Source organism: Trichosurus vulpecula, chromosome 5, assembly GCF_011100635.1.
Source record: "Trichosurus vulpecula isolate mTriVul1 chromosome 5, mTriVul1.pri, whole genome shotgun sequence".
In the NCBI taxonomy this organism is placed as follows: domain Eukaryota; kingdom Metazoa; phylum Chordata; class Mammalia; order Diprotodontia; family Phalangeridae; genus Trichosurus; species Trichosurus vulpecula.
The window spans coordinates 103,650,917-103,723,005 of record NC_050577.1 but is presented as its reverse complement, the minus strand read 5'-3'; the positions used below and the strand labels follow the sequence as shown (position 1 = coordinate 103,723,005).

The window sequence follows — 72,089 nt, the reverse complement described above, 5'->3', positions numbered from 1 at the left end:
CTAGATCTTGTGTTATTCTGATTGTGCTTCCACAGAACTCAAATTGTTTCTTTCTGGCTGCTTGCAGTATTTTCTCCTTGATCTGGGAGCTCTGGAATTTGGTGACAATATTCCCAGGAGATTTCTTTTTGGGATCTATTTGAGGAGATGATCGGCGGATTCTTTCAATTTCTATTTTACCCGCTGGCTCTAGAATATCAGGGCAGTTCTCCTTGATAATTTCTTGAAAGATGATATCTAGGCTATTTTTTTTCTGATCATGGCTTTCAGGTAGTCCGATAATTTTTAAATTATCTCTCCTGCATCTATTTTCCAGGTCAGTGGTTTTTCCAATGAGATATTTCACATTGTCTTCCACTTTTTCATTCCTTTGGTTCTGTTTTATAATATCATGATTTCTCATAAAGTCACTAGCTTCCACTTGCTCCAATCTAATTTTTAAGGTAGTACTTTCTTCAGTGGTCTTTTGGACCTCCTTTTCCATTTGGCTAATTCTGCTTTTCAAGGCATTCTTCTCCTCATTGGCTTTTTGGAGCTCTTTTGCCATTTAAGTTAGTCTACTTTTTAAGGTGTTTTCTTCAGTATTTTTTTGGGTCTCCTTTAGCAAGTCATTGACTTGTTTTTCATGGTTTTCTCACATCCTTCTCATTTCTCTTCCCAATTTTTCCTCTACTTCTCTAACTTGCTTTTCCAAATCCTTTTTGAGGTCTTCCATGGCCTGAGAGCAGTTCATGTTTTTCTTGAAGGCTTTTGATGTAGGCTCTTTGACTTTGTTGACTTCTTCTGGCTGTATGTTTTGGTCTTCTTTTTCACCAAAGAAAGATTCCAAAGTCTGAGACTGAATCTGAGTGCATTTTCACTGCCTGGCCATGTTCCCAGCCAACTACTTGACCCTTGAGTTTTTTGTTGGGGTATGACTGCTTGTAGAGTAGCGAGTACTTTATTCCAAGCTTGAGGGGATGCACTGTTGTTTTCAGAGCTATTTCTATACAGCCAGCTCTGCCACACCAGCACTCCTCCTTCCCCAAGAACCTCCAACCTGGACCTGACTCAGATCTTCAGCAGGCTCTGCACTCCTGCTCTGATCTGCCACTTAATTCCTCCCACCAGGTGGGCCTGGAGCCAGAAGCAACTGCAACTGTAGTTCTGTAGCTGCACCACCTCTGCTGCCCCTGGGGTGGTGGCCAAACTGCGAACTCCTTTCACTCCCTGCAGCTTTTCCCACTAACCTTCTCTGTTGTCTTTGGTGTTTGTGGATTGAGAAGTCTGGTAACTGCCACAGCTCACTGATTCAGGGCGCTAGGGCCTGTTCCACTTGGCTCCTGGTCTGGTAGGTCCTGCTGCCACCCATGCTGGGCTCCGCTCCCCTCCACTCCCCTCCACTCCTAGCTCCCAGCTCCATGTGTGATAGACCTCACCCAGTGACCATTCAGGCTGTCCTGGGCTGGAGCCCTGTTTCCCTCTGCTATTTTGTGGGTTCTGCCATTCTAGAATTTGTTCAGAGCCATTTTTTATAGGTTTTTGGAGGGACTTGGTGGGGAGCTCAAGCAAGTCCTTGCTTTCCAGCTGCCATCTTGGCCCCACCCCCCCAGGGATAGATTTTTTTTTAAAGAGCATGAATAATTATGCCCAAAGGGCTATAAAACTATATATTCTCTGATCCAGCAATACCACTGCTAGGTCCACATCCCAAAGACATTAAAAAAAGAGAAAGAGAAAGAAAGGAAAGAGCCTATTTGTACAAAAAATATTTATAGCCCTCTTTTTGTGGTGGCTAAGAATTGGAAATCAAAGGGATGCCCATCAATTGGGAAATGGCTAAACAAGCTATGATATATGATTGTGAGGTAATATTATCATGCTGTAAGAAATGATGCAGGATGATTTCAGAAAAACCTGCAAAGACTTACATGAACTGATGCAAAGTGAAGTGAGTAGAACCAAAAGAATGTTGTACACAATAACAGCAATATTATACAATGAAGAACTGTGAATGACTTAGCTATTGTCAGGTAAGTCATTATTGGATCATTCAATGATCCAAGATGATCTCAAAGGACTAATAATGAAATATACTAGTTGTCTACAGAGAAAGAACTGATATTTCTGAATACAGACTGGAGCATGCTATTTTTCACTTTCTTTTTTTTTCTTTCTCTTTCTTTCCTTCTTTCTTTTCATTTGAGTCTTTTTGTAAATGACTAATATGGAAATGTTTTACATCACTGTATATGTATAACCTATATCTGTTTACTGTCTCAGGGAGGAGGAAAGAAGGGAGGGAAGAAGGGATAGAATTTGAAGCTTAAAACTTTAAAAAATATTTTAAATTGTTTTAACATGTAATTGGGGGCAATAAAATATTATATATTTTTAAAAAAGCATCAATAAAGCATTTTAAAACTGGGTCAGAGGGAAGGGAGGGAAGGTACAGAAGGAATTAAAAATTGAACATCATGTTATCAGCTGTTTAAATTTATGTGTGTTTGAAAAAAATGAAGTACAACTTTAGTTTCTTGTATGGTTGTCTTCACTGTTCCTTGTGTCTTGAGATATTTGAGATTGTTGATGGTTGTTTGTGCAATAAAAAAGGAGATTTTAAGAAGTACTGTCAAAAATACAGTTGTTTTGGCCTTATAACACAGCATTGCCACTGACCAAGAAAACTTTTGATTTATGCTGCATCTTAAGACCTCAAACAACCCTCTGCAGAAGACTTTCCCCAGAAACACACATAATTCAAGAGAACATAAACAAAAACACAAATTGGGAAATCCATCCACTAGAGCTGTAATCTATGAGGAGCTAGATGTCATAGTAGATAGAGGGCTGGGCTTTGGAGTTAGGAAGACCTGCATTCAAATCCTGCCTAAGATACTTTAGTTATGTGATCCCAGGTAAGTCATTCAACCTCCCTCAATCCCAGTTTCTTCTTCTGAAGAATGGGAATTATAATAACACCTATCTCACAGGTTTGTTGTGAGGATTAAATGCATTAACCTGTATGTGTAAAGCACTTTGTAAACGTTAAAGCACTATATAAATGCTAGTTGTTATTAGCACTACTACTATGACTACTACTACTCATCTTATGGAGGTCTCACCTGGCTCCCTGATTTTCTGGCTCTTTTACTCTCCCTCTTGACAGCCCAGTAAACTGGGCACTGTGTGGTCTATTTTAGGAACAATGCTCCAGACTATGGAGGAGTAACTGGCAAAATCTGAATGTCATTTCTCAGAAGGTAACTCTCCTGTGATCACCAATCACATTCCTTCTCCTGTCATGGCCCCAGTATCAATTCCTCCAAGGCCCAGCTTCCCCTACTACCTCGGTCATGGATTTATCCTGTCACGTGAGACACATGTTATGATTCTTATTTCTTGGGTGATTTTATTTCCAACACATTCTTCCTCTATTCCTCATAACACTCCTATCTGTTGATGTCTCAAGTTAATCCTCTTCCCTTGTGGTAGGTAATAAAAACCTACTGCTTTTATTACTTAATTGCTTTATTTCTTCTGTGAAAATTCCCAAGTCTCCAATAAACTATTTGCAATAAACTGGGATGGGTTGGAAAAGTATTTCACGTACATTATCTCATTTGATACTCAAAACAATCTCGTGTAAAGAAGGTGTTAAGTTTTCCTACAGCCCCACTACAGGGCTGGAAGAAGTGAAGTAAATGAGGTGTTAATGAGTTTTCCCCGCAATTGCTTTATTGACAGAGCAAACAAATGAGCGGTGCCTCTGGAGACTTTAAATAGCTAAAACCTGCAGAATTGGAGGGTGGCTACCAGCTTCTTTAAGTTTCTGCAAGAAGTCTTTCCCAGTCCTCCTTAATCAGAGCAACCTCCCTCTGAGACTCTCCCCAGTTTATCTCACATTCATCTTGGTTGTACACAACTGTTTGCATGTTGTCTCCCATTTACTTTCCACTCCTTGAGAACAGATTGTTTTATTTTATTTTTCTGCCTTTTGTATCCCTAGCACTTAGTAAGGTGCCTGAAACATAGCAGGTACTTAGTACATGCTAGTTGACTGACTTATAACCACCAGAAAGCAGTGGGGGTCCTGAAGTATAAGAGGTTTAGATTGTTTCTCCACATGTATGAAACAACCACATACATTCCCTATGTTTTCTACTCTGTGTGTGCGTACTCTATAGTATGTCCAGTTTTTGCATTGGTGGTCTGTGTAATCATGGAAAAGTGTGCCCCGGATTTGTGGAAGAAATGTCCTCTTACCCCTTTCACACAGATGTAGGCTACATGTGATACTTGGGGTGCTGCAGTAGTAGAGGGAGGCCATATCAGCCTTTGTGTTGCTTTACCTAAGCTTACAAAAACATGGTGTCATTTTATTAATTAACAATCAGTTAGGCGATATAATGTATAATTTCTCTCCAGCTGATGCTATACTCAAGCTAGCTACTGTCAACCTCCACAGGGTGTGTTCTAAGAAATGAGACAAACAAAATTAGGTTGTATCCACATTTAAATTTCTCTCAAGCTGGCAACATACATTCATTGCATGGAAGTTACAATCCAGAACTTTGATTCAGGGGTTGGGGTACCCAGTTTATATACTTTTTCAACAGGGGCTGCTATCACCACACCATCATTTTACCTCCAGACAGAGGAAATAACTGATACCAGATCACCCCACAACCATACCAGACCACTCCCAGCCCTTGGATCCTAGACAGAAGAACTGGTCTCCACCCAAGCCTGAGCTTCCATGCCTTGAATTAAATCAATTCAGGCTTGGATTGGAGTTTGACCGGGATCAGACTCAATGCAATCTCATTATCAGTAATGTCCTTCTGAAGAACTTTAGAGAAGTGGGATAGGGTGGGGGTGGAGGATAGCTCTGAGTCTCCAAGATACTGGTAACTAAGAAAAATCATTTTTCACACTGCCCAGTGGTCTTGTCAAGATCTCCCTGGTACATTCTTAAGAAATCCCTTCTCCCTCCACTCCCCCCAGCCCCACCCCACCAAACTGAGTCACACATTTGCTGTTATTGTTGTTCAGTTATTTCTTAGTCCTGTCCAACTCTTTCGGGAGTTTTCTCGGCAGTGATACTCAAGTGGTTTGCTGTTTCCTTCTCCAGCTCATTTTAAAGATGAGGAACTGAGGCAAACAGGGTTAAGTGACTTGCCCATGGTTATATGGCTAGTAAGTTTTTGAGGCCAGATTTGAAATCAGGAAGATGAGTTTTCCTGACTACAGGCCCAGCACTCTATCCACTATACCACCTAGCTGCCCCTAGTAATATTATTCTACATCCTTATACCACAATTTGTTCAGCTGTTCCCTGATCATTTGGGTTCCCATGGCTACCATAACACTGGTCTTTTCCTACATTTTTAAAATATCTGAGCATGCCCTTCTCTTACCATGTCTATTATTATACTACAGAATCTATGTAGGTTTGGGTATACTACATACCATTGCGGGGGCTATAAATTGGTCCATCCATTCTGTAATACAATTTGGAAAAACGTGAGAAAAGCCACTATTTGTACCACTTGACCTAGGGATGGCACAACTAGACTATTTAACAAAATATTCATAGTAGTACTATTTGGGGTAGCAAAAAACAAAGAAAACATGCCCAGATATTTTCTAAAATGTAGGAAAAGGCAGTGTTATGGTGGCCACAGACTATAACTGGCTAGAGATCAGAATCAGCAGAGGTTAGAATTAAGTAGATCTGGCCAGAAGCTGGGTCAGGTCCAAGAATGGGAAATAGGAAAATCATAAAATAATAGATTTAAAACAGCAAAGGATCTTAGAGGTCATCTAGTTTGCCTCCTACCCTATTTTACAGATGAAACCCAGAAGCTGAATGAGTTTACCAAAAGTATAACACTAGTAAGCAGGAGAGCTTAGATTTAACCCCAAGTCCTCTAACTGCAAACATGACATCCTCATCCTTTCAACTGCTCCACTAGTTTCAACTTTATCTTTAAGAAGGTACAGTATACCCTCTTCTCTTAAAAGCATTTTATCTCAAGGAAAACAATGAGATGCAAGACAAATGGAAGGAGATACTTCAAAGAGTCATATACCCTTTGGTGCCCCATTTCAGGCTGAGCCCCGACAGTTGGATAATTGATACACAAGAGTTCAAGATGTAAGGAAGCAGCAGGAGCTGAAAAGATAGATATTTGTGCCATCATTTTCTTAGCCTCCATACAGTTTCTCTGTTCTGTCTCCCAGGGGCCCAATTACTCTTTCACCTACTGAAGTTAAGAAACTAAAGAAATAAGTGGAAAGCAATTATATCCTCCTGAGATTTAATACAACTTCACTAAACCCTTCCTCCTAAAATAATCACTCTTCCTCCTAATCCCATTCAAACTTTTGCCCTCTCACTCCCTGACCTAGCCCTCTGGAGTACAGAGCTAGCATCCTTGACTCATAGATGGGTCATGGTTCAAGACTCAGACTTCAAATCAGGTTCCCCGCTCAACCCCTATGATACCTGCCAATTCAAAAGCCTGAGAATTATAGCATGTTGTCTCCCTCTAAATCCAAATTTCTTATGCTGACATTTAAGCCCTTACAGCAACTATCATTGTAAATCCCCTACCCCAACCCTCTTCACTCCATACTTAATCTTTTTTTCTGTTCTTCCAGACCCACAGGTCCTTGCTAATCTTACTACTACCATGACATGGTTTGTTCATTCTGCTTGTGTATCTTTGTTCATTCGTTCCTCCTACCCGGAACACACCTCCCCTTCCCTCATTCCTCCACTTCCAATCTTGTCACTTAACTTCAGAACATGGCTCAAAATTCTCCTAAATCTTCCTGGTTCTTATCTTCCTTTCATTATCCAGAGACTCAGTTTGTACTATATTAAAACGCTCCTTTATGCTTTTATAAATGCTAGGGAGAAATTCTGCAAAGAGCAAGAAAGCCCTGAGGAAAGTTAGTCAACTGATTGGTTCTACTTCCACAGAACCTCTTGTATCCATCATCTTTTCTCCATTCTCACAGCAGTCGCGACCCCAATCCAGAACCTCACCATCTCCATCTCTCACTTGCAGTAGCAGCAGTAGAGGAGACCACTCCTAACTGGTCTTCCACATTCCAGTCTCTCCCCCTTTCCAAGCCTCCAGACATTTGCCAGAGTGACATTCCTAAAACACTGCTCTGATCATTTCATTTCCCCTATTCAACAATCTCCAGTGCCTCGCCACTGGCTCTAAGATCAAATATAGTTATCCCTTCCACGTCATGAAGGTTAGGGATGCAATGCCCCCACGATCTGGTAAATCTGCGTAAAACTTTTTGGCCCTACCTTCATACCAGAGAAGAAGTCCGAATTTTTTCTTTTTCTTTTATGGCCCCCATATTTGAAATGCAGTCCCTCTTCCCCTCAAATGCACTTTCTCATCATCTCTGACTCTTGGAATTCCTGCCTTCCCAATCTGGAATTGTGCTCCTTAAAGTCAAGAATAATTTCATTTTGCCTTTGTATCTCAAAATCCTAACATATTCTTTTATGGGATATTTATAGTATCTTATTGTAAAATTTGGATTAAGTATTTGGTCATAGGCTCTGTGTTATCTGCTGGCCTTTGTGTGTCATCTACAGCTTCTGCAAAACTCCAAAAAAAATTGCTATTTAATTTCTTATGCCAACCCGTTAAGGTTTAGGGGTGCTGAGACCCCAAAATAGCAACATGCCAGGTTCTGCCTGAATGAATTTGACCCAAGCCTTCTTTCAGCCAAAGAAAAACAAAGTTTATTAAAGATCTGCCATATTGGGTAGTCTCTTAAGGAATCTAAGCATTGGCTACACTCTTAAGGAATCTGAGCATTTGTGACACTTGTACTAGCAAGAGAGCCCAAAGGAATCTGATCACTTTCATGGAGGCAAGATGGACCTTATATACAGAAAGATGGTAGAGGGCTCTAGAAGTGGCCAAGTAGTCTAGGGTGATGGGAGGAGGGGTCCAGGGAGGATCTTTAGGAGGAGTCTAGGGAGGATCTCAATGGGATTGGGTGACTAGAGGTCAAAGACAGGAACTAAGAGAATGGAATTTTGATAGATCAAGGGTGGGAAGTAGCCCAAGGCAATCTGGAGGTAACTGAGATTTGGGCATAACAATAAGAGAAGGCTTGTGGCCTTAGGTGAATGCCATATGTGGTGGGAAGATTCGAGGAGAGTTCAAGGGAGTTCCCAGAACCTGTACTCCATCAAACCTATGATATATCAAAACTGTGATGGGGTAAGTCACAACGTGGAAGGGATAACTGTATAAACTCTTTTGCTGGCCATTTAAAGCCCTTCATAAACTGGCTTTTCTAGGTTTCTTAGGCATTATTCCCCTTCATTTACAATTTGGGCTGGCTAGGTTGGTCTTCTTGCAGCTCCTCACATTTGGCATAATTTCATGTCTCCATGCCTTTCCATAGGCTGGCCCCCATGTTTGAAATGCAGTCTCTCCTCACCTCAAATGCACTTTCTCATCATCTCTAACTTGGAATCCCTGCCTTCCCAATTTGGAATTGTGCTCCTTAAAGTCAAGAACAATTTCATTTTGGTTTTGCATCTCCAATTCCTCTAATATAGTACATGCTTAATAAATGCTTATAGATTGATTTACCATGTTATTCCCCTCTCAGCTGTCTTCATTGGCTCCCTATGGTCTTTAGGATAAAATACAAATCTTTTTGCCTTTCAAAGTTCTGCACTATCGGACTCTAGTCTGATGGACTTATCTCACATCCTTGCTCTTCCTTTTCTGTAGATTTCAGCCAAAGTAGCTCCTTGCTTTTTATATATCTGTCTAGGTGTCATTCTCCATTAAATAAAGCTATTGGAGTTCTGTGCCATTTTTTATTTTTCTCTTTGTGTCTCCAGATGTAGCACAAAGTCTTAATTACACTATTAGGAGGCACTACAGAGTAGGTAGACAACTAGACTTGGAGTCAGGAGGACCTGAATTTAACTTAAGCCATTGGCACATCCCACCCTTGTAACCACCCTCCCAGTGTCCCCAGGCATTTCAGATTGGAAGTGATAGAACTACTTACAAATCTGCATTGTTGGAGGGGATTTCAACACTGGAGTTTCTCACACCAGTAGTATTTCAGGTCCTAACTCAAAAAAAGTCAGAATAAATAAATAAATAAGTTTAGAAGCCTAGCACTTAGCACAGTGCCTTGCATATAGTATGAACTTAATTAATACCTGTTAAGTATGTGTGTGTGCGTGTGTGTGTATATATATATATATATATACATATATATTTAATGACAACAATACTAAAACTATAATTATGAACTAATGTCATTAGTATAAATTTTCTTTATTTAAGGAAGCCAGGTGGTACACTGGATAGAGTGCTGGGCCTGGAATCAGGAAGATTCCTTTTCCTGAGTTCAAATCTGGCCTCAGACACTTAGCTGTGTGGCCCTAGGCAAGTCACTTAGCCCTATTTGCCTCAGTTTCCTCATTTGTAAAATGAGCTGGAGAAGGAAATGTCAAACTACTCTAGTATCTCTTCCAAGAAAACCCCAAATGGAGTCACAAAGAGTCACAACTGAAAACCAACTGAATAACAAATTCTCACAGCTCATTTCTCCTTATTAGCTTAGGTAACAGCTTAGTACTAATTTCTAAAAGTATTGAACATATATTATCATAATGTGTACAGGACTCGTCAGCAGGATTGTTGTAGGAGTTCTCCAAAGGTGCTATTCACTCAACAGAAACTTGAATGGTAACTTCTGTCTTTATATCTTGGTTCTACATTCTATCTTAACCTAATGACCCTGAGATATGTGTCTTAGCCACTAGGGCCTGGAGGGAAATTAATTTCCTTATGGACCCTACATAGTAGCTCCATTTGTATTCCAATTCTCTCAGGGCAGGTAGGTCAGACTAGTCAGCTCTACCGATACAAGGGCCAACCAGCACAAATATAAGGTGAAAATGTTTGACTTATAGTCCGGCATCTGAAATGTTAGCTATCCAGTTAGCTATTCCATTTAATGTAGAAGAACTAGGGAATGGGAGTACACATGAATTTATGACTTGTCATGCTGGGCTAGTTTCAAAGCCAACAACTTATAATTAGTTATAATTCTTCCTTTATCAAAAAAAATTATAAACTCCTTTAAGGTTTAAAAAGTACTATGCTCACCATGAAAGATGGAGTGACACCATGTTCAGAGAGCTAGATTGACATCCTATCTCTAATACCTACTAGTTTTATGACCTTGGTCAAGTCACTTAACATTGAGATGTTAAGCAATTCTTTAAGACTAAGAGAGGTGCTGGCCTACAGTGGCAGAGAGTTTCTTCTTCCAGGAGCTGGGGAGCCACCAATGAAATCCACTTCTTCCCTGTTTACATAATATCCATGTGAGGTTATTGTTGGTATTATTATCTAAAGTTTGGAGAATTCTCCATAGTCACACAGGTGTCAGGGTTAAAACTGGAATATGGGTCTTCTGACTTGGCTGCTTTCTACAATACCACAATACTTCCTTAAGAAAATATTTCTTAAAAATGAGTGGAAATGGGCAACTTGGTACATTAGCTACATTGCTAATTCAGACTACAGATTCTAATGAACAAACACATAGCAACTTAACCTCATTATGGTCCATCCTAAGGCATTTACTCAAAAGTATCTGTCTTGGTCACTAGGCTGTGGTACCGATTTCATCGTAGGCTGCCTATGCTTTTTAATCCCACTCTCAGGATTCCCCTCTAAACTAAATAACCCATCCATGTGGTATAAGCACATAAATGTAACCCTAATGGTAAGTCATTATATTATAGTAGAAATTACATACAACAAAAAGACGTGATTGGTAACCAAAGGGAGGAAGGCTATTTAGAAAAGATCCAGTGTACCCATCTATAGCCAGAAGCTGGCCTCATTCAGTTTGAGTGCCCAATAGAAAGAACTCCGGACCTATAGACCAAGGTTTGGATATGACCCTCAGCACTTATTAGCTACAGGACCTTGGGCAAGTCCCGTAGCCTATCTGTGCCTTAGTATTCACACCTGTAAAATGGAAGTGTTAATATTTTCACTACATACTTCAGAGTTGTTAGAAAAGTATGTTTAATTCAAATTCTGTGCCATTGTCAGAAAACAGTAAAGATGATCCTCTGATCTGGGCTGATACTGCCACCTTGTGGTCATCCTGAGGAATTATCTAATCCTACACCTCTTCATCACTTCATTTCTTCTCCTTCGAGGGTGACGCCCAGTCTAGGCCCTCTATTTTTTCCCTAACTTTCGCCACTCAGTTAATGTCACTCTAACATTTTCTCACATCTACAAACACATTAGCCCAGCTTCCTTCTCTTTCCTCTCTCTTCCACGTTTTGTCCAGGTATCTTAGGAAAATGGTTAAATTCCAATCTCTTTGTGAACCAAACTCTCATCAGGGTTGAAAAGTATAAATTAGTATTATTAATTATAAAGGAGAAGTATAGATCTAAAGGATGAAGTGAAATAAGATGTGATAGCCCTAAAATCCTTGAAAGTGCCCAGAAGTCCATGTTTAATATTTTATCTACCTTTATGACCTAGCTGGCCTATTACTTCCCTATCCATGGAAAGCTAAGCTTGTAGTCCAAGATTGTATTCACTTTTTTTCTGATATTACATTGCTTACATATTACGTATTACATTGCTTACATATTAAATACTAAGTATGGCTTACATATTAAATTAAATATAAATTTCACTCCATCAAAACTTCTATGTTGCTTTTGTGAAGTTAATTCATTCAACAAGGTGTATTAAATGTTTACTATGTGCCAGCCTTGTACTAGGAGGTAGACCAAGGACATGGTCTCTGATCAAAGAAACACCATTGAGTACCATGAGGTGGTAGCAAAAACAATTTATATTGAATGGAAGTTAAGTTCACATTTGAACATCCAGTAAAGACCCTGCCTTTGAAAATGGGTTTCACAAGCTTGATCTGGTTGGAGGCTTAGACAAACCTAATCAAGGAAGTTTCTTTTTATGCAGACTGCCCCCAAGTAGACGACCTAAAAAATAATACAGGTAGCTGGAGATAAGGGAGTTCACCTGATCAGAATAATGCTACCACCTGGTAGAGCAGTGTGGCAAATAATGTGACTTTCCTGGATCTGACAGGAGTCAATACTACAGTTGGAAAGCAACAGAGATTCTTTGTTCACCCTGCCTTTCAAATATAAAGTCTTTGGCAAATTCCACCTCCTATGCCATATTTTGAAGATGCAAAGATAGACTTAAGACAATCCTTGCACTAAGAAAAAGTTGCATTCTATTGGAGTGATATAGCATATATGAAGATGTGTAAATATCTCATGGGTTAAATGGCTTCTTTGGGCTGATCCACCTTTTACTGAGAAATGACTGGTGTTTAGCATCAGAATAACATTATTCCTAGCCTTGATGTGGGGGAGTAGAAGTGTGGCAGAGGTGAGCAGCACCAGCATCCTTGGACCAGAACAAGGAACTCAGGGAGGTAGAAGCACACAGACTCAAGCCGAATTTTTCCAGTGATGACACAAGTGGAACAGCTGAAACTTTCCCTAGTGGTTGAATTTTCTGGAAAATTGTTCCCTTCTCCACTGGTGTATAAATTTCTGAGAGGTATATGGGGGAAAGGGCTGGGGATGATTTCATACCTTAAAGTCTCCCGTGTAATTTCCTTTTATCAATATTTATCATGTTTCACCCTTTTTTCACGGTTTTTTGTTGTTGTTGCTTATGAATAGTCCTACATGATAAAAAATAAATTGTTAGTAAGTGAACTGGCTCTTCTTGATTGAAAGATTCTTTCTTTATTAATGAAGCTCTGGATCTAATGAAGACATTTCTGGCTAAGTTAAACTAAAAGTTCCTCTCTGACAAATGCCATACTATTTTTGGATTTGACAAGATCATAATAAATTATGTTCAAACTCCAGACTTTTACTTTAAATGTCTTTATATATTAAGTATATTTTCTTGTGGTGGGCAGGTCAGTGGTGCGGTGGATAGAATGCCAGGCCTGGAATCAGGAAGATTCTTCCACCTGAGTTTAAATCTGACCACAGACACTTAGTAGCTGTGTGACCCTGGACAAGTCACTTACCCCCATTTGCCTCAGTTTTCTTATCTGTAAAATGAACTAGAGAAGGAAACGGCAAACCACTTTGGTGTCTCTGCCAAGAAAATCCAAATGGGGTCCCAAAGGGTCAGACACAACTGAAAAATAAGTGAACAATATTTTTGTATGCATCAAATTATTGGGTTCTCCTTTATCCCGAAAATTTTGTCTGTTTTTTATAAGGTTAGCTCATGCGCATTTAGGTGTATAATTGTGAAGTTCACTTTCCTCTTCCATCAAATATTTTTTACCTTTAAAAAGAATGTTTAAAACAATATGATCTGAATATACAACCTACAACATAGTCACTTCTATCCATACCCCCTATCAAAGCCCAATATCTAATCCCTGAATATGTCCTTTTTCCCATTTCTTTGTTTAGAATAAGCAGCAAAGATTTGTTTGGTTTTTACTTTCATGCATGTGTGTTTAAAGCCATTTTAAATTCTTTTTGTTGTTGTTAATAGTTGTTCTGGGGAAATTAGACTACCTTCAAATCTCTTACACCACCATCTTAAAATAAAAGCTGATTCTGATTTGTCAGTTCAAATCAGTAAGGAGACTTCCAACTAGCCCAGTCTGACCTTGTAAGTCTTGGCTGGTGTCTCCTTCCTTGAAACAATCAAGAATAAGTCCAGTTTGGGTAGGGGTACTATCATGAAAAAAGGTCCATTGTCTAAGTGTTTTCACCTCATCCTCTCCCCTTAAAAGTCCTAAGTCAAATCTGTCACTTTCAGGGAGAGAAAGAAGACCTGAGTGCCACTACTGCCTCTGATACTTAACAGCTATGTGAACCTGAAGCAGTCACTTAATGTCTGTCTGCCTCAGTTTCCTCATCTGTAAAACAGGAATAATAATAGTCCCTACCTCCCAGGTTCAGTGTGATGATCAAATGAGACAATATTAGTAAAGCACTTTATAAATCTGAAAGGTCTCTATAAATGACAGCTCTAATTATCCCTTCTTTCAATCCAGCTTTCCCTTCTTTGGCCTCTGACAAGGTGCTGCGGTGCAAAGGGTTGGAGTTAAGAGTTCCAAGATTCTCCTCCTGTTACTGTTTCTTCATTGTGGGATCTCCAGCATTTGCTTTCAATTCTCTCGCCTTCAGTTTTCTCGAATACAAAATGAAGCACTTGGAACCCATAACCTCTGAGGACTTTTCCTGTTCTACACTTATGATTTTGTTAGACCTATAGTCTATCATCTTCATACCAATATGCTGGGCTCTTTCTTCTCATTTTTCAGTCATTTCAAGATTTCACTATCCCTGTCTCCTAAGCAGGCTTTTTCTATTTCCCATAATAGATCTCATTATACTTGAAAGTTATTTGTATTGCACCTTCCTATAAACACAGGAAAGAGTCCATATGTATAATGGAAAAGGCACCAAATTTGGGATCGGAGGACCTGGGTCCAAGTCCTGGTTCTGCCAATCATTCATCAGGTGACCTTGTTTAAATAGGTAACTTCTGTAAGCTTCATTCAGTATTGCTACCCATAAAATGGGGATAAAACTTGCCCTACATACTTCACAGAGTTGTTGCAAGGATAAATTTACAGTGGTGAATATAAAGTCTCTGAAACATGAACTTGAAATTGCTATAAAAATGTGAGCTGTTTTTCTAGATCTGTTTACCACAGCTGAGCACTTGACGTTCTCCTACCAAAATTAGTGAAATGTATGGGAGTTCTAATTCTCCTCCTTCTGGCTTCTATCCCATATAGTGAATAGTCAAAGCAGCACAGTTACAGATTGAACACCAAAATCTCCAACCCTCTTCCCATCCATAGCTATAGAGATATCCACATCAAGGCTGGGGGAAAGGATAAAGGGTATTCTTTTGCATTGGTATCTTCTGTAAATATCAGAGAAAACAGAATGATCTAATAAGGGTCTGCTAATTTGAGAAACATGATTTCTATCAACTGGGTTCTTGTCGGATTATCTTTGAATAGAAGTCTTTGAATAGCCCTGGGCTTTACTCTCTCTATCATTCATAAACAGGCACTTCAATTCTCGAGGAAAGGCGCATGATCAGAGTGATGGAAGAAAGGATCCAGAAGAAGGGAGAAAGATGCAAGAAATGACCAACAGCCAGCCTTCCAAAGCCATTAACCTCAGAGATAGCTCAAAGATATGCTTGTCCAGGTTCCTCATTACAACTAACTGGAAGAACAGGAAGACATAGTTCAGGGATGAGCAGAGGAAAATCTTCCTGCCTTCTGCTATGTAGGTCTTTCCCCCGTATTGCTAGATGACAAGATACTAATATGACATGTTCCTAGAGAAGAAGAAGAGCTTGCTTTATCACTGTCTTCCTGTTGTTCCCCCAAAGGACAATAGGTTCTCAGGTTCCATACAATATCCTTTAGCTCAGCCCGCATTCTCACTCTGAATCCCCCCACCCCAGAAATGACTGAGCAATTTTGCTTTCAGTTATCAGACATCACAGCACAGTGAAAACAAGAAAAAATCGTTTGCAATGGTATCAGGAAAATGTATCATCAGCAAATGCTTCTAAGTAAGCCACTCTCCAAAGTTCCAAACAAGCCACATCTGCTCTCCTACCTCCTCCTAACCCCATCAAGAATGAAAGGTTGTGAGTCCACAGTAGTCCTGAACTCATGCTCTGCTCTTGGCCCCAGGATAAATCTAGGAAAGCCATTGGGATTACATCTTGCCTATCACCATAGGAACATTCGATCTTCAGGATTGGGAAATCACCGCTGTTTAACACAAGAATGTGCTAACTTGCAAACAGTGAATGTGCTAACTTGCAATCATTCTTAAATCTGTAAAAGTGAAGATTGTATCAGATCTACAAATCAAGCCACAGAAGGACCAATGACACCACCTGGTTCTGTATCAGTATAGCTGCCTCATTTCCCAGTGTCATAACTTGGAAGGGTTGGAGGGGACATTTCAAAGACACCAAACCTCCTGGCAAGACCATTTTGATCCCTCCTTTTCTCTCTTTTTCACAACATGCTTTTTAAAACTTTGGTGTGTCTATCCCAAGACCTATGTTTGTGCTATCAGGGGTCACATAGGTTCTGTATTGACAATTGGTATTATCCTTACATTAAGGACTATAATTTTTATAAAACACAGTCCCTCTCCTTTCCCTGGAACCCTGATCCTCTCAGCTCTATGGAAAAACCTTGTTTCTATTGGCTATGTGGCTGTCTCTCTCCTTTTCAGGATAATCCCAGCCCCACAGACACATAGTTAATTTTCTATACAAAATTTTTATATCCTGACTTTTTTCCAAAACTACCAATTAGAATGGGGCTCTGTCATAAATAATTTGCTACAATTTTTCCCTAGCACCATCCCTTAGCCAGATGTCCCTGTGCCTGAGGCATCCAAAGTCCACCTTCCCAAATGTGACAGGGCAGTGGACTAACTCAGAAATACATCCTGAGCATAGTGCTATCACGTACTCTGAATATAGGGACACTCTTGTTTATGAATACATATATGAGGAACATGCTCAGGCAATCTGGCAGGGAGATACAGGATTGCAATAGGACAAGATGAAGAAATTGAAGGAATAAACAGAGACAGAAAAGAAACAAAATTATCACCATTTTTCACTTAGACAGCTGTAGAGGTTCAACTAAAGATTGAAACAATTAGTAACTTTGTTAAAATAGTGAGATATAAAATAAAGCCACAAAATTATCCGCCTTTCTGTGTATTACTAACAAAACATGGCAGAAAAAATATAGCAGAAGAAATTCCATTCAGAGAGACACTAACATGTGGGGATAGCACGACCACATAGATGTATAGTATGACCAGTCATGCTCACAGACTGTCAGCATATTATGTTAGGCCATTACAAACAAACACATATGCATAAATCTACCCCCTTACCTTTCCAAGTCCCCCTGAACCTTCTTCTATATATCAACATTCATAAAAGGATGCATGTATAGACTTGTGTGCATATAGCCTAAAGGAACTCTATGAAGAAGTCAGGAATACAAATAGATATCTATCCCCAAGCCTCACCCTTTGTACATTGAGTCAGGTCAGGAAATTTATTTCCACTGCCCCATGTTACTTTCATCTCTATTGTCTACCCCTACATGAGAAAGGTGCTGAGATCTGTCACTGAAAGAATTTAATCATTTCATCTTTCAGCCACTGGTCCACAGCCTGGCAAAAGATATATTTTTTATATTTTTTTATTCAATTTAAACTTAAATACAAAATAAGAAAAGAAAAAAAGCACATTTCCATGCACACAACAGAACATAGAGGATTCAACATAAAATAGTAAATTGCTATTTCAAACTATTTACTTTTTTTTGAAAACCTATGTAATAGGTTTTCAAAACTATCCAGCTTTTCTGTATCATACTCAGCTCAACCCAAGTCTTTCTTTTAAACTTCCCAAGTAATGATGACAGTCATACTGATAACATTCTCACATATGAGAAGTAAACAGTTAGACCTCATTACTTCAACCTTCTTCCTCAAGTTGATTTGCATAGCCTTTGGCTCTATGTCTCCACAAAAAAAAAAAAAAACAAAACACCTTTCGTCTAGTAATAAATAAGAGTTTTCTTCTGAAATCAGAATTTTAGCTTCCTTCTTCTGACACCTTTCTGAAGTTCTCTAGGAACTAAGAAAAAGAAGCAGTAACCAGAAAAATGCCCTTTATTGATTTGAGATTGATTATCAATATGACAATGCTAGAATCAGGCCTAACTTGAGATGACTCCTGAGTAAGATCTTTGATGCCAAAGTCTTAGGAAGATAGGGAACCATAACAGAAGAGTCAACTTCTCTTCCAGTGCTGGGGTGGATAGACTAATCTAGGAGTAGCCATTTATTTTGTGGTTTCTCTCCATTCACCTCTCTACTGTGATACCTGAGTAGCCAGCTATTGCTAGAAAAACCCTGCCCCCAGCCACTAACTGCAAACCCCAGTCTGCATAAGAAAAAAACAGACTGAGTTCCTGCCGTTTGGCAAGTGTCCTGGGCCCCTAAGACATTTCCAAGGAATGTAAGCTAATTACCAGGATGGAAGCCTTGGCCCTAGACATTATCTTGAATTATATGACTTTTACCATATCTTGAGCCTTCCTAGCTTCAAGAGTTATGGCAAAAGTTGGAGACAGAGATCCTGGGTTGTAATTCCAATTGACACTTTGTCAGCTATCTGATATGTTGTATTTACAATCTATTTAGGAGGTTCCTCTTATTGTATCATGGTCATTAAAAGTGAAATAACACAGGCTTGTGAGTCTGCAAAATAACATATGTAAACTTCAAGAGATAATTAAGCACTGAATCCTGTATTGTCTATATAAACTACCCTCTCACTTAAAACGTGGTCATTTGATTTGGGATAATTTCCCCAAATGACTGCCGGCTAATAAACTTCTCCATTCAAAACATACTCTGTGGCATGTCTCACTCGCTTCTGGTATAACACTACCTTTTCTTCCATTTTCCCTTGGTTACCTGGTTACCTGACTCTGAGAGACAGAGAGAGAGAGAGAGAGAGAGAGAGAGAGAGAGATAGAGAGAGAGATAGAGAGAGAGAGAGATGGGGAAAGAGAAGCAGGGTCTGAGGAGGTCCTGAAGAGAATAGAGTTCACTAAGTCAAACATCAAGTGCTTTTCTTTTCTCCAAAGAACTATGCATAGACCATTCAGGGACATTGGAGACTTGAGTGACAAGAGAATTTTAACAGTGTTTGGAGGTACTGCTGTTGAGGTAGCTATGAGTTGTTCAGCCCAAATCTCTTTTTTTCTGAGGTTGAGATTTCCAGAATAGCACAAACAACTTGAGATCTGTATTTCCTATATCCAACCAAATCTTTCCTGAGTCCTACTTGCTAAATTCCCACTGCCCCTTTTGAAAGACATCCTAGGGCACAAAACTGAAGAGTCAGAAACTGATTAGAACTGGGACAGTGTACTAGCTCACAGTGCAGTAGTATGTTGACTTTCTAATGCTAGCTTGTACCCATTTTGTGATCCACTGTCTTATGTGGATACCAACCCACCTTTCTCCAACTTGTTTCAGACTGGTGGGTTATCTTCTTTCTATACAATTGTCTTAGTAGTAATAGAGAAATGTTAGGTTGAATTAAAAGTCCAACATTTCTGGTGATATGGAATCAGACAGGAAACCTAGGTCAGGAAACTTAGGTAAAAAAGTTCAAGTAAATCAAAGAAGATCAAACAGTGATGAAGATTATCATGACAGCTATTATTTAAATTACATTTTTAATGCTTGCCAAGTGTTTAATGCATTTTTCTCCTTTGATTCTAATAACAATTCTACTAAGTTGATACCATAGCTAAATACTACAGTCTCATTTTACAGATGATGAAGCCAAGGCTGAGAGAAGTTAAATGGCATTTCCAAGATTATACATACATACATACATACATACATATACAAGACTAACAAGTATCAGAGGCAGAACTTAAATCCAGGTTAGTAAAACTCATAGAAAATATGTGTTCAGCCTCCAGAAAACCAAGGAGTCTGGTTCTAGACAACAGCAATAGCTTAGTGAACTTGCATTCTATGACTAGGAGGCTTTTGTCTCTTCCCTAATTTATGTCTGTTTCCTGGTTTAAGCAGTCCTGGGTCCATAACACCTGTAATTTGTAGCCAGACATCTGAAAATGTGTCCTGACTCTTGCTGGAATATGGGAGAATGCTCCTGGATTTGCCAGATGGTTCTTAATGGGGATTTTTATTATGAAGGAAGAATATACTAAATATACCAAACAAGTCCTGTTCTTGTCCTCAAAGTACCTCAAAGAAAGATTGGAGCAGGTAATCTGATCATCGGTTGTTACCAGTAGGTACAGGAGCAAAGAAACCCAGCTGGGTCCATGCACAAGAAATTAGCTCTAGCAGCTCCACAGTACCTTAAATTGGAGAGGAGAAGTAGGGGCTGTTAGCATTCCTTACAGCACTGGTGCACAGACATAAAACCAATTTTAATTGTATTGTTGTGTGGGAGCAAACTTCCAGGAAAGGCTTTAGAAAGCAATGGCATAGTTCACCTTCAATGGTCTTTCATTCTTTTTCATGCTCTGCATAGAGGATCCTTTGGGAGAAGTGGTCTCATGTGGCAGGCAGTCTTCCCTGGGCATCTGCTCACGGGTTAATGGGTAAGTCAATGACTTTTTGAAGCCTGGGCACAGAAGAGGTAAAAGAGATGATCAGAAAAATTACGATGTGTCTCACTTTCAACCCAGAGAGGCCTATCTAATCCGTAGTGATCAAATTTGAAAAGGTGCCCAGCAGTAGGTGGGAAAATATGACACACATTTAACTTTAGGGCTGGAGGCCAAATTTATTCCAAATGCTTAGAGCAGATTGAGATGGAGAGTACAATTGAGTGATTTATCAACCTATGTTCCTTCAGATCTCAGGGAGAAACTCACTCACCAGCAAGTCCACAATACTAGAGGTCAAATAAAGTAAGTAGCCATACTGAAAGGGAAAGAAATTTATTAGAGCACTGCATGCTGGTACTAGCTTCATCTTCCTAGGATACATATTTGGCTTACATAGTTTTCTCAGTCCTGGGCAGTATATGCAACCAATCGACAGCCTTCTACAGGATTTGAATAGACCAATTGTATGTGTGTGTGTGTGTGTGTATACATACATATATATATATATATATATATATATATATATATATATATATATGGAGAGAGAGGGAATGAGAGAGAGAGAGAGGGAGAGAGAGAGACAGAGAGACAGAGAGAGAGAGAGAGAGAGAGAGAGAGAGAGAGTTGAGTCTGGAGTGCGGTCTGTGGGAGCCCCCTTGAGCTGTCCCAGAGTCTTCCGGCTGGATCTGGCCTTCCCCTAGGGCCACAAGCCTCATATTGTCATTGGGCCCAGATCTCTCCCTCTATTGTTACTTTAGATATGCATGCCTTCAGTTACTTCCCAACCTTTGATATTCCTTCAGGAACTTCCTGCCCTTAATTCTATTCTCTTGGTTCCTGGACTCTGACCTCACCTGGTCCTCCTTAGACTTCCCCTCAAGACCCTCCCTAAACCTCTCCTCTAGTCACCCCAGACCACCCCTCAATCCCTCCTACAATCTTTGTGTATATAATCTCCATCTTGCCTCGATGAAGGTGCTCAGATTCAATCTAATTCAGTAGGTTGAATCTGGCCCGCTTGTGGAAACATGCGTCACAAGGTGGGGGGATTTCTTAAGACAGCCCATTATGGTGAATCCTTAATAAACTTTCTCTTTTCCCTTGGCTGAGAAGGCTCGAGTCGAATTCTTTCGGCAGGACCCGGCGTGTAGGTATTTTGGGGCCGCGGCGGTCACCCCTAGAAACATATGGTTCCCTAACAATAATCATCATTTACAAAAAAAACCTCTTCACTACTGGGTGCAACTTTTTGGGGCGGTCAAGTGCAGCTAAAGAATGATATGTGCAGTAAGAATTGTGTATTCACTCTAAGCAGAACTCAGCTTTTGTTATTCAGTCTGCAGCAGAATTGTTGGGAAGTGGGGGGTGGAAGAGTGTCATTCAGTCAAACAGAACATGTTGATAAAAAGATTGTTTTTCCTCTACAGCACCCCCATTCCACTTCCACAGAAGAGGTAACTCATGGAAAAGAGCTACAAAAAGACTTCAAAATCACCTGTTAGCAGGTGGGTTCATTCTGTTCCCAGCATGCCAATGCTGTCAATTCAATTTCAAGCAATTCTTTCTTTTCTTTTTTAACATGAAGCCTTAAGCTTTCATTTTCACCATTGCTTTTCCAAGACTTTTCAAACTCCTTTCAAATGAATTCCACTCCAGGGCATAGCCTCTTATCCTGGTGGCAGGTGGCTGGAGCAGCCATCATGAGACAGTGGGCCACACTTAAGGCCAAACAATAAATGCTTGTTGAATTGATGAATAGAATTGAATAGTGTCAGCTTCCTATTTCTACTCTTTACTTAACCTTCTACCTCCATAACAAGACTTAGAGCACATGATCCGAAGAGAGGAGGAAGGCCTTTGGCCACAATTACCTTGGGGTTTGTCAGAGATAGTATGGAACACAGTGTAACTCTTTACTCTCCAAGCTAATGCTAGGAATTTTTTGCTAGCCATCTGCAGGGGTTGGGTGTGAAGCATAGGAACACACCTGGGGCCATGCACACATCTATACCAGAGATGAGTTCTGATTGCTCTGCCTGCCCCGGGTTAGAAAGGAGATTTTATTTTCGCTTAACATAGATAACATTGCTAGCATACAGATGTCAGACTGGCCGGTCTTTGGTGATATACACACAGTGAATTACAGAGAAAAATATGAGAACAAATTATCTGAATGAGTTCCAGTAATCAGCATAACAGTCTCGGATCTCGGGCTTCTGTATGGTCCCCTCTCTGTTTGTTTTGTGTGACTGAACATCTGGGACAGACAGTCAATAGGTCATATAGCATGTTTGTGTTCCCTGGATGTCTGTAAATGAATGCACAGTTGGTTCCAAGACCAGACATAGAATACAGAAAAAAAAAGAAATCTGAACAGCAATAACACCCCCCAAAAACATGGTGCGGACATGTAAGATTAGTTCTTGTATGGACAAAGCCCAGATAAGCAGAAGTTGCAGCATATTAAAGAAGTAAAAAAGGGTTTAAAAACATATTTGTAACAAGAGTATAAATAAGGAAAGAGAATGAAGGCAATGGCTGTGGCCATTATGAACCAATCATTAGAGCTGGAGTCAGAAACTCATGTTAATGTCATACCTGATACAATGACTAGCTACTTGGACAAGTCACTTAGGCTCTCTGTGCCTCAGTTTCCTCATCTGAAAAAAGGAGTTGGATATGATGGTCTCTAAAGTCACTTCTCATTCTAAATCTATGATCCCATGGCATAATGTTACACAGTGGGCTTGGAGGCAAGAGGACTCATCTTCCTGAGTTCAAATCTGGCCTCAGATGCTTCCTAGTTTTGTGACCCTGGGTGAATCACTTAATCCTCTTTGCCTCAGTTTACTCATCTGTAAAATGAGCTGCAGAAGGAGATGGCAAACCACTCCAGTATCCTTGCCAAGAAAACCCCAAATGGAGTCACGAAGAGTCAGACATGACCGTGAAGAGGTGAAAGGTGGAGAGGTGCTCGACACCCCAAAATATTGACGCACCGGGTCCTGCCGAAAGAATTCGACTCAAGCCTTCTTAGCCAAAGAAAAAGACAAAGTTTATTAGGGACCGGCTACAGTGGCCAGATCCTCCAGCAGCCCCGCCATAGGCTAGACTCCTAAAGAATCTGAGCGCCTTGTGAAGGCAGGATGGGATTTAAATACATAAAAGATTGTGGGAAAGATTGAGGGGTTGTCTGGGGTGACTGGTGGGGGGCTTTTGGGATGGTCCTGAGGGGAAGTCTAAGGAAGATAAGGTGGAGCCAGAGTCCAGGATCCAAGAGAATGGGATCAAGGGCAGGAAGTTCCTGAAGGAATATCAAGGTTGGGAAGTAACTGAAGGCATGCATGTCTAAAGTACAATAGAGGGAGAGATTTGGGCCTAAGAAGAATGTGAGGCTATAGCCTCAGGCTAAAACCGAATCAAGCAGAGAAGAGTCAAGGAGAATTGCTAAAGACAAATTGGCTTTTTTGGGGGGGTTAGGAAGAAAAGGACTCTGGGCCTGTACCCCATCAACCGAAAAGACTCAGTAACAGCAAACAAGAATAACTGCTCAGTTCCAGTATTTATTCTCTAATCTCTATCAAGGACAATTTCCAAATTGGAAAATGTAGAATTAGCAGAGTAGTGTAATCAATAAGCATGTATTAAGTCAGCCCCAGGGAAACAAATAAAGGGGAAAAAACAGCCCCTGCCCTCAAGCATCTCTTATCTAATGCAGTAGAAATGAGTGATAAATTTGAAGGGAGTGAAACCTGGATTTGGATCTTGATTCTCACAAGCCTCTAAGTTCCAGACTCTATTATCTTCCTTCCTTCCTTCCTTCCTTCTTTCCTTCCTTTCTTTCTTTCTTTCTTCCTTTCTTCCTTTCTTTCTTTCTTTCTTTCTTTCTTTCTTTCTTTCTTTCTTTCTTTTCTTTCTTTCTTTCTTTCTTTCTTTCTTTCTTTCTTTCTTTCTTTCTTTCTTCCTTTCTTCCCACCTTCCTTCCTTCCTTCCTTCCTTCCTTTCTTCCTTTCCTTCCTTCCTTCTTTCTTTCTTTCTTTCTTTCTTTCTTTCTTTCTTTCTTTCTTTCTTTCTTTCTTTCTTTCTTTCTTTCCTTCTTTCTTTAGTTGAGGCAACATTTGTCCTTCAACATTGGATAGTACCTCTTCTGTTCTCCATGGTCTTTTGAAAATCACTGACAGCAGCATGTGAGTTTCTTCATTAATCTAAGAATATAATTCATCTGGGCCAGGTGACTTGAGCTCATTAAAGAAACTGGGTGTTCTCTTAATATCTAATTACTTATTAGCTGCCTCTTCACATTTTTTGTATTATTCTTTCAAGTCCAAGGATAATTTTCCTTGGTAGACTGATCACAATTTCTACAGCGACTTATCATAATGCTATCCTTTTTTCCCCAATAGAGCTTTAAAAACCTCCCCCACCCCCAATATTCTTTGCCAACTACAACTCATTCTGAGCATGGTAAGAGCTTGTGCTGGTTTTGTGTGGATCGCGAGTTGAGCGCTCACTAGAGATGCCAGACTGAACCACCTGCCCATGCACCACTGAGGGGGGCATTGTGTTTCCTGCCCGTAGTGGCAGAGGGCTGGAGCTCCTTCTTCCTCTGCCCCCTCACTCTTCCTTCTCCTTTTTTTTTTAAATGTGGATCACCTTCCCTAAAATTCTATATCCTGATCAGTTCCCCCAGGAGCAGGTGAGCTGCTTTGATCTTCTAAGGCGGTAGGCATTTGACTTTGACACTTGAAGCAAAACAAGCTTAACTTGGGGAGAAGCTGTGTCAGAGACCATGCAAGCATCTACAGCCCAGGGAATGCTTTCCTGACTTCCCAAGCTGGTAATTAATTATTAAGGGGTTGGTTTTATATCCTTTTAACTTTAAAGTTAACTCTTTCCCTTGTTAAGCAATTGTTTTCTTCGCATTTTATGATTCCTAAGTGCTTTATTATATTTTGACCTTTACTCCTGAATTATTAGCCTTATTAAAACTATTGGACTAGGTTTGGCCTTCCACTGAGCTTTCACAAGTCTGGCCCTATTCTTATAATCCAAGTGTTTCTGGGTTAATACTCCATTCCTTGTTGTAGAAGGTAGAATTGTACACATTTCTTTTAAAGACTAAGTTGGTTGGCAGCTTCTCAGTTCATTAACATCGTAGGATCATAGAACTAGAGATGGAAGGGACCTAAGAGACCATAGAGTCCAACCCTCCTTTTACAGATGAGGAAACTGAGGCCCAGTAAGATTAAGTGACTTGCCCAGAGGCACACAACTAATAAGTGTCAGAGGTAGGATTTAAACCCAGGTCTCCCTGACTTCAAGTATAACATTCTATCCATTGTGCCACATTCCCTTTCTTTCTTTATTTCCTTCTTTCTTTCTTTTTATCTTTCTTTTTTCTCTCCTTCCTTTTTCTTTCTTTCTTCCTCCCTCCTTTCTTTCCTTCCTTTTTTCTTTCTTTCATTTTCCTCTTTTCTTTTTTCTCTCTTCCTCCCTCTGTTCTTCTTTCTTTCTTTCTTTCTTTCTTCCTTCTTTTCTTTCTTCCTTTCTTTTTTTCTTCCTTCCTTTCTCCCTTCTTCCCTTCCTCCTTCTCTTCCTTCCTCTTTCTTCCCTCCTTTCTTTTTGTATCTCCAGTACTTAGTAAAATATGGTAGGTGCTTAATCAGTACTTGTTGGCTGACTAACTACCCATTGTTACTTGTAACTATTTTCTGTCCTCATCACAACCTTCAGGAACCATACCCATCTGTGCTTTCCCTGAAAATCATCCCTTCTTTAAGCTCAGTTTCTGCTCCTCAAAATCTTGATCCTTCAGTTAACCAGTTCAACTTTACAGTGGCCTCTGCCCTTGAATCCCTTGTTACATTGTCCTATCCCTTTCCAAATCTCAGCTTCAGTCTACTGCCACCATTTGCCTTACAGATAGTGTGGCACAGTATATACAATGTTGAGTCAGGAAGACCTTGATTTGATTTGATTCCCACCCCAGTCACTTGAATGTCTGTGTGACCCTAGGTAAGCCAACTTAATCTCTTTCATTCAGCCTTGGATGTCTCAGCTGCAAAACAGGAACAGCAGCACTTTCCTTACAGAGCTGGTATGAAAATCAAATGAGATAATATATGTATTTTGCAAATGTTAAAGCTATATAAATATGAGCTGTTATTGTTTCATTCTTCTTATCTTTTTTGGTTATAATTAAATAAATTCAGCTATTCCCTGGTTCTCCTCAGCTATTTCCCAATACCCACCCCCTCAGTTTCCAATTCTTTGCCATGAAAAGAGGTACTATGGATATTTTGGTACATGTGGGTCCTTCCCCTCTTTATTTGATCTCTTTGGGGCTTAGGCATAGTAATAATACAGCTGGGACAAAGGGCATGCAATGTAGTGATGTTTGAGGCATGATTACAAATTACTTTCTGGAACAGCTAGAACAATTCATGGCTCCCATGGTCAACATGCCTATTTTCCCACAGTCCTTGTAACATTTGTCACTTTCTTTTTTTAATTACCTTTGCCAATCTGATGAGCTTGAGGGGGAAGATTAGAGCTTCTTTAATTCGAATTTCTCTAATTATTAGTGATTTGGAACATTTTTCCACATGGCTATAAATAATTTGAGTTTCTTTCCTTGAGAACTACCTGTTCATAACCTTTGACCAATTAACAATTGGAGGATGGCTCACATTCTTATAAATTTTAACCAATTCCTTACACATGGAATGGAAATAAAAAATCAGAAATGAGATTTTATCAGAGAAACTTGCTACAAAGATTTTTCTTACTAGCTAACAATTTTCCTTCTAATTTTATTTTATGTAACGAGACTCATCCATTTTATCTTTTGCAGTCCTGTTTATCTCTTCTTTGGTCATGAACTCCTCCCTTTTCCATAGATCTGAAAGGTAACATGTTCCTTGTTTTTCTAATTTGCCTATAATATGACCTTTTATATCTGGGCCTCACATACATTTGAAACTTAAATGCTACAAGGAATCTGTATTTCTTTTACTTTCTTCTTTTTTCCCAATGGGCAAGGGGAGATGGAAGAAAAAAAATAAATCCTTGATAATTGAAAAAAATATTTTTTAAAATTATCTTCTTAGAAAAAATGTATTCTCCCTTATGATCCTTTAAAATAAGGATCCCTGCCTTTGTTAGTGGACTGTGATAAAGAAAACAGTTTGGATTAGGTAGTCAGATTTCATAATAGGGTTGGAAATTGAAGTATCAAAGCAAAGTATAGGGAGAATCTACTTTTCCCCACTCTACCAATATGTCCTACACAGGAAGGTGGAGAGGGAAGGGACAGTGGAGAGGATGGAGGACAACAAGGAAAACACTTGGTTGGGAATATGACTAGCTGTGATTTTAAGAAATGAAAAGTAACAAAAAAAGCATTTCCATGACATGGCGTTAACTCATAGTCATAGCTGGAACTAAGGGGAAAAAGAACATTTGTCTTGGTTTTAGCTCCTTATTGGTGCAAAGGATCACTCAGAGCACAAGGGTTCAAATAAGCAAAGCTTTTACTAAAAAACATATTCCCACACTCTCATGTAAAAGTATTGCCCAAAGAGTTCAGGAAGATAAAAAAAGATAAAAGATACAAGCAAGAAGTTCCCTAGGGTTTAAAAAGTTCTCTGCCAAGGGCCTAAAAGCTTTTATATTCTTCTTACTCTAAGGGCCCAAAGCTGGGTCCCCAATCCACCTTGGGGCAAAGTTAATTCCAACTGCCTGAGGTTTGCACTACAATTTCCTAGCTCACAAGAGTCCTGCCTGGTGTTGTGGGAGAATGGAGGGTTAACTCACATCTGTCAAGTTCCACTAGTTTCCTAAATGGCAGTAATCCTACACGGAGGCAAGGAGATAGGTAAATGGAATTATCTTGGCTTCCATGGTCCCATTTAGCTCAAGAATGCCTTTATTCTAAGAAATAAGGAAGAACAATGTCTCCTCCCTCTGTGGTTTTGTCACATACACCGCTTTTGCTGCCCTACTGACTTTTCCTACAGAAACACAAAGCTGGTGGCAGGTCCCAAATTGTCAAATGACCTTCAGGGGAACCTAACTATTGCCATCTTTTCCTGTTCTTGTCAGAAATCCTTACCTAGTGCTATAGAATATGCTATTACTGGCTTCCTCAGTCTTCCCAAAACCAGAAGAATGGGTAGAAGAGGTGCTGGGGATACTAGCAATCACCACCACCACCCCCAGAGATCTAAATTAACTCCAGGGAGTTTAGCTCAGGGAATCTCACCATTCATGCACATGTACATTCATGTTTGTGAATAAATATTTAGGTACATCCCAAATGACCAACTGACCTGGGACCTAAAGATGAGGGAAAAAGCTATTCTGGCTTCCTTCCTACATACCTATACCATGACCCAAACTATACCCTATTTGTATTTACACTGATGTGGGGAAAACAAAAAGAAACAGAGGAAAGATTTATCTTCCACTCCAACAAATATTCATGAACTTGACTCCCATTTCTGATCTAGAGAAAAAGATGCTCTTTCAAAAAGACAGAGGTAAGGAGCTCAATATAGGCCATTCTGAGCTCCTCTGTACTAGGTTCCTGAGTCCATGACCTAAGATTCAATAGCCAGTTGGCTCACATTCCCTCCTGACCTAACTCTTTTGTCTTTGGATTCTTTTGACGCAAAGACTCCTCCACAAGATCAATCTCCCTGGAGAAAATTAGTCCAGAGTTTAAACTTCCTCACTCTCTTCCTGCCTCTCTAACATTGCCTCACCCTGTCCTATTCACAAATCCCTCTTTATACTCATTTGCCCCCTTAATAAGCAAGGAAGAGCCAGCCCAAGAGCTAGTTACTGACCAAGTTTATGAGTCCGTAATAGAAAGGGGCCTCATAAGGGGTATGATGAGGGCATTCTTGGGACTGAGAGTACAGTATAGCACACATGCCCCTTTGGAAAATTGCATTTGGAATTATAAGTTATGATTATACCCATTGTGATACCCATTATCAAAGACTGGATAGCCTTCTCATGGCACAAGAGAAGAAACCAAAGGACAAGCTGTGAATTATTAGGACAAAAAACAATTAACTTTGGGACAGGAACTCCCAAGTTCTCCTTCCCATCCTGAACCTCTGCCTTCTTATTAGGAAGGGTCATGAACTGGAAGTTAGGGATAAAGTTGCTTCATAGGGCAGTAGTTCAAAGACCTAGATTTGCTTCTCTGATTTAAGAAGAATGGAATCTTTACAGGGGGCAAGAGAGTAAGGAGTCCATAGACATCTGTCAAGAATAGAAAAATGCATCTGAAGTATAATGTTGCTATGGTGGATTGATAGAGAGGAAGAAGTTGAAAATCCTATCTAATTCTAGGCAATAACTTGGTCTGAAAGCCAAAAAACCCTTCCCCCAGATAAATCACAGTTGATATTGGCACCAAAAAGATGTAAAGGGCATTTCAAAGTGACCCAGGGAAGTTCTGTGTAAACAAAGAACACTTTTTATTCAAAACTTACCTTCATGAATGGGTGGTCTTGAAAACCATAAGGATGAAGGTGGAGAATATGTTAAACCAAGGGTGCAAAACAGTCTTGTTTGGGCAGCAAGTTGTTAATGTGCGGTTATGTTAGTCTGTCAGAGGCCCTGAGCACTGAGTACAGCACTTTGGGGATATGGGACCAGAATGGCAGGGCACCAATGCGTATCTGCCACTAGAATTAAGGGGTCAAGCAAAAGCTATAGAGTATCATAGATTTAGAGCCAGGAGAAAATGTAGAAGTCATTCAGTCTAACCTCTTTATTTTATGGATGAACAAAGTTCTGTCACTGAGTTCTCTTTTTGCCAAAGTCCACATAAGGTCATCATGGCCCTCTGAACCACATTTATTCATAAGCCCCCCAAAGCCTGGAAAGACAGGATTTAAAAACAAACAAAACAAAATGAAGAATGAAACAGATAGATAGCCTATAATGATTCTGTCCTCCAGGAAAGACAGGCCTCTCTCTGACTGCTTCTCTGTCTATATCTTTGTCTGTCTCTCTCTCCATGTCTGTCCCTATTTCTCTCTGACTTGGACTTTCTGCCTCTGTCTTTCTTTATGTCTGTCTCTCTGCTTCTATCTCTCTATGTGTCACTATCTATCTCTGGCTCTATCTGTCTCTATCTTTGTTTTTCTCTGTGTGTCTGTCTGTACTCTCATTCTCTCACTCTTTTTTTCTCTCTCTTTCCCCCCTTTCTCTCTTCTCCCTGACATTCATCCTCTACCACTATCTCCAAAGATAAAGAACAGGTAAGAAAGCAAATAAACAGAAAATGGAGAAAATGCCCTGTCCTGTGCTGTCCCTAATTCCCCCAATTGTTAATGTTCTCTCACACCTAAATGCAAAATTAGGTGAAAGTGAATATTAAACGCAACCTTTTTTTTTTGGAGGGGGGAAGGCAGGGCAATTGGTGTTAAGTGACTTGCCCAAGGTCACACAGCTAGTAAGTGTGTCAAGTGTCTGAGGCCAGAGTTGAACTCAGGTCCTCCTGACTCCAGGGCCAGTGCTCTACTCACTGCACCACCTAGCTGCCCCTAAAGGCAACCTTTTAAGGAGATACATCATCAAAAGGCACCATGTAGCTCCAGGGAAGTATGCAAAAGAGCTGAGTTTGGGGCTTTTTTGGCACCTCCTTCTCACTGGCTGTCTCAAGTCCCTGCCCGGTCAACTGATCCCCATAATAGGATAGATCTTCTAAAGCTAGGAGAATGAGTGGCCATTCCTGGAAATGGCTCCATGTTGGGCAATCTGCCACCCTAGATATATGCAAAATTGTCTGGCAGCTAGAGTTGGCTAAGGAGGTTGAACCCAGAGATGCAAAACATCAGTTCATTTCACACGGTCATCGCCTTTAAAAATATGAAATCATCTTCCTAAGAACAACAAATAAAATATTAGTTAGCTTCTATTTACTTTCTACATATGCTAAGCACTGGGGATAGAAGGACTGAAATGAAAGAGTATCTGTCTTTTTTTTAGATTTTTTTTTATTTTTAGCTTACAACACTCAGTTCCACAGGTTTTTGAGCTCCAAATTTTCTTCCTCTCCCTCTCCTCCCCCCTCCCCCCAAGACAGCATGGAATCTGATATATTTTCTACATATACCTTCGCATTAAACATATTTACACAATTAAAGAAGAACCACGATCAATGGAGTGAATCATGAGAAGAAGAAACAAACCCCCCCAAAAAAAGATATAGGAAAAAAGAGAGCAGCTAGTTTCCTTCAATCTGCATTCAGACTCCATAGTTCTTTCTCTGGATGTAGATAGGTCTTTCCATCATGAGACCTTTGGGGCTGTCTTTGAACCTTGTATTACTGAGAAGAGAAGAGTTTTTGTCTTAAGGAACTTAAGTACACTCAGGAACCATAGCACATACAGAAATAATACAAGGGCAACTGAGGAGAGAGAAAGCACCAAAGCAACCAATAAGGAGATTATTACATTAGTTCCAGTGAGAACCCTGAACCAAAGTAATGGCTATATGAGAGGAAAGAAGGAGAGACATTATATAGAAAGAACTGAGAAGTCCTGATGATGATTAATATGACTTTTTATATCAAAGGAAATCCATCTGTCAGGTAGGAGTAAAACTAGGAGAAAGGAGAAAAAAGTATTCAAGAGGAAGGGTGCTCAACAGTATTCAAAGTTCTAAAGACTCAGGGAGGATGAGGACTGAGGACTACGCGCGCGCACACACACACACACACACACACACACACACACACACACACACACTACAGTATAAAGCCTAATGTAACAAGGACCTTAAAATAGCAGAGAATATGTTTAAATAAAGGGGGCTATCAACATCATCTAATGTTGTACAGAGGTCAAGGAAAACAAAATCTAAGAAAAAGCTATGGGATCATCAAGTGAGAAAGTCATTGGTGGCCTTTGAAAAGGCAACTACAGTAGAAATGTAAAGGCAAATTACAAGGGGTTGCAGAACAGAGAAGTGAATATACTTTATGCCCTCCAGAATTCATCAAAAGAGAAAATGGCTAAGCAAATAGTGGGGAATTGATGTAATAGAATATTACTATACCATGAGGAACTGTGAATATGAAGAATTCAGAATAGCATGGCAAGACATATCTTTTTATGGCTCTAATTTTTTTCTTTTGGAGGGGGGAAGAGCAATTGGGTTTAAGTGACTTGCCCAAGGTCACACAGCTAGTAAGTGTCAATCGTCTGAGGTCAGATTTGAACTCAGGTCTTCCTGACTCCAGGGCCAGTGCTCTATTCACTGCACCACCTAGCTGCCCCGATGGCAAGACATATTAACTGACACAGAGTGAAGTAGGCAAAACCTGAGATAACTATATATACAATGACTAAAACAATGCTAGTGGAAAGGACAAAAAACTTACCCTAGATGCTTTGTAATTATAATGCTCAAGCTTGCCCACCCCTCAGGAAAAGACGAGAAAGTCCATCTTACTCCTTTGCAAAGGTAGGGGACTACAGGTATGGAAAAATGAAGAGGGCACTGGATTTGGAGTCAGAAAACTTGGGTTGAAATCCCATCTCTTAAACTTACTAGCTAAGTAACCCTGGGGGAGTCACTTAACCTCTCCATGACTCAGTTTCTTCAACTGTCAGATTTTGTCTTCTTTTAAATTTTATAGAACAGCTTTTTTGCCCTCTTTTGTGGGGGGTAGGAAAGAGGGAAATGTATTTGGAAGTAAAGGTGATATAAAAAGAGAGAACAACAATAACAATTAATACAATAACAATTAAAACAAAGAATAAAGTTTTTTAAGAAGGTAAGGGATGGATGGGTGGATGCATTGAATCCCTTGAGTGTTATATAAAAAGACTTACCTGCATAGATTTTAGTTTGGACTGAGGCGCAAAATGAGAGGCACAAAAGAAGAAAGTGAATTTCCCTTCCTACCTTAAGAATATGACAAATTTGAGTTCCCGATTACCAAGTGAAATATAACCACCCTAGCCTAAAACCTGTCCTTTTGAACTAACTCCCATGTTCTGAATCATTGCTCCATTTCATCCTTACAGCTGGTCCACTATTCAAACAGTAGTTAGTCTATTACAAGGGATGGAGGCATTCAGAACAGAAAATCAGGCACTAAAATTGCTCAATTTATCCAACTGATGAATGAAAACACAGCTTCTTCAATGAATCTGCAAGCTCATCAATGCATATTACAACCCATTCATGCCTTCTCCTCTGTGATTTTTGTCCATGTTCTTTAGATCTTCCACAGAAGCTCCAACTTCCTCTTGACTTTTTTACGTTTCCTGAGTACAAGTGCAGATGCTATCTGTTTTTAATCATTCTTGCCACGTGACCGACCTACTTCCTTCTCCAATCACAGTTTCTATGACATAACTTATGTCACCCCTTGATCATTGTTGTTGTTTGTCCTTCATTTGTGAAGAGGACCAATGGCAATGACTTGAGAGTGAATTGGATTTAAGTAAGGCAGAGATGCACAAGTCCAAGTCATCAATCTCATTCTCTCTTCCACAGTCACTTAAGTCCATTCACAAGACAAAAGTCAAGATAACTGGCAATGGATCAGGATGCAGCGGATGACCTTGGCATCTTCAGGGTCTGATCAAACACCAAACGTTCACAGTGCCTGTTTCAGCCACCTTCATGGCCACTGGGAAAAAAATCATTCTGATCTGCCCATTCCACTGGAGAAATTGTCACATGCTTGATCTTACTTGTAGGTCATAATTGGATATATTCTGCAGTCTCTTCTGGGTCTAGCATATGTCTCTATGGCTCGTTAGGTCCCCTGAAATTTTGATTGCTCAAATGTTGAAGTATTCCAAAATATGCAACCAGACAACATTGCCTGGAGAGCTTTTGTGCTCAAAAGATGTCAATGGTTAAACATAGTAATTTAGGAAGAAACTCTACCTAAGTCTTTTGTAGCATTGCAAACTGCGCTTCCATTGTTTAGGGATAATGAATGAGAGTGTACCAAGAAAAATTTGAGTGAGATGCAATGACATCTTTTAGCTTCCTGCCCAAGAGTAAGTAAACATTTAATCAAAATATTTCATATCTCTAGTAAAGGGCTGCATCCATAATTGGTTGTGGCAGTTCTTTCTGACCTTATTTATTATAAAACTTCTGTTAGGGAGACATTGTTGAATAGTGCACAGAACACAGGACTTAGAGCCAGGAAAATTTGGGTTCAAATCCCACTCATATACTTACTAGCTACATAACCTTGGGAAAGTCACCTAACTTCACTGTGACTCAGTTTCTTCACCTACAAATTGAGAAGATTGGATTAAATGGCTTCTAAGATCTCTGCCACTCCTAAATCTATGATGTCATAATCATTTATTTCTCTTTCATCAGTAAAATCTTTTTTTTTACTTTTTTTGATGCTTTTTTGTCTTTATACCAATCATATCTCCATATTACTCCTCCTATGCCTCTACCATATATATCAATTGAAAAGTCTGTTGTAACAAAGAAACACAGTTAAGCAAAATCAACTATGATGATAGAGTATGCTACCTTTCAATCCCATGGTCCCCTATCTCTCTACCAAGAGAAGAGGGTTATGTTTCATCAGTATCTTATTGCCCCCAGAGACTGGGCATTCACCCATGGTTTTAGCATATTTTTACATCTCTCCTTATAGTTTATAGAACTGTGGAGCTGAAATTGGAAGAGAATTTGGAAATCATCTTGTTTAATGAATCCTAAGGAAACAGAAGCCCAGACAGGTAGGACCACACAGGTAGTAAGTGTGAGAGGCAGGATTTCAATTCAAGTCCTCTGACTTCAAAGCCAGTTCTCTTTTCACTATGCCATACTTCCTTTCTAGGACCATGCTTGATCATTACAATTAACCAGAATGCAGCTGCTTCTGGCTCCTGTTGAGCAGTCTTCTCCAGGCCACTCTTACTGACCCATCTGATTTCATCTCTCCCCAACTTTTTGCATACTCCATCTCTCCACATAGCTTCTTTTCTTCTCACCTATGTGGTTTATCTGTGAAAGGAAGTTCTCACCCCAGGTCAAAAAACTTGAGGAACATGGGGTAAAACGTATAGGTATAGACACTCCTATGGAACCATCTGCATGGCAACATTCATATGGGAAGAGTTGCAATAAGAATGATGTATATATTTTAATGGGCAGTGAAAAGACTGCTGGGCCCCAAGTCAGGATCTTCCTGAGTTCAAATTTGGCCTCAGACACTTACTAGCTATGTAACCCTGGGCAAGTCACTTAACTCTATTTACTTCAGTTTCCTCATCTGTGAAAGAGCTAGAGAAGGAAATGGAAAACCACTCCAGTATCTTTGCCAAATATGGTCACAAAGAATCAGACGTGACTGAAATGACTGAACGACATCACTCGACCCCACTTTTATTTTGTGTGTCATTTTTTAAAGATATATTTATTATTACAAAAAATTATTGGGCTTTGTTTTCTTACCAACTCTAAATCCTCTTTCTTTTTATTGGAGACTTTCACATTTAGGTTATAATTGTTAGGCTTTTGTTTTCCTCCATACAATTCTTTTGTATTATTTCTCCCCATCCCTCCTCTTTAAAAAATAGCACTTGATTCCTTTGATTAGCTGTATTTATTTTATTTAAGACCATTCTTCTCCCACAGGTACTTTCCATGCTAGAAAGCATGAAATCTCTGCCAGGGTCAGAGAGTAGGGAATCCCTACTGTTTTTTATAAGCCTAAGTAAATATAGTGGACTTTGGTGAGGTGCATGGGATGGAGGATGGAGGGCCACACTCCTCTCTAAAGCCCTAAACTGAGGAGCCGGAGAAACTTTCCACTGTTATGATAGGGTGCTAATTGGCAGCAGCAGGAATTCTACTTGACTTTGTTCAGGCTCTGAGGTGGGTTTTGAGCCAAGGACTCCTTGGGGTGCTGGTTAGACATGAGGCTGGGAAGATGACTCACTTCCTCTCAGATAGAGAATTTCAGAGGTGCTTTCCAGGGTATAATGAGCATGAAATTGGTTGAATGGCTCTGCAGGATCTGCACCATAAGTGGGATGTAACAGTAAATCTATTTTTAGTGATTCTATGCCTGATAAGCCTAAGCCAATGTAAGAGATGGTAGAACAATATAATACAGTGAAAAGAGTCCTGACTCTGGAGCCAAAGTGCTTGGCTTCAGATCTCACCTCTGATGCCTACTACCTGTGTGACCTTAGACTGTAGTTTCCTCATCTACAAATGGGGAGGAAGCAGGGGAAAGGGCTGGCCTCTTAAATCCTTTATGGCTCTAGATCAATAATCTGTCAATGATCATGAGAGACAAGAGAGGGGAAAGACTTGGCAGCTCATGGACCCCAACCCCAGACAGGCAGAAAGATAAGAAGTGAAATAAGGTCTTAGTTAGGTTGCCAAGGTGTGCTAACACATTAGGGCAAGAGGTGGCAGGGTCATAGAAACTTAAGGACTCTACTGTAGTATGAGTGTGCCTCTATTTGCAACAGCTAAAGGCAGCATACCTTTTTCAATTGAATTCTCCATTTATTTTCACTTTTTTGGTGACAGAAGGAAGATAGAGTGTGACCAGGAAGAAGGAAGGTGATAACATTTCTATTTTATTAAGGGCATTTGGGCAGAGCTAGCTCTCATCTGCTTTCTACTCTGTCATCTTAAAGGTAATTCTCACTTTACAGGTAAAGAAACTGAGGCCAATAGAGTTAAAGTAACAGATAGCTAGTAAGTGACAGAACCAAGATTAGTACTCAGATTTCCTAACTTGCAATCTAGTACCCAATCTGCTATCCCACATCTACTCTTGACTTTGATGTCAATGAGGAGAGAGCCCTGCTTATGTGGGCTAAGTAAGGAAACATCCTGTTCTTTTATCTTTATAGTATTTTATTTTATTCTTTAATGACTTTTAGCTTGAACACTCTCCAATGCTGCAAAATAAGGAAGAACTGCTCAACTCCTCCCCTCCAGAGCAGAGCCACTTCACCTATGCTGAATGCTGGCATTTTGGTATACAAAAACAAACTTTGTGGAGACAAGCATAGATCACCAGGAGCCAGAGTACAAGTCTGAGTATGATTGGCTAGGTGTCTGCCCAACTGTTGCCCTACCATCCTTTTCTAGATATAAATACAGGGTCCTAGGTTAGTACCCTAATTCTCTTAGATATCATCTTCTGTATCCTTCAGGATGTACTGGCTCCAGACCCTGAGTTCTAGCATCACTGTCATCTTCCTGGGACTATGCCTACAACTGACCACTGGTGAAGCTGCAGACATGTAAGCCACTTTTTCCCCAGTCACTGTCCCTTTAGTCTGCCAGAAAGGGTTCATCTTGACACCCCGGGTATCCCACTTCCCTCTCAAGATATTATTCCACCCTATGTTCCCATCCTCCAATAACAAGATGCCATACTTTCTACCTAGAAATCTCTCTTCCCCTCTGATGGGAGAAGACTTACCCCCTCCCTAACAACTCTCCCCAATACCTGCTGACAGAGCTAGATCTTTAGAAAGTGAGAATAAAATCCAGAGTTGGCCTCTGACCCTACCCTGAATCATTTTCTTTTTCTGTGCTTTGATTTTCCTCTTTGTAAATCTCTACTGGAGGGAGAAAATAGAAAAACTATGTGCTGAAGAGATGACTCTGAAACTGTGGCAAGAAAGGTTCTCAAGACACTAGTTACTATACTAGGAGATCTGACCTAATTTTTCCGATAACATACTGATATAGGTCCTAAAATTGGGAGGAAAAAATGTACTTTTGGCCAACCTGTATTCCTTTCCTGTGCACTAAGCTGAGACACCCAATGTAGATCTATGATCTGGGGCGAGTGTGTGAGGTAGGTAGAAATAAGGACAAAACAACCTTGTGCTGTACCTCCCTACCTTCATCCTAGCCTTCCTTCTGGGGAGATAGATAGCTAGACAGGCAGATAGACAGACAGACAAAGAGACAGATAGATAGATAGATAGATAGATAGACAGACAGATAGATGGATAGATAAATAGACAGATGGACATTTTTAGTAGGAGAACACTCCCTGGGACTCTGGACTCCATGAGATGGAGCTAGGGAAGAGATTCAGATAAGGGCATAGAATCCATGAGTCCTGTTCCTCAATCAAATGATTAGCCCTTGTCCAGTCTCATTCTAGGGAAAGGCAGTACGTGTAAGGACAAGCAATGTGGGACTTTTGTTGTCTTTTGTTTTTGAGTGCTTCTCAGCACTGGGACAGTCAGGTGCCTTTGACTGAATCTTCCCTTTGTAGGAAGGCTCACACACTTTTGCTAGTTGGGTCACAAGAGGTGTGAAACCCTCAAGAGGGGTAAAGCCCTCAAGAGGTGTGAAGTTCTCTGACCTTGAAGACATGTATATATATACTCTGAGGCTAGAATTTTGTTTTGGGGGCTCACTCATTGGAAGAGTGTTGGTGTGGAGACTCTGGATAGCCAATAAGGAGCCCCCCAGCTTTGAAAACCCAGATGTTGGTGCTTCTCTCTCTGGTAACTATGTATGTATAAATTTGGTCAGATAGTTAAAAGCCTGTGTGTTGATCTGTTATTTGCTCTGTTTATATTTTCTCTGTTTGTAATTTCTGTTTGTATTTGCTCTGAAGTTCAGGGTGCTAACTTTTTCCCCTGAACTAAGTGAATGATATATGTATGTTTAATTAAAGTGAGATTGTAAACCCCTTAAAGTTACTTTCCTTAGAAAAGCAGATCAAAGAACCTATGCTAGTAGCCCTCCTGTGTGCTGGTGTTACTGGCCTTTCATAGCCACAGTAGCAGCAAGTAGCATTGTTGTTACAGTGGGAAATATGGAGGTTCAGGTTCCTGGGAAGAATAGAGGCTTTGTTCTTCAAATATCTCAGAAATGAAACAAGCTCTGGTTTCTAAGAGGAAGACAAGTCATGTGAGGGGAAGAGTGGGAAGGTACTGTTTTGGAGATTAGAGGCGACACCTATGGAAGTGCAGGTGGGGACTCTTCAGAGGAGAAGGAGGAAGAGAGAAAGGAAGGATCTAAGAATAAATGTACTAATGTCCCAGACCATAAGGTGGGAGCTAAGAATACAGAACTTCCAAGTTGTGTTTTTGGCTCTGTCTTATGAAAAGCACCAAATATCCTATTTTGATGGGGATACTCTTGGTTTTAGGAAGCTGTAGTCAATGGACTAGTGCCTTAAGAATCCTAGACAGAGCAGACTCTGTCCTAGGTTCCCTTGTGAAGTGACTAGTTTTGCAAATAACCATACTTGCATTCAGCTTGAAATACATTGTTTAAAAAAAGTATTCAATTCTTTTTGAAATCTGAGACTGTGGACTCCTTTACCTGAATAAAAGCATGAGCACACACACAGACCCACACACACACACACACACACACATACACACACACACACACACACACACACACACACACACACCCTTCTTCCAGCACATTGTTTCTAAGTGGCTTTATATCAGGAAAATGGGCGCTTAAGGGAATTTCAGGGCCAAGGAGGTCTCTTGGACCCATAGATCACTGCATCTCATTGGGCCTTCCTTTCCTACTATATAAAATAAAAAGGTTTGACTAGCTAATACCCCTTCCAGATCTAAAATCTCGATTATCTCACTTGGATGTTACCAGTCTAGGTGCTTTGACTTGGGGCTATGAGGAATAAGAAGCTAATCCCTAACTTGGCCCCTTGGCAGATAGAAATATAACTACTTTAGGCTGACAGCACCTCATATCTTGTGCTCTGGGTCTCAGTTACCCTCTCCTTTCTGGGAGGGTAGTGGGGCTTAAAAATAGAAAGTCCTTGGAAATGAAACATATGGAAGAAATGGATATCTGGACTATATGATCACATTTCTCCTAAGAGCCTCATCCCTGTTCCTCTTCAGTTCACTCCTACTCTCAACCCACAACCTACTTGTTTCTTCATCTATCTCTAATGAAGAATAGGGGAATTCTTTATTTATCTCTTTTCCTCACCAGACAAAAGCTGCTTGATGTGAATGTGATCCCAATGGGGCCTGCAAAATCAGGAGAGAAAATCGAATTGGCATGTTCTGTTCAATCATATTGGACAAATTGTGCTCTGGTAAGTGAGAGATAGACTTTGATGAGAGGGGAGAGAGTAGAGGAAGTATGGATGTGAAAGAAACAAGGGAAAAGAAAGTATAAAGGCTCATTAGGGCCTTTATTAGTTGGGAAACTTTATTAATTATTAATTGGGAAACTCCTTTAATATAATTCATAATATATATAACATATATATTGTACATAATATATATAAAACAATATATAATTTACATATAATATATAATAATAGGAGAAAGAAAAGAAGGGAAGAGAATAATGAGGGGAAAGGAAACAGGGTAGTCACAAAGGACAACAGGGAGTATGGGAATTTAGTGAGCTCTTCTAGGACTCAATGCCTCCCCAGCCATTTCCATCCCCTATAGTCATTACTGAGAGTAGAGGTAGCTAGTATGTGGGATAATAAGCCTCACTGTCAATAAGAACTCTGCTAGAAAATACAGTAACTTTCTGGTGACTCTCATTCTTTTGATATAAGACTGGTCCTAAGCCTCTAATGTTTGCCCAGCACAAAGGATTTGCTTGGTCTGCATAAATCAACACTAGTACCTGTGTGAGACAATTAGCCACATTTTTAAATATATTGTCATAATTCTCAATACATGATCTCCAAACAATGTTTAACAATCATTTAGTCAGTCAACAAGCATTTATTAAGTGTCTACTATGTGCCAAACACATGCTAAGTAAATCCTGGGGATACATAGAAAGGCAAAAAAAAAACCCCAGTTCCTGCTCTCAAAGAGATCACAGTCTAATGGAGGAAATGCCATGAAAACAACCATGTACAAACAAGAAAGACAGAGGTTAAATCAGAGATAATCAACAGAGGGAAAGCACTAGCATTAAGGGAGACCAGAAAAGACTTCTTGTAGAAGGAGAGATTTCAGCTGGGTCTTGAAAGAAGTCAGGAAACCCAGGAAGAAGAGATGAAGAGGGCCGAGTATTCCAGGCATGGAATAGTCAGACCAGACTAATTTTTATTGTCCTTCTGCTTCTCTCTCTTTTCAATCACATCCTTATGAATGAGATCACTACTAACTGTTAATGTTAATTCCTCACATATTTTTGATAGTAGCCACCAAATCACAGAAAAGTATTTCTCAAAAATCCTTTGGGTGTTGCTGGCTTATGGGCATGTCTATCTTCTTTGAATCCATACTAACTCCCTGTTCAGACACTACATAACCCACTGATTAAACTGTTAGGCTGGCTGGAAGATATTAATCTGAAGTTGTCCACTGATGGGGGCTTTGAAGAACTGGAACACGTCAATGGAAAATTTCAGACCAGCACATCCTGGTCAGTCTAAAAGTTTAATCAGTCTTTCCTGGTGTTTTTATAATTGTCCAATGACAATGAGATCATCAAAATACACCACACCTCCGTGGAGGTTATGTTTCCAATGGACTTCTCCATAAGACTTTGAAAAGTGGTAAGAACCTCCAAGATACTCTGGGACTTGAGTCCATATTCTTATAGCATTTCTAGGAAGATGAAGGCTGTCTTCTTTTGTCTTCACCTACCACAATATATGATATTTATTGTGCAGTTCTATTATAGAAACCACTGGCTACCTAGCAGGTGATCTTAAAGTTGACACTGTGTACTGATCTGATTTAGACTCTTATTTAAACTCTAGTTTGTATCTTCTTAGTATTGATCTTGAGCACGTGAAGACTTCCCCCCGTGGAATGGACAGATGACAACAGTTTGTTCCAGTGGCCATGAAGGTGGCTGAAGCGGGTACTGTGGGGTGCTTAGAGCTAGGTCAAACATCAAAGATGCCAAGGCATCCTGGGCCATCACCAGTCATCTTGACTTTTGTCTTGCCACTGGATTTTGATGTCTCTGGAAGAGAGAATAAGACTTTGTGCAACTCCACCTCACTCAAATCCAATTCACAGGCAAGTCAAGACATCACCATGTGATGTCATTGGTTCTCTTTGAAAATGAAGAAGAACAATAACCTCTAATATGGTCATTATATATGGCCTGCTAGACAATTTGATGATGCCATTGATAAATAGTTTTTCAAAGAGTTTCTGAGCTCTTCTATATCAGATAGGGCAATCTTTTCTTGAAATGACCAGGCAGTGCACACAACCTGCCTCAATGATTCCTTGTCTTGACTTGCTTCACCAAAGTCCAGTGGCAAAGCAAAGGTCAGGATGACTGCCTCAATGATTCCACTGGACTTTGTTGACTGTGGAAGAGAGAGTGAGGCTGACAACTTTGTGCAACTCTGCCTTTTAATTTAAGCATGAGTCAAGACATTACCCTATGATGTCATTGGTCCTCTTTGAAAATGAAGGACAAACAAGAACAACATTCCGTACGTAGCCTGAGGAAGTATATTTTGCAAATGTCTCTCGTAAAATAACTGGAATACAATTGTCAACATATCTAGTACTGTAGCCCAGGTTCTAGCAATTTTGTGAGTCAACACCCACTCAAAACCATAGTTCATGATCCCCAACTAGCACATGTACATTTACAGGTCAGCCAGAGGACACAGTAGTTCAAACAAATGCACCAAATAAAACAGTACAGTAAATAAAAAACAGGAAAAGATCCACACACATACACAGATGATAGATAACCCTCTAAGTTACCACAAGTTTAACTAGGAGAGGGCCCAGTTGAAAAACACATGTGACCAGAGCATGGAAGGCACATATTTAGGGGCAGGCATGACCAGGTATATACATGCCAGTGGAATTCATGCCTACAATCCTGTAGGGCTTCTTATGTCCTGTGATGATGACAACGCTCCCTGTTGATTTCCAGTTAGTTAAACTCATGGTCACTGAGCTCTGGGTTTCACTTTTTCAGAACCCTCTTCTAGGCTCCCATCTGCTAAGCTGCAATGACTAGAAAGCCTCTTCATGACAATTGACTACTAACTCAATTTCATAGCCAAGGATATGAGCCACCTCACCTAGATAAGAATAGCTGACAAAAATCAGCCAGGTTACTTAAGCTACAATCAAATCTATTCTTTTAACTTCCTGTTTCCGGCACAGATTTGAAATCCGTGTTCATAGACAACTATTTGATTCAGAGTTAGAAAATTCTTTGCAATGTAATTTAATACGTAAAGGAGATCCTGTGCTCTCAAAATTTATTTCAAGAACTTTGAAGGAAAAAAACAAACAAACAAATAAATAAACAGGAATTCATTGGTCTACAAATGTATTTGAAGGGCAAAAATATATATAGGCATAGAAGAAAAGTTATTGCCCCCTATTCTCTTGCCATATTCCTGACTTGATTACATTAAGCATATCAGTAGCAACTACAACAAAACCTTAAATTTTGTACTATAGTCTGATCAGTGCAAAACTTTACTGTCTCCTATTAAAATAGTGACTACTCCAAAAGGCAAATACATAAAAATATGAAAATATGAAAAATATGTAAAAATATGAAAAAGCTAAGTAACTTCAGAAAATGTGCACTTTTTTAAACTTCAGGAACCCTCCTCAGGATAACCTGCTCTTGTATAACACACTAGTAATATAACCAACAACAGTAAACATTTACTAAGTGCCTACTATATACATGGGAGGCAGCATGAAGTAGTGGATGAGAGCTGGGAAGACCTGGGTTCAAATCCTGCCTCTAATACCTACTGACTGTAGGACCATAGATAGATCATTTCCATGCAAAAGGTAACTCTGTATAACCATGAGTTACAAAGAAGATGCTAACATATCCTGGAGAGAGGGAGTTTCTTCCTCTCAAAGTTGCTTATACCAGTGAAACCACAGGACCAGTCCTTCTCCCTACAACAATCCTGGGAGGTAGGTGCTATTACTATCCCCTTTTTACAGACAAGGAAACTGAGGCAGACAGGAGTTAAGTGACTTGTCCAGGGTCACACAGCCAGTAAATGTCTGAGGCCACATTTGAACTCAGGTCTTTCTGATTCTAGGTCCAGGAATTGTGCTAGATGTTGGGGATACAAGGACAAAAATGCAAGTCCCCAACTTCAAAGAGCTTATCTTTTATTTTGAAGGATATATGTGCAGCAAATAAATGTCCAATGAAAATAAAAAAGGTACTAAGAACTGAGAGGATCAGGGAAGGCCTCACGGAGGAGGTATAACTTGAGTTGAGCCTTAGACAAAGACAATGTTTCTGAGAGTTGGAGGGGTGGGGTGGGAAGTGCTTTTATAAATATAGGAATAGCTTGTGAGGATGTATAGTTGTAGGAGAAGAGTGCAAGATAAGAGACAGAAGTCATGGGTTCAAATCCTAAAACCCCTACTTACTATTTGAGTTACCCTTCCCCTCTTTAAGTTTCATTTTCCTCATCTAGAAAATGAGGGGATTTAATTAGATTTTGTCTCAAATCCCCACCCCACCCCAGCCCTAAATCCTAAGAATTTTTCAAGCAATCACTTTTATGCTCTGGTAAACCAGAATGTGAAGTTTTGTTTGTTTGTATGTTTTTAATAGCTCCTCAAATCATGCCATATTTGTATATCCACTAATTAGCACAATACTCAGTACATAGCAAGGACTTAATAATGCTTCTCGTTCATGCATTCATGCCCTCACTCATATATATGTGCTAAGCTAATTACTCTGGTATATGGGTCACTTTATTGATGTCCTCCCTATTCTCTAACTTAACATCATTTCCTCCACTATTTATCAGCCTGTGATATTTCTTCATTGTCTCTCTACCTTTTCCTTTCTTCTCCCCTACCTCTCACACTCCTCCCACAAAATACTAAATGCTCACCCTGTTGCACTATTTCAACCTCCATCCTAGGTAAAAGTCTACACCCTGAGTAACCCACCCATTGACTTCCCTTTGGGGAATTTCAATTACACTTACTGTGCATGTCCTGGGGAAGCTAAGACCTTCTTCTGGACCATCCAAAGCAGTAGTAAGTGAGGGGCCACCAGGGCTGGGCCAGGGTGGGATATAAAGAGGGTATCTATGGCAACAGGGCTTAATGGAAGTGGGGAGATCAAAGGCAACAGATGACCAAAAGGAAAGAGAAGTTGGTCATGGTGTGAGGTTGGCTGAGATGAAAGAAGAGAAAAGTAGTGGACTGGGCTGAATCTGAAGGATAGAAGCAGTGTTGTGGACTGAGTTGGAGGAGGCTGCCCATGCAGGCTCAGAGGTTATTGAAGGACATTGAACTACCCCTCTCTCTCTCCAGGGACTGTGAACGTAGGGTGTGGAGCTGTTTTCCTTCTGGATAATGTTTGCCCTGAGGGCCAAAATTCAATTCCTCCCCAGAACAAAAGAAGATACAGTGTTAATATGAAGACCTTGAAAATAATCAGCTGAGCTGTAAGCCTTCGGCTCTTTCTCCCCACCATTTAATCACCCTGTTTGTTCTGGCCCCAGAACTAACTCTGAGCATCTGAGACAAGTTTCAAATGTGGAATAAACATCATACTTCTCAGCCTGCCTGTGTCTCATTTAAAAAAAAAATTTTCCCAAACACCTACACCTTGCAAGGCCCCATGATGTTGTGACTTTCTAGACTATTCTTATTTCAAAGTACTTTTACACAGGAGGTCCTGTGAGTGAATGATAGTAGAGATCATTCCTACATTTGGCAAATGGAGAAATGAGGGCACAGGAGAGATTAAATTATTTACTCAAAATCACTTAGCAAACTAGTAGAACCATGATGAGAATCTTGTGTCTCAACTCTTCACTGATATTCTCTTAAACTGAATCCCTAACCACAAAAACAGACATAGGACAGAGTGGCCCCACAGTGAAACATAGATTCCTCCAGAGAACTGATGATGAAATGCATGTCATTCCTTTCTTTAGAGATGTGGGGAACTATGGGAATGGAAAGGGGGATACGTTGTTGGAGATGCTCAACATGTCAGATTGTTTAGCTTGACTGTCCTTTTTGTTACAAAGAAGAGTTCTATTGGCAAGGAGGGAAGATTGTTATGAAGTAGCAATGATTTTTTAAATTCCCCCAAAGTTTTAACAACAATAACAACATAGCTGACATGCATATAGCACCTTAAAGTTTATAAAACAGTTTACAAATATTTCATTTGATCATCACAACAATCCTGGAAGATAGGTGTTATTATTATCCTGACTTTGCAGGTGAGCAAACTAAGGGAGACAGAAGCTAAGTGATTTTCCCAGGGTCACACAGCTAGTATCAGAGGCCAGATTTGAACTCATCTTTCTGATTCTATATCCAGCTAGTGCTCTATCAACTTCATCAATAAAAATTTATAAACAACATAAGAGAAAAAATAAAGGAAGAATCTAGAACATTATTTCCCAATGTCGCATAGTCTCAGTGGGAGGAATCTTCTCTGAATTGCTCCCAGAAAGATTGTTCTCATAAGATGTTTTCCCAAAATCCATTCTACTATAGTCATCCTCCAAGGTCTACTGAAAAACTGCTGCTTTCTGCTGACTTCTAGGTGACAGAGCGGATAGAGCACTGGACCTGGAATCAAGAAGACATGAGTTCAAATCTGGCCTCAGACATTTACTAGCTGTTCAACCCTAGAAAAATCATTTAACTTCTATCTTCCTCAGGTTCCTCACCTATAAAGTAGGGATGATAATAACACTTACCTCCCAGGATTGCTGGCATGATCAAATGAAACGTTTGTAAAGCACCTTGCAAGTCTTAAAGTGCAGCATAAGGTCATATATAAAGTTGGCTGTTGTTTTTTTATTATTATTACTTTCTCCCTTTTCTTTTACACTACCCTCAGTTGGCTTCTTCTCTATCCAAATGCACACGTGCTGAAATTTTTAAAAAGCCTAAATGTTCTCCTCCTAATTCAGCCAAGAGCTACAACTTTCTTCCTAGACTTTTATCTCTAAGGATAAGGTTGCAGAACAGGGATTTTCTTTTATAGAGGCTTCTCTCTTTTGGCTTGCAGTTTAACTGCCTCTGCATAGGTCCAAGAAGGCTTGCCAAGGAGAAAGGTTTTAGCAAGAGACACTCCTTTCACTAACACTCGCTCCAAGTTGCTCCTCACACCCTTGCCCCTCTTCTACGTGAAAGCCAAGTAGCACTAACCCTCTTCCTAGAGAGGGTGATTAAAAACCTCACCCCAATCCTAAGAATGTTCTTATTCTCAATATTAAGTTTCAACATTCCTCCCAGAAAACACCACAACTTGACCCTAATTTGCTCTCCTTGGGTATGGGATGGAATTATTCTACTTTAAATAAGCATTTATTAAGCACCTACTAATGCAAGCCATTGGGCTAGATTCTGGGGAGACATAAAGGCAAAAACAAACATCCCTCTCCCTAAGGAGGTTACATTCTCCTGATGCTCACACTCCAAACCAAAAAGATCGGCATCATTGTCCATAAAGGGAGACCAGCAAGTAGGAAGGGTTATGAGCTTTCTGAGAGCCGTACAGAGCTTATTTTTGTCCCAGAGTGCCCTCCATTGTTGGGTGGAGCACATGACTTCTGAAGTCAACAAGCGATGGACAGCATTTGGCTCTTAGTATGTCAATAGGGTCTTGGTCAATGGTGACCTGGTGGTTAAAAGAAAAATGCATTTTGTTGGACTCCAATTTCTTTATCTCTCCTCCTTTCATCTTCACTGCTACTTTCTACTTTATCCTCGAACCTAAAACAAATTATTCCTCAGGTTCTCATTTCTTCAGAGGAATCTTTCACCAAGTGTAGGAAACTTTCCTTTTGATACCAAGCCATTGACACCAAGATAAACTATCAACTGATACACTCATACTTCTGGGGATACAATAGTTGTCACAAAATATTTGAAGGGTTATTATGGATGGGAGAGGTGAATAAGATATATTTTATGTGGTTCTATGCGGCAACACTATGATCAATGGGTAAAAAATTGGAAGGACATAGATTTTGCCTCAGTATGAGGAAGAACTACTTAATACTCAGAGTGGGTCAAAAAATGGAAGGAATGTTATCTCTTCAGATAGTGTTGCTGGAATTGTCCTAGCTATAGCTGGGTAAGTACTGTCAGGGATATTTTGTTTATATGTTTTTTCTATTGTTCTTATATCATAGAATCATATCTTTTGCCACCTGTTATACTTCCTCAGCTGGTAGACCAGATGAAATACTGGGACAAGAGTTAATAACAGGGAGGCTGGATTTTCTCTGTAATATTTTTAGTTGCCACTAGAGGGTGGTAAATGCACAGACATCACTAGCTCTTTTCTTCCCTCCACTATTGCAATAGGATAGGGCAGCTAGGTGGTACAGAGGATAGAGCTCCGGGCCTAGAGAACTCATCTTCCTGAGTTCAAATCTGGTCTCAGATGCATACTTGCAGTGTGGCCCTGAGCAAGTCACTTCACCCTGTTTGCCTCAGTTTTCTCATCTGTAAAATGAGCTAGAGAAGGAAATGGCAAACCACTCCAGTATCTTTGCCAAGAAAACCTCAAATGGGCGCATGAAGAGCTGGGCATGACTGAACAGTAACAAATAGCAATAACCTTCTGATTAGATGCACTCACTTCTCAGGTCTCTGCTGATGGCAATCTATCCTCCACACAGCTGCCAAAGTGATTTTCCTAAGGCTCGGGTATGACTATCTTGTATATACTCCCTCTCTAAATTTAAATGGCTCCCTATTACCTCTTGGATAAAATATAAATTCCTTTGTTTACCTTCTAAAGTTTTTCCAATTGAAGGATCTTCCTGTCTTTCTAGTGTTCTAACACAACACCCCCTCCCACACACAGGAGTCAGTACAGTCTTTTTCACTGGTGTATTGTTCCTCCCACAAGCCACTTCAGCTCATCTCCATGTCTTTGCACTGGTTCCCCCTTATACTCCCAATGTTCTCCCTCTTCATCTCTATCTCTTTGAATCCCAGGTTTTCTTTATGACTCAGCTCAAGTGCCACCCTCCTGAAGGAGTTTTTTCTTAACTCCAGCAATTGCTTGTGTCTTTCCTTCTAAGGCCACATTCCATTTCCTCCTTATTTAACTGTATGTATTTTGTGTATCTGTGGTCCCCTCCATTAGAATGTAAGCCCCTTGAAGTCAGGGACTGGTTTTGCTTTTTCTTAATCTCTCTAGTGGTTAGCACAGTACCTGGCACATAGCAGGTATGATTGTGAGTGATCTTTCAGCTGTTTCCTTTTCTCCCTTTTTTGGTTAAAAAATGAAATTAAATATCCTCTTTTAAACTTTCTTCAGTTATCTGGCATTTAATTGCTAAATATTAATGATGACTATTTAGCAGGAAACATCTAATACACTAAATGTGAGCAGCAGCCACAACAGCTGAGAATTTTACTAAAACACTATATAACACACATTAGATATATAGAGAATATATATGCATGCATACAAATGTTCATTGATGTCCTTTGGTTTTTACACCACAGTAATTTTCTTATGTATGGCCCCTCACCATCACTGAAACTTCTTCCATATCAAAGAAACGCAATTAAATAAAACTGATCAGCAGAAGTGATGGGTAAAATGACCAAATCAGAGAACATACGCAACATTCCACACTCCTCATTCCTCACCTCCTTATTGAGTTTCATCATCTCTTTTCTGGGGTTAAGATTGATCACTGAGTTAGACTAAACTCATTTCTAATTAACGTGTGTGGTTTTTTTTCCACTTACATTACTGAAATCATAGTGGGCTTTGGCCAGACCGATGTGATATCCACTGAATCCCAATTGCTATTCAAAGGACTAAATCTAAAAAATGCCCCAAGGACTGCAAACATATAAGAATTTAATTGGGTGATATGGTAGGAAAACAGGACTGAAGGGAAGGAAAGTCCAGGAAAATGCAGTCATAAAATTTATGAATAAGAAAGTACAGGACCACAGAGTACAAAGATATGTAGTCCCAGGACACATAAACCCTGCTTCGACAATTGCCTGTGGGATCCCCAATGTGATATAGCATCCAGCATTTGGGGGATAAAAGAAATTTCTTGAAAAGTATAATTGTTCCCCTGACCTGGGATTGAAGATGTTGTATCTGTGAGAAATTAAGAAGGCCTAACCCAGAACTTTCATTTTATACCCTGTATTTGCTATTGGTCTTACAGCTTTTGATAATATCACTCAAACAAACAAACAAAAACAATTAGGACTATTGTATTCTGAGTATTCATTCTATGAAGCTCCTCAGGGTGAATCCAGTAGTGTGTGCATGTGTGTATGTATATGTATGTATGTATGTGTATGTATATGAATATATGTGTGTATATATATATATGTATTTTCTCCTGGTTCTACTATGTTTGTTCTGTATCAGTTTAAATTTATTCCCACAGTTCTCTAAATTCTTCAATTTTTAATTTAATCACTCAGTCAATTCAATTCAACCAACATTTATTAAATGCCAGTTATATATAAGGCTCCATTGTCTTAAAGGAACTTACTGTAGAGTAGATTTCTGCTGTCCTTTTAAAAGTATGTGCATTGTATGTGCTCACCTGGACATAGGTGATCTAGGCACTGTTTATGTCATTCAGTAAGCATACATTAAGCATCTATTACATATCAAGCATTGTGCTGGGCTGTGAGGACATAAAGCAAAAATGAAACAGTCTTGTCCTCAAAGAATTTGCATTTTGTTGGAGGAAAACAACATGACCACATAAAATTAAATAAAACGTACAGAAAAGTGATTTCTGGGATTGTGGAGACCCTAGTAGTTGGGGGACTGGGGATAAAATCACCGTATTTCTTCATGTATAAGACGCACTCTTTTCCAAAAAAATTTGGGGTCTAAAAACTGGGTGCTTTTTCTTGCTTGTTTTTGCACTCATCGTTGTAGATTTTTTTACTTGCATTTCCCGCTTTTTCATGCTTGTTGTCTTTGCTCCCATTGTTTCGCATTTCTTACTGGTACATTAGGTTACATTTTGCCACGTTCTGCCCAGAAATAGCTCAGAAAAGATTTTCGTACAGTGCTGAATTCAAGTTAAAAGTGATCCAGTTTGCAAAAGTGAATGGAAATCATGCTGCTGAACGTAAGTTTGGTCCTCCTCCAACTGAGAAAATAATCTGAGACTGGCTACAGGAAGAAGAAACCCTCCTGAAAACGCCACAGCAGAAGAAGGCCATGAGAAGCAAGTTAGCAAAATGGCCTGATTTAGAGAGGGAACTGAAGATATGAATTGAAGAGCAAAGGGCAATTGGAATTCCTGTATCCACAAAGATGGTTCAGCATGAGGCAAGAAGAATTGCTGATGAAAAAGAAGTTACTGATTTCAAAGGAAGACACAATTGGTGCTTCAGGTTCATGAAACTCCAGACTTGCCCAAAAGATGCCTGAAAGCTATGAGCAGATGAATAAAACTTGAGTTCAATAACTTTATGTAATACATTTTTTTTTCAAATTTCGGGCCCCAAAATTAAGGTGTATCTTATACATGGGGAAATACAGTAGGCTTCCTGTGGGTTTTGACATATGAGTTGAGCTTTGGAGGAAGACTTTGCCTCAAATCTTTCTATAGCTTTTTATCGCCTATAGGATGAAGTTCACACTTCTTATATTCAGAGACTTCCAAAATATGACTGCCAAGCTCCAGTTCTCTCCCACTCCAATCCATTCTTTATTCAGCCACCAAAATAATTTTCCTAAAGTGAAGGTCCAACCATGCTGCTCCTTCACTCAATAAACTCCAGTTACCCCCAGGATTATATATAAAGTCCTGTTTGTCATTCAAAGCCCTCCATAATGTGGACCCCTTCTACCTTTCCAGTCTTCTTATGCCTTAATTCTCACCATGTACTCTTTGATTCACTGACATTGGCCTCCTTCCTGCTCCTCAAACGATGATTGCTGTCTCCCCCATTGGATTATGGGCTTTTTAAAGGCAGGGATTGTTTTCCACCTCTTTTTTTATTCTCAGTGCTTAACACAGTGCCTGGCACATAGTAGACTCTTGTCTCTCTGGACCTCCTTCACCATCACATCCCCACTTCAAGTATCTGCCCCACCCCCATCACAAGAATCTGTCACATACCACTTGAAATTCTACCATTTAGTCATTCTTTTCAGTTCATGATGAATTACTCCTGGGAGTTGTAAGGAATAGGAAAAGGAGAAAGGGAATGAATATTTATATATAGTACCTGCTATGTATCAGGCACTTTACTAACATTATTTCATTTGATCTTCACAACAACCCTTCAAGGTAGGTGCTACAATTTTTCCCATTTTGCACTTACAGTAACTGAGGCAAACAGAGTTTAAGTGACTTGCCTGGGATCACAAGTTAGTAAATTTCTGAGGCTGGATTTGAATTCAGGTCTTTCTGACTTCAGGCCCAATGCTCTAATCACTGTACCACCTTGCTGCCTAACAATAGATACATAAGAAAATAAACTGATTAAATTAATCCCTCACATGGATGAAGAAGGAGAATATTGATGTCAGGGAAGAAACAAAAGCATGGAGCATGTGTCACCATTCAGTAACTCTAGATAATGAAGGAGGAAGCAGGCCTGAATGGGCAGCTACAACGTGGACCTTTGGATGGCCAAAGGGCAGTATGAGGTCCCTAAACATGTTGGGAGATGGGGACGGAGGGAATCATGATCCAAACCTGGTCATTTATGTCTTGATCCATATCTTTCATTGATTTTCTAATGAGGGAGAAGAGTAAGCTAATTTCTCTATTTTTAGAAATTAAAATTTTCCTGTCCCATCACCATATTTCCCATGTTCAGATGATGTGCAAGGGACAACAATCTCTTTCCTTTTTACCACATCTTCACCCAGTCCCTATCCAATTTCTGAACCAACTTGAGAGTTATCTCTCATTTCTTTTCCTAGGCTCTGTGAGCTGGCTTCATACAGAAACCTAAAGATACATCCCAGGGTCACATCAAAAAAAAAAAGACTCATGCCGTTGTTATTTGAATTGTGTCCAACTCTCCCTGACTCCATTTGGGGTTTTCTTAGCAAAGATGCTGGAATGGTTTGTCATTTCCTTCTTCAGCTCATTTTACAGATGAGGAAACTGAGGCAAACAGAGTTGTGACTTGCCCAGGGTCACACAACTAATAAGTGTCTGAGGTTGGATTTGAATTCAGGTCCTCCTGACTCCAGAGAGAGGACTCCATCTACTGTGCCACCTAGCTGCTCCAAAAGAAAAGACTATGGTCTTCCAAGAGATAGTAGACTCTGGGTTGCTTTCATGGTATCTATTACATGCATAGCCAAACAGGAACTACTACTGAAAATGAATGACAGGAAAGGGAATTAAGTTAGAAGCTTGTGGTCAGTTTGAGAGAGGAAATCAAATCAGATGTTTGAGACCTCCATTTTTCGGTTGTTGTTACTTTACTGATGTCCTTGAGCAACTAGGTGATGCAGGGGATAGAGCTCTGGGCCTGGAGTCAGGAAGGCTCCTCTTGCTAAGTTCAAATCTGGTCTCAGACACTTACTAGCTGTGTGACCCTGGGCAAGTCATTAACTCTGCCTCAGTTCCTTATCTGTAAAATGACCTAGAGAAGGAAAAGGCAAACCATTCCAGTATCTTTGCCAAGAAAACCCCAAATGGAGTCACAAAGAATCAGACATGACTGAACAACAATTTATGACCTTTGTTTTTTATGCCACAGTTTGCTCCTAGTACCACCAAAACACACACACACACACACACACACACACACACACACACACACACCTCTCCCTTGTTTCAATGAAAAACACAATTTTAAAAAAATGAAACTAAGAACTTATCTGGCAGAATATGTAAAATCAGCACCCATCATCCCTCAAATGAGAAAAGCATGGTTCAAAATTTGTCCTTTTGAAATAGAATAATCAATGCCTTTCATCTGAGTTCACCTGTGTTTTAGTGTTGTTTTCCTCTACGTTATTATCATCACCGTACATGTTGTTTTGCTGGCTTTTCCATCACTCTACATCAGTTCGTGCAAGTTGTCACCCACTTATCAAGAATTTCCCCAAGCCTAGTATAGGATTTGAGATTAGGAAGGAAGGAAGTGGTTCACTGCCTCTGGGTTCTGATTGCCAAAGCCCAGCTCAGGAAATCAATTTAGGAAGAATTAAATACATCGAACAGAGGGGTTTCAGTTCATACCAGGAACTCATCGCACCCTCTTCTCCAGTTCATAGGTCACTTCAAAGTTCTCCCACATACACTGAGCTCCCTGGAATCCAAGTGGCATTTTAACAAACAGAATTTATGGAACTGGAGCCAAAGAGAAAAGCCAAGCCCCAAAGACCACGGAAGCTATCCATTAAACTTGCCTTCAATGTTTCTAAGAGAACAAGAACTCAAGACTCTTTGATGGTTACAATGACTATGACAAGGAACTAGTTAGCAACTCTCCTTTCAGGGACTTTATTCAGTCATTCAGTCATATCCTACTCTTCATGACCCCATGGACCGTACTGTCCATGAGGTTTTCTTGGCAAGGATACCGGAGTGGTTTACTATTTTCTTCTCTAGTGGACTAAGGCAAACAGAAAAGTTAAGTGACTTGCCCAAGATCACACAGCTAGTAAGTGTCTGAGATCAAATTTGAATTCAGGTCTTCCTGATGCCAGGTCCAGTGCTCTATCCATTGATCCATCTAGCTGCCCCTTCAGGGACCTTAGGGATCATCTAATTCAATCCACTCATTTACAGATTTAAAAACTGAGGCTCAGAAAGAAGTGAAGATCCCAAGGTGAACAAGAAGCAATAGCTCCTTAATGTCTGGTTCAGGGGTGGGGAACCTACAGCCTCGAGGCCACATGTGACCTTCTAGGTCCTCATGTGTGGCCCTTTGACTGAATCCAAACTTTACAGAACAAATCTTTTTACTAAGGAACCAGGCCCTGGTTCAATCTTTTCTTTTTCACTATACCACATTGCTTTTTTATACACGTTGGGTGTTTTTTTCCTGAACTTTTCCCTGTGGCAGGCATGGATGTGTTGCAATCTGCATCAATGGAGAGAATACTCACTTAGATAATGTGACATTACAACTTTGTAAAGTGTGTGGTGCACCTTGATGGAAACCTCAATATCATATACTATGACAATAAACACCCCTCTCATGATGTATATTGATGCCTACTCTCTCTCTGGGTTGGCCTCCTCACTCCTCACCCTCACAGTAAGACTCTATCCAAGTCTGCCTTCCCAAAGATAAACCACCAACATTGAAATGGTCTGTGCGGTCTAGGGATAGTGCTCTTGAGGGAAAAAGCATCCCCCCACTCACCGCTGGAGCTCTTAAGCCCCTAGCCTATGCATTTTCTTTTTTTGTTGTTGTTTTTTTTTTTTGAGGGGGGGAAGGCAGGGCAATTGGGGTTAAGTGACTTGCCCAAGGTCACACAGCTAGTACATGTGTCAAGTGTCTGAGGCCGGATTTGAACTCAGGTCCTCCTGGCTCCAAGGCCGGTGCTCTACTCACTGCACCACCTAGCTGCCCCGGCCCATGCATTTTCTATCTACCCAACCAGACACACACAAGGTAACATTTATTTACACAAAAAAATAACTCACAACAGTAACACTTCAAGATCTTAAATGTGACCATTCACTAAATAAAAAAACAGAAAAAATAATAATCTCAGACACTAATATATTAAAGTCAATGCATTAATAACAAAATATATAACAATACACACATAAACCTGGATCAAAATCTCCCACCAATGCCTTCAATATCTGTTATGAAGAGTAGGTACACACTTACACAAAACTGGCAAAGAAGTGCATGAGGAAGGGATTTAGTTCTATAGTCACAGTTCTGACTATAGACTTCAAGGTTATTAGTGCACTCAAGAACATCTGCACAATAAGAAACTGTCATAGACTATTCATTACTCAAAGGGAGCTGGTGGCACAGTGGATAGAGCACTGGCCCTGGAATCTGAAGGGCCTGAGTTCATATCCAGTCTCAGACACTTACTAGCTGTGTGACCCTGGGCAAGTTACTTAACTTCTCTCAGCCTCAGTTTCCTCAACTATAAGATGGGAATAGCACCTACCTAGGGGTTACTGTGAAGATCAAATGAGATATTTGTAAAAAGCACTTAGCAGAGTGCCAGGCACATAGTAGGCTCTATATCATTACCTATTCATTTCCCTTCTTCTCCATAATTCAGAAACATCTACTTGATACAGTGCTGTCTACTTGACTACTAACTTTTCTCTACCTGAACATTATAAGCTCTTTCACTGTATCATCATACTTAAAGGACATTTAGAAAGTGTTAGATCTTAATGGGAATAGCAGCCCTCTTTAAGCTAGGTCACTGCCATGCTTATCAAACGGAATATCTCTGGGCCATGCAGACTAGCCTAGTCAGTTCTTGTATTAGCCAGTCACAACAGAATTCACAGCAACACAGATAAGCTTTAATCTTTAAACCAGCTCTAAAAGACACTGAAGTAGCTGCAAAGCCTCCTTTGCTTCTTCTTCTCAAGCCTGAGGTGACAGAAGAGATCAACAAGCTCTCCAAATCCAGATGGTGCTGAAGGGCAATAGCTGTTAGTGCCACTCTTGGTTAAGAAAGCAAATTATCTCTCCATCAATCAGGAATCACTTAGTCGATGCCTTCTGTCAGATAGCTCTACAGGCATACTTTTTATTTTTGCACTTTACTTTATTGTACTTTGAAGATAGTGGTTTAGTTTTTTTTTTACAAATTAAAGATTTGCGGCAACTCTGCATCACACCATTTTTCCAACAGCATATGTTCATGTAGATTCTCTGTGTCATACTTTGGTAATTGTCACAATATTTCAAGCTTTTTAGTGTTATATTATTATGTGCTACAGTGATCTGTGATCAGTGATCTTTGTTGTTACCATCATAATTATTTTGGGATGCCATAAACTACACCCACATAAGATGATGAACATAATCAATAAATGTTGTGTGTGTTCTGAATGTTCCACCAACTGGCCAGTCCCCCATATCTTTCCTTCTTCTCATATTCCCTGGGACACAACAATATTGAAATTAAGCTAATTAATTACCTGACAATGATCTTTACATGTTTGAGTGAAAGAAAGTGAATGTGGCAAACTTCATGATTGTCTTATTTTAATTATATTTATATTTATTTATATAACATATTCATATTTATTATATAATTATTTATATAATATATTTATATTTAATTATAATAGTTATTTTAATTATTATTATATAATTATTTTGATGATTGTCTTATCTTAAGAAATTGCCACAGCCACCCCAGCCTTCAGCAACCACCAACAAATCAGTCAGCAGCCATCACCATTGAGGCAAGACCCTCCACCAACAAGATGATTACAACTCACTGAAGGCTCAGATGATAGCAATATTTGGCAATAAAATATTTTAATTAAAGTATGTACATTTTCAGACATAATACTACTGTATACTTAATAGACTACAGTATAATATAAACACAACTTTTATATGCACTGGGAAAGCAAAAAATTCATTTTGATTTACTTTATTTCAATATTTGTTTTACTGTGGTGGTCTGGAACCAAACCTACAATAATTTCAAGGTACTCCTGTAATTGCCGTAGTCCAAAGGAGAAACTTTTCAATCTTCCCATTCCCTTTAATGCTGCCACTGAGGGTCTTCTACCCAGTTCCTATATCCTAAATGGATTAAATGATAACCTCCTGACTCTCAGTGTCATCTCACCTCTCACCAGAAATCAAAACTAGAGTCTTGGACCATACCTTAGTCTCTAAATATTTATATAATCTAATTTTTAAATTTCACTTTCTTTAACCATAAATTACCTATGTGCAAATTAGTTGAGATATCTTAATGCTTTGTAGCTCTGAAGACTTCAACACCATCCAAATTATCCTTGGTGTCTTTAAAACTGTTTATATTCCCCCATTTTTAATAAATAAAAGAGCTTGCTCTGCTCTTTAAAATACTAAACTGTACCCACAACAAGCAAGATGTTGCTGTACATTATTCAAAAGGAGTTTATAGTCTTAATATTTATACCATAGATGGTTTTCTGTCCAAAAATGTCCAAAAGCTATGCTTCATTGTGTACATATATTAGCAGTTTTTAAAAATTAAAACAAAGTTCTTATTCTGTTCCTTTTATTTGCCAAAATGTTCAACTATGACAATGGCAAAAGCTTAAACTCTTTGAAAATGAATATAAATATTTTTCCTTGAAACAAAAATATTTTCTTGCCCTTTTCCTTATTAAACTGCTCTCTATGAAAAGGATCTTAAACGGACAGCATGCCCTACACTGAAATCCCAAATTCATGGAATATTATAATATGACCCACCTACCTCTTTCAGATTTCTATTAGTCTTCTTGGATAAAGTCTTTGGCATGTACTAGGAAAGTACAGTGCCTTCCATGCACTATATACTAAATGAATATTTAAAATATGCTAATTACCATAGTTCAGCCATTAATGGTGGCATGGTTAGACCAACAAATATCTAGTACAATATTGATAATTAATATAATGAGGCCCAGAAAATGGCTATACCTAAGCCAGACAAAGAACCAGATATGCCCATAGCTTTCTCGGTAACCAGAGAAGTTGATAAAAAAAATTAGCTAGGACTCATTGGAAAGAAGTTGGAAATAAAAAGATAATATAAAGCCAAGGAGAGATAGGTCTAGGTTGGAAGTAGATTGGACTTGGGTGGCAAACAGAGTCAAAGTGGAAAGAACTATAGATACATTTTTTCTCATAATATTTATATTCATTGCTTCGATTTCCTTGCCTACACCTCACTTCTCAATATGTTGTGATCTGACTTCCAAATGTACCACTTAACTGAATTCCTATCTCCAAGTTCAACAAGGATATCTTCCTTACTGATACAGGTGGGTTTTTTTGAGCCATCAATCTTCTTGATCTCTCTGCAGCTTTTGACATTGCCAACCACCCTTTTTTTTTCCTGTATCCTCCTTCTTTGGTTTTCATGATTCTATGGTGATTCACTTCCTCCTTGTCTGACCACTCATTCTCAGTCTTCTTGGCTAGAACACTATCTTTCCCCATCCTTAACAAGGGTGGCCCCTAAGGTTCTGTCCCAGGGTTCTCATCTCCTTTCTCTCTTTATCTTCTCTCTTGGGAATCTCATCAATTCCCATAGGTTTAATTACCATCTCTCTGCAGATGACTCCCAAATCAATATTTCTAGCCCTAACCGCTCACCTGAGCTCACATCACCAATCCCCTACTGGATATTTCCACCTAACTGTTCTGTACATATCACAAATTCAAGGGTGGAAAGTATTCATTTATCTCTAAATATTACCTTCCCCCAAATGTCCCCTTTTCTGTTGAGGTCACCACCACCCTTTCATTTATCCAACTTCACCACCTCTAAGTCACTCTTGACTCTTCATACTTCCTTACCCTCAATTAGTTGTCAAATGGAAGATAACATACTATATGATGGTAGTGGTGAGAGTGTTGGACTTTAGTCAAATACTGCCTATGTCACTCACCAGCCATATAAACTTAAGCTCTTTGAGGGTGAATTTCTTCATCTGTGAAATGGGAATAATAATGTTACTTACTTCCCAGGATTTTTGTGAAAAAGTATTTCAAACTCACACAATGTCACATTGAGGCATTATCATTACGAAATGCAGTTTGGGTGTCCTATGATGATTGGTTTAGACTCAGAAAGAACACTAAAAGTTATCTAATCTGACCCTTTCATTTTACATATGTGGAAACTGAGGGCCAGACAGGTTACATGTCTTGCTCAAAGTCAGATAGGTAGGAAATAGCAAAACCAGTACCCAAGTCTCTCTGTATTCCCAAGGCTCTTTCCTCTCTATTACACTCCTCAAAAATTCCAGTGGGAGGTAGGCTAGTTTGGAGGCAGAGAATGAGAATTCAATAAGTCAAAGGGACCTCATAGAAGAGAAAGATTCAGGAACTGGATGCTGAATGACACTTCCTATCTCCAGAGCCCATCCCTCTTGGGCATCTCTACCCTGATATCACAGGAGACCTGTATGAAAAGGGGGTAGTGCTTCTGAAACCATCATCTCTTGCCATTAGAAGATATCAAAGCCCTTATTCCAATAGCAAATCTGAGTCCTGACTTGGGGTTTCTTAAACTAGATTGAATATAAGAGGCAGCATAAAAAGCAATGGAATTGGGGGTGGAGCCAAGATGGCAGCTGGAAAGCAGGGACTTGTGTGAGTTCCCCTCCCAGGTCCCTCCAAAAACCTATAAAAAATGGCTATGAACAAATTCTAGAACTGCAGAACCCACAAAATAGCAGAGGAAAGCAGGGCTCCAGCCCAGGACAGTCTGGATGGAACCTGGGTAAGGTCTATCACTCGGAACTGGGAGCAGAGTGGAGCAGAGCCCAGCGTGAGCTGCGCCTGGACCAACCAGACTGGGAGCCCAGCGGAACAGGCCCTAACACCCTGAATCAGTGAGCTGTGGCAGTTTCCAGACTTCTCAACTCACAAACACCAAAGACAACAGAGAAGGTTAGTGGGAAAAGCTGCGGGTGACAGAGTGAAAGGAGTTTGCAGTTCAGCCACCACCCCGAAGGCTGCGGGGGTGGTGCAGCTACAGAACTCCAGCTGCAGTAGCTTCAGGCCCCAGGCCCACCTGGTGGGAGGAATTAAGTGGCAGATCAGAGCAGGAGTGCAGAGCCTGCTTGAGATCTGAGTCCAGTCCAGGTTGGCGGTTCTTGGGAGAGGAGGAGCACTGGTGTGGCAGAGATGGCTGTATAGAATTCTGAAAACAACAGCACAGCCCCTCAAGCTTGGAACAAAGTACTCTCTACTCTACAAGCAGTCATACCCTAACGAAAAACTCAAGGGTCAAGTAGTTGGCTGGGAACATGGCCAGGCAGCGAAAACACATTCAGATTCAGTCTCAGACTTTGGAATCTTTCTTTGGTGACAAAGAAAACCAAAACATACAGACAGAAGAAGTCAACAAAGTCAAAGAGCCTACATCAAAAGCCTCCAAGAAAAACATGAACTGGTCTCAGGTGATGGAAGAGCTCAAAAAGGATTTGGAAAAGCAAGTTAGAGAAGTAGAGGAAAAATTGGGAAGATAAATGAGAATGATGCGAGAAAACCATGAAAAACAAGTCAATGACTTGCTAAAGAAGACCCAAAAAATACTGAAGAAAACAACACCTTAAAAAATAGACTAACTCAAATGGCAAAAGAGCTCCAAAAAGTCAATGAGGAGAAGAATGCCTTGAAAGGCAGAATTAGCCAAATGGAAAAGGAGATCCAAAAGACCACTGAAGAAAATACTACCTTAAAAATTAGATTGGAGCAAGTGGAAACTAGTGACTTTATGAGAAATCAAGATATTATAAAACAGAACCAAAGAAATGAAAAAGTAGAAGACAATGTGAAATAACTCATTGGAAAAACCACTGACCTGGAAAATAGATCCAGGAGAGATAATTTAAAAATTATTGGACTACCTGAAAGCCATGATCAAAAAAAGAGCCTAGATATCATCTTTCAAGAAATTGTCAAAGAGAACTGCCCTGGTATTCTAGAACTAGAGGGTAAAATAGAAATTGAAAGAATCCACTGATCGCCTCCTGAAAAAGATCCCCAAAAGAATACTTCTAGGAATATTGTCACCAAATTCCAGAGCTCCCAGATCAAGGAGAAACTACTGCAAGCAGCCAGAAAGAAACAATTTGAGTATTGTGGAAACATAATCATAATAATACAAGATCTAGCAGCTTCTACATTAAGGGATCAAAGGGCTTGGAATATGATATTCTGGAGGTAAATGAAGGTAGGATTAAAACCAAGAATCACTTACCCAGCAAAGCTGAGTATCATGCTCCAAGGCAAAATATGGACTTTCAATAAAATAGAGGACTTTCATTCATATATGTGTATATATATATATATATATATGTGTATATATATATATATACATATATATATAGACAGAGGGCACAAGGTGAGTTGAATATGAAGGGGTGATATCTAAAAAAATAAAATCAAATTAAGAAATGAGAGAGGAACATATTGAGAGAGGGAGAAAGGGAGAGAGAGAATGGGGTAAATTATCTCACATATAAGTGGCAAGAAAAAGCAGTTCATTGGAAGGAAAGAGGGGGCAGGTGAGGGGGAATGAGTGAATCTTGTTCTCAATGGATTTGACCTGAGGAAGAAATAACATACACACTCAGTTGGGTATCTTACCCCACAGGAAAGAAGGAGGAAAAAGATAAAAAAGGGGGGACGATAGAAGGGAGGGCAGATAGGGGGAGGAGGTAATCAAAAACAAACACTTTTGAAAAGGGACAGGGTCAAGGGAGAAAATTGAATAAAGGGTGATAGGTTAGGAAGGAGCAAAATATAATTAGTCTTTCACAACATGAGTATTGTGGAAGCATTTTGCATAATGATACACATGTGGCCTATGTTGAATTGCTTGCCTTCTTAGGGAGGGTGGATGGGGAGGGAAGTGGGGAGAGAATTTGGAACTCAAAGTTTCAAAAACAGATGTTCAAAAAAAATGTTTTGGCATGCAACTAGGAAATAAGATACACAGGCAATGGGGCATAGAAATTTATCTTGCCCTACAAGAAAGTAAGAGAAAAAGGGATGGGAGGGGAGTGGGGTGACAGAAGGAAGGGCTGACTGGGGAACAGGGCAACCAGAATATATGCCATGTTAGAGTGGGCAACAGGGTAGAAATGGGGAGAACATTTGTAATTCAAACTCTTGTGAAAATCAATGCTGAGAGCAAAATATATTAAATAAATTAAATAAATAAATTTAACAAAAAAAAGCAGTGGAATTAGAATCATGAGACTGAGTTTGAGTTTCCTGTTTGCCAGTATCTCTATGAACTTGGCTAAACCTTGATAAACTTCTGTTTCTTATTTGTACTTAAGAGCCGGTGGATAATAATATATAGTAGATAATAAGTTGGCCTGGGAGTCAAGAATACCTAGGTTAAACCTGGGAAATATATTAGCTGTATGTCCTTGGGAAAATCAGTTAACTCTCTAAGACTCCAAGTTATGGAGAAGGAGCCAGTATATCTGCATTGTTAGAAGTGCTTCACCAAGAGCTCCCCAGACCAATGACATCACCAATAAAACATGCATGTGTGTATATAAAATACTTGCATAAGGTCATTAGGAGAATCAAATTAGATAATGCATATTAAGTATGGCATAAACATTTATTCTTATTATATTGATCCCTCACCATCATTTTAGCATCACCATGGGATCTTTATAGCATGCATCCATGCAGTATTCATCTCCTTGGCTTCCTTCTCTTCCTTTTTTATTAAGGCACAGTCCTGTTTAAACCCTAGTTGTTCTGTTCTGACTCCTAAGTAGCTGTGCGTGGGAACAAAGGAGACCTCCAAGATGCTTGCCATATGGAGTAAGTGGCTGACTTTTCCAAGTTTTTAACACATTCAGCACAAGTGAATAGAAATAAAGGCTGATGAAAGCTAGTAGAATACCCATGAACTATGTTGGTGAGTTGTTAAACTATGTACAAAACTGGGTGGACAAAGACAAAAGAAGACATGATTCCATAGAAAGTAAGACAAATACACCAATTGCAACTCACATTTACAGGGGTCTTTCTTCAAAACAACCCTCTGAGATAGATAGTGCAAGGCTTTTATACCCATTTTACAGATGAGGAAATTGAAGCCTAGAGAGAATAGATCTCCACGGACACAGCTAATAGGTGCTGGTGTTGGGACTCAAATCCAGGTTGTTCCTTCTACTGTATCAAACTGCCTATTCAAGTACCCGGTGGATAGCCCAGAAAAAAAAAGTTGGCTTTCCTCTGTCCCCTGTTTCTATCACCTGTCTGATTCTGTTCAGCATATTCCCAAGGTTTCTTCATGTTCCAGAAAGCAGCCTGGCCCAAAGCCCATAAGCCTACTCTCCCACCATCTTGTCTTATTTCTTTACAACACATAATCACAAAATTTGAGTTGAAAGTACCTTAGTGGCTATTTGATCAAACCCAAACAGAAAAATGATCTTCACTACATGCCATACAAGTGCTTGTATAGCCTCTGCCTAAGGCCCTCCAAGAAAGGGAAACCTACTGCCTGCCTAAGCAGTCTATTCCACACTTCTGGCAAGCTCTAATTTTTAGATAGTTTTTCTTCACTTCAAATTTATATTTGCTTCATTTAAATCCTCACATAATATGGAATCAAGACCCTTTATCATCCTGGTTGCCCTTCTCTGGACACCCTTCAATTTACTGATGTCCCTTTTAAACAACCCCACACAATACTCCAGATGAGGTCTTATTAGGGTATAGTATAGTCAGGGGTATGCTGGAACCAGATCAAACCAGCTCATAAAAGCCAATTGCTAAATTTTCAGTGTAAGCACCTACACCCAGGAAATCAACAAATGCTATAAATCTGCTTGACATTTTTTATTGTCTAGAATTTTAAAAGCAATAGAGAAAATGTTTATAATGCAGATTAAATTTTAAAGTGTGTCATGTATACGTTTCCTCCCAAAAATCTAATTGTTAAATATTCACCAGCACATTCCTGAATCCAGTAAAACTATCATCTCCCTGTTCATCAAAGTTATGTCCCTCTCAATGCAGGCCAAGTCTTCTTTAGCTTTTCTTGGCTGCCACATCACCCTGCTGGCTCATCTTGAGCTTGCAGTCAACTAAAACTCCTAGATCTTTTTCAGAACAACCACTGCCTATCCATGAACCTTCATCTTATACTCATGAAGATGATTTTTTGCACCTAAGTGCAAGACTTTACATTTATTACTATTGAATTTATCTTGCCTTTAAAGATTCTTTCATATCCAGATTCTGTCATCCATTGTGTTCATGAAGCTTAGTGTCTTCTGCAAATCTTATGAGCATATCACCAATTCCTTTATGTAAGGCAAGCTAGGTTCCTTGAATTTGCTTTTTTATATATACATATATAGATAGATAGAAAGATAGATAACTCTTTCAATATAATTTAATTCCTTGGCATCCTATATTTTTTTTATTTTATGCATTTAAAAACATTCTGAGAATATTCTGTTAATGCTACTCTCCATTTTGCATCTGCTGCTCTGCCTGGTTTCAAAACTCCAGGGAATAAGATGCCCATCCAGGATAAGCTCCTCACTTCTAAACTTACCACCTTGCTGCTAACTCCAACCTTGAGTGTACACTGCCTCCCTCCTCTTCCTCTCCCCTCTAACTGGAAGGCCAGAATTTAGAGTACTAAACTCTTCCCAATGCTTCCTTTAGAAGGCAGAACCTGGGACTCAGCTCATTCCACTTTGCATTTGCTGCTCTGCTTGATTTCAGCTCAATGGAATAAGATGCCCCTGTGCCAGGTACCCCCTGGCATTCTCCCCCTGTTTTCCTGCCTCCTTTTGTATATTGTCTCTCTATATTCAATTTAGGCTCCTTGAAGGTGAACACTATCTTTCTTTTTATTAACTGTATCCCCAGTGTTTAGCACAATGCCTGACACATAGGCGCTTAATAAATGTTTGCTGAGCAGATGAGAATGCTGTGAATACAATTTACCTATTTAGCAAAACTTCTCATAAAACATCTCCTACTATTCTTGTGGAGAAGATGGAGGCATAGTGATGAGACTATAGCAGATGGATTTGGAACTAGCTGGCTGGTCAGATGCAATAAGTTAATGCTTCAATGTCAACTTGGCAGGAAGTCTGCAGTATCCCTCCCTAGCAAATTTGTCCTCAACTTCTAAATCCAATCCAAAGCTGAGATTACTCTTTTACTCTTCTTGGACATTGGAGAAACTGGGTTTGAACCTTCTGTCTTTAAGCCAATTCAACAATGACCCAGTCGGGCTCCGTAAATAGTGAATTCTCTCTACACACAGCCTGTCTGGCAGCTTTGGATGGTGATTTTGAATGAATAAATGAATAAAACATTAATTAAACACTTGCTATAAAGCACTGTAAAAGGACAGAAAAGTAATTCAATCCCTGCTCTCAAGGAACTCTTTCTTATGGGGGAGATCAACACATACACAAGGTTTCAACTGTGAGCAAGATGGAAAAGCCCCATGACCCTTAGAGCACGGTGGCAAAGCAGATAATGCCTCTTCTTGAATGTCATTTCCATTTATAATATCATATTCGTTTCTGATGCATTTGCTAGGGCCAAGGACTTTGAAGACATGTACCTTCTTTTCTGAGTCTTCAGTAGCTGTGATGATAGCACCTGCTGGAGCACTTAGTTACCAACCCACATCTCCACAGGGCTTGCTCCCCAGGATGAAGACTGAGGCCACTGGGCTGGAAGCACTGCCCAGCAGGCTCTGAGGGGAAATGGTGGTGCTTTGATTTGCCTGGCACACATTGTCTCCTTTCTTTTCCTCAAAGTACCTTGCTGCTTCTGCTGAGTTGACTTTTCTGTCCCATGGGTGGCAGTTGGTTGGCAGTTGGTGGGAATGGCTGGCCCCTTCTCTTCAGGAGATGCTTTTCTAGATGATAGTTGTGAGAGCTGGGCTGGAAGCAGGTCTGTAGTTGGGGAAGCACTGCTATCCCCAAAGCCCTTGAGTTCAAGGTCATGATGTCTGAGAGCATGGATTAGAAGCATGGCTATTCCCATTAGTGTCTGAGAGGAGATAACAGTCAAGTTCGTGGTGGCTGCTTGACTTGCATGGCATAGACTGCCTTCTGTCCCTCTCTCACGGTGCCTTTTTCCCTCTATCCTTCTTATGAGTTGCTCCTTTTAAATGCTTTCCTACCAAATAGGGTTTTTTTCTTATTTTATTAATATGGAAACCATAAAAATTAAAATACGAAAATTTAACAATAGTATAAAGTATAAAACACAACATATATAGTACAAAAATGTGAAATATACACAAAACCTTAAACTGTATAGTCTATTTTTAAAACTTTGTATTAACTCTAACGTGATAGAAACAATCATCTTGGGGCAGATAGGTGGCACAGTGGATAGAGTACCTGGCCTGGAGTCAGAAAGACTTATCTTCCTGAGTTCAAATCTGGCCTCAGACACTCGCTAGCTGTATGAACCTGAGCAAGTCATTTAACCATGTTTGCCTCAGTTTTCTCACCTATAAAATGAGCTGGAGAAGGAAATGGCAAACCACTCCAGAATCTTTGCCAAGAAAACACTGAATGGGGCCAGCTAGGTGGTATAGTGGATACAGCACCAGCCTAGGAGTCAGGAGGACCTGAATTTGAATCTGGCCTCAGACGCTGACTAGCTATGTGGCCTTGGGTAAGTCACTTAACCCCAATTGCCTCTGGAAGGAAGGAAGGAAGGGAGAGAGGGAGAGAAAGAGAGAAAGAAACAAAGAAAGAGAGAAAGGAAAACCCCAAACATGGTCATGAAGAGTTGGACTTGACTGAAATGACTGAACAGTAACAAAAACAAGTGTCTTGTATATTTCTATAGTCTATATAGTCCTTTCTGCCTTGAGTGTACTTTTTCCATATTTCATGGCTGGTGTTGTTCTTTACATAAGTAAGTGTAACCATGTGAAGGCACTGAGCAGTGGACGAAGAAATGGCTTCAGAAGAGACAATAGTTTGTGTCCCACCTCTGACTCTGGAATCCCAAACACATAAGTTACCTTCTGAGTACCTCAGATAGTTCCTAAAGTGTAAATTGACAATTTGCTTTGATAAAGGAAATTCCTCACCAGGAGCTTCAAAGTTCTGTCCTCCCACCCTCACCCCACAAAAACCAGAGTGTATATTTTTTTGACTTTTGATAAATCTTTAATTTTCTTAGGGTTGTCATTCCACAACTTTTCTTTGTTAATACCAGCCTAAAAAAGAGTCAACCCTTATAATTTTCATAAAACAGTTTTTAAATTATTTTATTAATTCATATTTTATTCAAATTAAACTAAGAATTTATTACAATTTTCTAGAATCACATGAACAAATCTAAAGTGAAAATTAAAACTGAATGAAATTAGACTTGTTCTCCTTTGCCCCAGAGGGTAAAACTAGAAGCAATAAATGTGGAAGTTGCAAAGAGGAGAATTTAGGCTTAATGTCAGGGAAAGCTCCCTAACAATTAGAACTATTCAGAGTGGAATGAGTTGCCTTGAAAGGTAATAGTTTCCCCTAAGATCAGTTGTATGCCTGATGGCCTTTAAAAAGCAAGTTTGCCAGATGTGACGGATAATCAAGGCAAGAGAACTTTGTGGATAGTAACCCTTGCTGGCATATGCTTCAGTTCTTGAGAGAAGATCATGCTCTGTCTTTTCTTCTGTAGCTCTGTCAGAGGGAAGTAGGAGAAAGGGGATTTCTCCTTCCACCTTCAACCCTCATTGGTCATGGTATCATCACTGGAGCTGCTCTCCCAGTAGAAGATGCTGCACCCAGCAAAGAGCAGGAGCACGGATTCAAAGAGGTAGTCAGTGGCTATAACTCTGTGAATAGTTACTGTCAGGAGCCACAAAAGAAGAGTCAACTATTCAATGATTCAAGAGAGAATCAGCCCTGAAAGTCAGGAGTTAAGCTTTAAATTGGAAGATTTATTCTTGACAGTCAGGAGTTGAGCAAAGAGGAGCAGGCCCAGGAAGATTATCTAAGTGACCTGCTGCTCATCGAAGCTGCTGCACCCAACAGATAGCAACATGAGGATTCCATGAGAAGGGAAAGGATATCTAGACATTGCAGTGCTAAGGGCATGTGTTACCTTAGTCGTACATATTCCCTACATGTGTATTTGTGGGAAATTGTTCCTCAAGTATCATTGGAAGAATTTCGTGTAGTTACTGACCTTACTATCCTATATTAGTAATTTTTTTTTTGCTTTGAGCTAATTGTGTCTACTGGCTGATTCTTAAAGACAAGAATACCAGTGGGGGTTCATGAGCTACAGTTTTAGGAGAAAAGACCCACAGAATATCTTGAGCTTTAGAGGTAGTTATCCTTGTGGAAACTTGACCTGCAAGGACAAAGTAATGCCCTCAGAGGATGCTACATTTTAAACTGGGAGGACACAGCTATGTATAGCCTACCACAAATATATATACATATATATATATATATACATTTATACACATATGCACGTATATACATATACATGTATACATATACACACATATGCACATACACATATGTATGTGGTGAATTTATTATCTATAGCTCTTTTCACAAAAGCAGTTACAGATCAGAGTATAAATGTGAATATCATGTAGTGATTTATTTATATTATTCAATTTTTAAAATATTCATCAAATTTGCAAGTTTGTCATAAAATGAATTTTTCAATTTAATTATTATCACTAATAAAAATGGAAATTTCTTCTTTTAAATCAAACACCCTTCAAAGTACTTTGGCACAAGAAACCTAGCATGATTCACAATAACATATGTGTCTAATGGTCTGCTTCCACCATACAATTTTGCATAGCCCTATTTTAATAGATTGTTTTTTACAATGTTGATTAACCTTTTAAAAAACTACATGTTGCTCACCCACCCATCACCCACAATTCTTGATACACATGATTGTATGTGAAGCATTCAATGTATCCAAGTTGCAAGAGAAACAATATTTTTACTAGTGCTTGTGGACCTGAATTTCGTTCTAACATCAACTGAGCTCTGTCAGTATGGAATCCAAAATATATTCCTATATATTACATTTTTATTTTTACATTTAGATTTTTATTTTTTACCAGTCCATCAAGTTTATTGAAAATTTCTCATTTGTCTTTGTCAGATAAATATACCAGTTTTTGTCATCTATTTGAGTAAAAGTCCTCCCCCTGATTCACTATCCCAGCCACACATATGCAGCCTCTCTTGATTAATATCTTAGGTGGACATTATGAAAAATGTAATTTACATGAAAATGTTTTCATAACAACCACCCCAGTTTCATCTATTCTCTTTCTAAGATGGCTGCCTTTTAAAGACACCTAGCCTCTTTCCAGCTACAATTTTGAAAGACACTTTATTGTACTTAATGAGGTATTTAGTTTATTTTTAAGAGTAATTTTGACCATTCATTTTGCTGGCTGATTTTAGAACCTCATCTCACCATAAGATAGAACTTCATTGTACATAATTTCTCAATTATGCCTGCTTTCTGCCTCCTATTCAATTCAGCACCCAGCTCATGGATCATCTGCAGAGAAACATGAACAAATAATTATAATAAAATAAAACATGATAAGTACATAATAGACATGCAATGAAGCATTTTATAGTTTGTAAAGGGAGGAAGTAATCATAAACTTGGTGAGCTAGGAAGAAGAGGCATGGTTAGAGAGTTAAAAGGAGAACGAGGAAGCAGTTGGTGTCTATAAAACTAAGGGAGAATAGTGTCTAATATGAGTATATGCTCTGTGGTGTCAAATGCTGCAAAGAGGTCCAGAAGGATGAGAATGGAAAAGGGCCATTAGATTTGGAAATTAGGATGTCTTTGGTGACTTTTTAAAAAGTAGTTTGGGTAGAGTAATGAGGACAGAGGACAGATTGTAAGAGATTAAGAAGGGGGTAGGTGAAAAGATGGCATCAAGTATACTTGACAAGTACTTGTCAAGAAGTCCAGCCATTAAGGGCAAGAAAGAGCTGGGTCTATTCTATCCAATTTTATCCTCCAAGTCCTTTTCTGTGACAGTTGTTAACAACTCTTAAGAAGTTGTTAAAGTAATTAACCTCCTGAGATTGAGCCATTCAGGGAATCCCCCTATAGTTAAAATCCTGAGGTTCCATTCTGATTTTCTCCCTGGAGGGATAGGGCTGGTTAGATGGTGAGTAGGAAAGATGGGTTCACTTAAAAAGTAATGTATACATATTCTGCTCCAGGCACAAGTAGAAAAGTATGGTCCAGCCCTTTAGGGGCTAAAATGCATCCTGAGGCATGTCCATTTAGCTTAACTGCAAGTGAAAAGAGATGAACCATCTCATCCTACCTATGTTATGCATATATAAACACACATGTATAGCTACATAGGCTTATAGAAACATGTATTATCCCCTGACCCATCAACCTCTATTCACCATTGTACATCTACCTAGTGGGGGTATGGAAGGAGAAGGGGAAAAGCAGTTCCTGAGCACTCTCTACTAAGTTTGATTAAGAACATAGCGTCAATGGGGTCCTTCTCTAGTACTCCTAAAGAAGCAGGCAATGCTGAGACCTAGAGCTGGCTTGTAGCCTTGACATTTTTTGCTAGCTTCTCCTCACTCTTCTTAGTTCTCAAATTTGTCTCTTAGACATTTGACCTCTCTCTTAGTTTAGGTGATAGGCAACAGATTTCTTCAAGCCCCAAGGGAGTGCCAGCTTCTGCCTCCCAGCTCCACAGAGAATTCATCGAAAGAGTCAATACAGTTCTATCCAACTCCGTGCTAATGAGCGGTAAGTAATCAAGAGTTTCCAAACACAAGTGGGAAGATATAGAACTAGACACAAAGAGGGGTAGTTGTGGCCAGAAGTGGAAACCGCACATGAACTCAAAGAGAAGATGCATCTCTCTCAGGAGGAACCATCCACATCTGGCTTCCTACAGGATTGCACTCCCTCTTTCAGTAGCCCATGAATGCCACCTGGAGATTGAAGGGAGAGGAAATGACCCTTTCTTCATGGCATCCACTGATTTGAAACATTTTAACTGGGAGACAGGCTAAGGAGCCAGATTCTTAGCTCTATGGGGTTCTGCTCCCTCACATTTGCCCAGATCTCTGAGAAGCAGATTAACTTTCTGATCTCTGCCCTGCTGAAGACTAACGCTTAGACTTAAAGCAATGAACCTCCCAACTCAG

General features: G+C 39.7%; 1 protein-coding gene across 1 annotated transcript; it reads left to right on the top strand.

Moving 5' to 3' along the window:
* Nucleotides 1–37,489: 37,489 nt before the first annotated feature.
* Nucleotides 37,490–45,698, top strand: LOC118850176 (prolactin induced protein). Its single transcript, XM_036759388.1, has 4 exons — nucleotides 37,490–37,578; nucleotides 40,283–40,388; nucleotides 45,171–45,288; nucleotides 45,568–45,698. The coding sequence occupies exons 1-4, from the start codon at nucleotides 37,490–37,492 to the stop codon at nucleotides 45,696–45,698; spliced, it is 444 nt and encodes a 147-aa protein (XP_036615283.1).
* Nucleotides 45,699–72,089: the final 26,391 nt, after the last annotated feature.

Coding starts and splice junctions, on each gene's coding strand:
- LOC118850176 (XM_036759388.1), top strand. CDS start 37,490: ATGTACTGGCTCCAGACCCTGAGTTCTAGCATCACTGTCATCTTCCTG. Junction 40,389..45,170: donor ATTGGACAAATTGTGCTCTG/GTAAGTGAGAGA, acceptor CCTCCATCCTAG/GTAAAAGTCTACACCCTGAG. Junction 45,289..45,567: donor CTGGACCATCCAAAGCAGTA/GTAAGTGAGGGG, acceptor CTCTCTCTCCAG/GGACTGTGAACGTAGGGTGT.